At 33.4% G+C, this 72,089-nt stretch overlaps 5 protein-coding genes across 8 annotated transcripts in view; 3 read left to right on the forward strand and 2 right to left on the reverse strand.

Annotated features, from left to right (window-relative positions):
* Nucleotides 1-9,067: 9,067 nt before the first annotated feature.
* On the reverse strand, nt 9,068-13,253 carry LOC121261904 (GDSL esterase/lipase At1g09390-like). 3 transcript variants are annotated; one of them, XM_041164317.1, is made up of 5 exons: nt 12,857-13,253; nt 11,620-11,808; nt 10,615-10,769; nt 10,200-10,464; nt 9,068-9,547 (listed from the first exon to the last, which is right to left on the reverse strand). In XM_041164317.1, the coding sequence occupies exons 1-5, from the start codon at nt 13,248-13,250 to the stop codon at nt 9,315-9,317; spliced, it is 1,236 nt and encodes a 411-aa protein (XP_041020251.1). In that variant the 5' UTR covers nt 13,251-13,253; the 3' UTR covers nt 9,068-9,314. The 3 variants fall into 3 exon arrangements, with proteins under 3 accessions (XP_041020251.1, XP_041020250.1, XP_041020252.1); XM_041164316.1 differs by having other exon boundaries at nt 10,615-10,775; nt 12,857-13,252; XM_041164318.1 differs by having other exon boundaries at nt 9,421-9,558; nt 10,615-10,775.
* Nucleotides 13,254-23,863: 10,610 nt separating this feature from the next.
* LOC121261906 (WAT1-related protein At1g09380-like) lies at nt 23,864-29,670 on the forward strand. The gene is made up of 7 exons (XM_041164320.1): nt 23,864-24,174; nt 26,778-26,840; nt 26,986-27,102; nt 27,417-27,675; nt 28,032-28,190; nt 28,799-28,950; nt 29,322-29,670. The coding sequence occupies exons 1-7, from the start codon at nt 23,999-24,001 to the stop codon at nt 29,572-29,574; spliced, it is 1,179 nt and encodes a 392-aa protein (XP_041020254.1). The 5' UTR covers nt 23,864-23,998; the 3' UTR covers nt 29,575-29,670.
* A 1,892-nt stretch (nt 29,671-31,562) lies between these two features.
* LOC121261908 (ADP-ribosylation factor) lies at nt 31,563-35,091 on the forward strand. 2 transcript variants are annotated; one of them, XM_041164322.1, is made up of 7 exons: nt 31,564-31,720; nt 32,517-32,677; nt 32,817-32,887; nt 33,978-34,097; nt 34,390-34,508; nt 34,681-34,762; nt 34,856-35,091. In XM_041164322.1, the coding sequence occupies exons 2-7, from the start codon at nt 32,530-32,532 to the stop codon at nt 34,859-34,861; spliced, it is 546 nt and encodes a 181-aa protein (XP_041020256.1). In that variant the 5' UTR covers nt 31,564-31,720; nt 32,517-32,529; the 3' UTR covers nt 34,862-35,091. The 2 variants fall into 2 exon arrangements, with proteins under 2 accessions (XP_041020257.1, XP_041020256.1); XM_041164323.1 differs by lacking the exon at nt 34,856-35,091 and having other exon boundaries at nt 31,563-31,720; nt 34,390-34,535; nt 34,570-34,753.
* A 31,209-nt stretch (nt 35,092-66,300) lies between these two features.
* On the forward strand, nt 66,301-69,803 carry LOC121261910 (ADP-ribosylation factor). The gene is made up of 7 exons (XM_041164324.1): nt 66,301-66,453; nt 67,238-67,398; nt 67,533-67,603; nt 68,723-68,842; nt 69,162-69,280; nt 69,410-69,491; nt 69,588-69,803. Exons 2-7 carry the CDS (start codon nt 67,251-67,253, stop codon nt 69,591-69,593), a joined length of 546 nt encoding a protein of 181 aa, XP_041020258.1. The 5' UTR covers nt 66,301-66,453; nt 67,238-67,250; the 3' UTR covers nt 69,594-69,803.
* A 1,328-nt stretch (nt 69,804-71,131) lies between these two features.
* Nucleotides 71,132-72,089, reverse strand: part of LOC121261907 (ABC transporter I family member 20-like) — a 3,436-nt gene continuing 2,478 nt past the window's right edge. The window contains exons 5-7 of the mRNA XM_041164321.1: nt 71,996-72,089; nt 71,822-71,899; nt 71,132-71,606 (exon numbers count right to left, since the gene is read on the reverse strand). The exon at nt 71,996-72,089 is cut by the window's right edge and continues 59 nt beyond it. Of these exons, the coding sequence (XP_041020255.1) occupies nt 71,370-71,606; nt 71,822-71,899; nt 71,996-72,089 (409 nt within the window). The 3' untranslated portion in view covers nt 71,132-71,369. The remainder of the gene's footprint in view (nt 71,607-71,821; nt 71,900-71,995) is intronic.

The following is a 72,089-nucleotide window of genomic DNA, read 5'->3' on the forward strand; positions in this document are numbered from 1 at the left end:
ACTAGAAAATCTTTTTGAGAAGCAAATTTCGGACCAAGACAATGAATTACTCAATGCGGTGCCAAACGAAGAATAAATCTTTGAAGGTTTAAAACAAATTCCAAATTGCAAAGCATCAGGTCCAGGGGGTATGACTACCCTCTTTTATAGACATTATTGGAGCATCATTAAAAAAAAAAAGAGGTCATCCAAGTAGTGCAAAATTTTTTCAAAAGTGAGAAACTCTTAAAGCAGATGAACCACACCAATATAACCCTCATCCCAAAAACTCAAAGTCCAAGTTCCCTGAGCCAATACTGCCCAATCAGTCTCATAAATGTCAGCTATAAAATCATTGCCAAAATATTGGCCAATTGCTTTAAAGCCACATTAGCAAATATTAGCTCTCCCCTTTAGACAGCTTTTGCCTTAGGCCACAAAATAAAAGAAAATACTGTAAGCGCCCACGAATTATTCCATCACCTCAAAAGGAAAATTGGAAAAAAATGTTTAATGGCTATAAAGCTCGACATGGAAAAGACTTTCGACCTTGTTGAATGAGAGTTTCTCTTTACGGTAATGAAAGTATTGGAATACAGTCAAGGATGGATAAATCTGATAAAAAAGTGTGTAACAACTGCAACATTCTCCATAATTATAAACGGCTCACCAAGGGGTTTCTTTAAAGCATAAAGAGGATTAAGACAAGAAGACCTAATTTTGCCATTTTCTCTTCATACTAGTCACAGAGGCATTATCAAGAATTATGTTAAAAGTTGAAGTGCAAGGTACCCTTGAAGGAAAAAAAATCAGTAGAAATAGGTCACCCATCTCACACCTACTCTTTGCGGATGACACAATCATTTTTGTGAAAGCTACAGAAAGAAATGCTCAAGTTATCTCTGAAAGCTTAGCAAAGAATCAGCAGTGGTCGAGGCAAAAAATAAACTTGAGCAAATCCTCCATTTTCATCACAAGGAATACATGTCCAGCAACCAAACCAGCCATCACTCAATGGCTTCCTTACAAAGCATCTTCGGCGAGAATGAAATATTTGGGCTTGCCAACTTCCTTTAGTAAAAATAAAAAATAAAAAATAAAACTACAAAACTAGAAGGTTGGAAATCAAAGCTTTTATCACAAGCAGGAAGAACAATGCTAATTAGATCAGTAGCAAGCACCATCCCATCTTACCATATGACCTCTTTTCAACTCCCAAAATCAATATGCAAGGCTCTCAACACTAGTTTCAAAATATTTTGGTGGGGATTCCTAAAAGTAAAAATCCACAACCTAACTCTAAAATTATGGAAATCAATTTGCCAACCAAAAAACCAAGAGGGCTCAGACTCAGATTGATGGAAAAATGAAATCAAGCTTTATTAGCAAAGACAAGATGGGAAATAAGTGAAAGACAAAATGGTCCATGGCAGTTAATTCTCTTAGCAAAATATCTCAAAAACTTGAATTTCTGAAATGTAGCACCAAAATCATCAGACTCGTACTTGTGGAAAGGTTTTCTCTAGATAAGAGACCTACTAAAAAAAGGAAGATGCTACCAAATCAATAATGGACTTTCGGTTAATATCTAGTCAGAACTGTGGATTCCCTCAATGAAAAATTTCAAACCAAATCCGATCCAAGGAATGGATCAGATCCACCATTCCTTAAAGGTTTCAGATATAATCATAGAAAACTCACGGTCTTGGGATACGCCAAAAATGCAGAATTTATTTGACCAAGAAAGCATTACAAAAATTCAAAAAATTTCACTGCCGACAATCTCTCAGAGACAAGACAAGGTAATTTGGACCCTAAACAACAATGGGAAATTCTTGGTTAAAACAACTTACCACATAACAATTAGTACCCAAGACTCAGCTCAACAAATTCCCACACTGACCCTCTTCAAACTCCTATGGAGTCCAAGAATCCACGACTGTCACAGGCTGTTACTTTGGAAATTACTCTGGAACAACCTTCCCATCAAATCAAGATTGAGCACAATCGTTCCCCAACTTGGCTTCAAAGAATGTCCATTGTGTAATCAGGTAGAAGAAACCTTGCTACATCTTTTCATAAAGTGTCTAATAAATCGAATATTATGGCAACAAAGTCCCTTGCTATTAAATTTAGCAAATCTACCCATACACCCCTTTTGAGATTGGATAAAGATTATCTTATACCCAAAATAGGAGTTGAGACTACGAGACACGGAAAAACACTACTTCCAGCTATTTGCGGTAGTTATAATGGATTTTATCTCGAGGAAACGAAACGATATAGTTCATAACCATGCTTCACTATCCCTTCTGACGACAAAAAATCATTTGAACCAGGTCTATGAAGAATACAAGAAAGCATTGGAAGAGAAACAAAAATAGAAAGAAGAAGCCTCCGCCACCAAATTATCAAAGCTTTTAATTCCTTTGATGCCGTAGTTAGAGATGAGTTCTCAGTAGCATCAGTGATACGCAGGGAGCACAACGGGGACATCCTGGAGATTAGAATAGAAAAAATTCAAACGGAAAACCCTCTGGTAGCCGAAGTTTCAGAGGCACTTCTAGCTTCCAAAATGGCCTCACAACATTAACAAAATTTAGCAGTAATTGAAGGCGACACCCAATTTGTCATCACAACCATTGAAAGCTTGGACCCATCCACATTTTGGCAAATCTCCCCCATCATTGCAGATTTTCAACAAATTTTCTGCCATCATCAAATATGGAAAGTAGCCAAAATCCATCGATCCCAAAATTGATATGCACACTCATTAGCGCAATGGGTAGCAACCAATTAAGCTTTTGGATGCATACGTTTAAATAATCTCCCTAGATGCTTTTTATTTATTGATAGTAAAGAAAATGATCCACCTTGAATGTTTTGTAATTCATTTATTCTATAATATATGCTTGATTAGAAAAAAATAATAATAATTTTTGTCATAAATAACTCATTATAAATATTAATTTTTCTTGTAGCATATTATGTTCAAGATTGTTGATCGATTTATAATTTGTATATTTCGTTGCTTTGGCTCAATTTCCTGTCGTTTTTTACTGATCAGTTGGCCGAGAGAGTTGTCCCCAACATGATGCCTTATCATGAACCACCTTCCAAATATCAGCCTAGCATGAGTAACCATTCGCATGGAAGGAAATGATTGATAGCCGATGCAAGGACGTGACGTCAGAAAAATAACCACCAATATAATTATCTATTTTAATTATATGACATATTAAATATAAAAAAAGATAGCTATAATCTAGGATACGTGAATATCATGTAATTATTTAAAAATAAATAAATAAATATAAAATTTATATGAAAAAAATTAATTTTTTAAAAATAAATTAATTTTTTTTTAAAATGACTGTATGATGTTTATATATTCTACGATTATATATAATATTATTCTATTATTATTATTATTAGTGATCTGTTCACATCGAAACCCCGGACAATATTTAAGGCATCCCAAGGTCCCACCTCCTCGTTGATTAGATTTTTCGAGGATTTGAACCCAATATACAAATACAACATCGTTAATCATTCATGACCACTGGTGGGTGGGTGATAGTTCAGCAGTAAGCTGGCCCACTTCCATGATCATGTACGATGGATTCTTCAGTTCTTTAGATTAATCTAGGGCAAGATGATGAAATTAGGACGCTTCGAGATGAATTAAGAATTTTGTAAATAATAATAAAATAATTTATAAATATATAGTAATAAAATAATTTAAATTAAAATTTTGTTAGATTTTGAGAGAAGAGATCTAGATAAAAAGTTTAATAAAAAATATTAAAAAATTAAAATATTGTTATAATATAATCTTTTAATATTATTTTTATTTTAGAATTTAAAAAAGTTAAATTATTTTTTAGAATTTGTTACAAAATTGTAATGATTAGATAAAAAAATTAAAAATTAAAAATTAAAAATTAAAAATTAAAAAATATTTATATTTAAGTGATATTTAAAAAAGAAATTATAAAAATTTTTAAGATGAGATGAGTTATATATATGTTTTCTAAATAACCCGTAAGAATAAGAATGACAATTAGCTCCTTGCAACTAAAACAGAGCAGCAAAGTAAGCTTATATTTTTTTTTCTTTAAAAAAAAAAAACAAAAAAGTAGCAAAAAGCTCCTAATGTTCGAGGAATATAATATATGTATCTCTAATATTTTATGTTTTTGAAGACAATAAAACATGGGGTTATAGAGACAAGATCTCCGAATATCCGTTGAATAGCATAAAGTTGAATGGCATAAAGCCGATAGTGCTTATGACTTGTTCTATCGTATTTGCGTCTACTTCAAGTCTACTCAATTTTGTTTTGTTGCGTTTGTGATGCCAAATTAAATCTTGTATCAATGCATGAAAAGATGATATTATTCTTACCAGTGAGATGACATGAACCTTCATGCAAATTTAAGTACTCTCTGTTTAGAATTATTAATGTGATAAAAGTGTGCATTGAATTCATGTAAGGGTATCCATTATCCTTGTAGTGATTACATGGGCTAGAAAGTTACAAGTAATTAATTAACTCTCTATCTCTGATAGTTAATTAACTCCATATTCTTACCAGTTATTTAACTTCGAAGAATGTTAATCAACTGCCCCATCAAAAAACATTTTAAATAAGAGTCTTATATACATTAATTGTGTGTTTGGAAAAAAGTGAGTGAACGTACAAATAAAGGTTGTCCTCTCCCCCTACAGTTTCCTAAAGTAACAATCTTAAACTCTTGATCTTGAATAATGAAATTATTTTGGGAGAATCTAATAACATCTTAAGTGACATAGATGTGCAATCACAATAATTTGAAGTGGGTTATAAGGCGAGCAAAGATCCGAACTTGTAAGAATTTTGTTCCACTTGAGTTTATAATTCAAATTAATCTTATTGGAATTTGATAGATGTTCTTTTAGCTTCTACCTACATTTTGAACCACGACCTTCTAAGTCTATTCCCTCATGTCTCAACCCCATATGAATTATGGAAATGATGCAAAACCAATTCTCAAACATTCGTGGCCTTGGGGTTTTGCGGGTTATGCTCACATCATTTCTTATAAATATGGGAAACTTAACTTTAGAGCAAATAAACTTATCTATATAAGATATTTAGAGAGCTCAAATGGTTACATAATGTATAGTAAACATCCTAACGGAGGAATGACGGAAATAGCATCGTGTGATATCACATTTATTGAGAATGATTTTTTCAATATTAATGAAACAAAGAAATATATTGGACTTTTTGAGTTACAAGAACTCGAGAAATCGAAATTACATTATCTTTGATGAGCAAAAAATAGTGGGAGTGACTTACCTCCTAGCGTGAGTATACCACTAGAAAGTGACTCAAAAGAGTTTTAATTATGTAGAACGTGAAGCGAAAGTGAAACCATTCCTTATCGTCATTTTGAGAATGAAAGAGAATCTTTCATGTGTGATCCATGTGACCTTGATGTGCCTACTTCTTATAAGAAAGCACTAAATTCACTTGCTTCAAATAAATGAATGACTGCTATAAGAGATAAGATAAGTTCTATGACAAAGAAAGAAGTTTGGGAGTTAGTAGATATTCAACTTAGGTGCAAATCTATTTGAAACAAAAGGGTTTTAAAAATTAAGTGCTAGACAGATGGATTAGGTGACAAGTATAAGGCTCATTTTGTGGCAAAAGGTTATTCTCAAATAGAGGGTATAGAATACGAAAAAATATTCTCTCCTATGGTGATATATATTTGCTTCAATTTGACTCATTTTAACTACAATGGATTTTTTCCAAATGGATGTAAAAATTGTATTTGTCAATGGAGAATTAGGAGAATAATCTATATGAATCAACTTGTTGGTTCTAAGGTTGAGGGATAAGAGTACAAAGTATGCCAACTGAAACGTCTCATTTATGGCCTTACAATTGTTTAGACCAAGCCTTGAAAAAACGGTTCGATTTAGGCTGATTAAAACTGCATCGTTAAGAAACCAAATCGATTTTAATGAACTTTTTGAATCGTTTACTAAACCGTTTCATTTGACCAATTTGAGATGATTCAAACCGATTCTAGCCAATTTTAGAACGATTTCAACCGATTCAAAACTATATTTATTTTTAGGATGTCTAAAAATTGAGGTTTTTTTTTTTTTTTTAATTTCTTATACAAAAATATGATACAACTAAAAATATATATTAACTTTTTCATCATTATATTCAATAAGAATTGCAGAAAATTTGAAAGATAAAATAGGTAATTCTTTATTTTCTTTAGTTGCACAAAAAAATTAGGAGATAAATAAGTAATGTATATTAAATTTGTGGTTGTGCATAAAATATTACATTTTTCATGTTCTTATAATTTAATGGTCTTTATCTTCTTCTTATATAAGACAAAAGAATGTAGACAATTGAGGATAAATACATAAATTACATATTTGTTGAAACTATTTAGATTCATAAAATATTTTTATTAAAACTAGTCAATGAATTTATATTTTATACTCTTTTATACAATATATAAAATGTTTGAATTCAATCATAAATGATTTTAAATCCTTTTTATCAATATTAAAATAATTGATTCAAAATTGTCATGAATCACCTGATTTGTTGAGTCGCTGAATTCATTAAATCAGTCCTTTTATCTTTAGATTTTATGGGACTATTACTTCAATTGGCTTTGATATGCTAAAAGAAGACCATTGTGTGTATATCAAACGTACATGGAAGAGTTTTCTGATTTTATCTTTATATGTGGGTGACATGTTTTTAGTTGGAAATGATATGAAGATAATTGTCGCCACAAAAGAATTATTGACCTCTAATTTTGAGATGAAAGACATGGATAAAGCAAATTATGTGTTTGGAATTAGAATTTCAAGGGATCGATATAGATAACTTTTTGGTTTCTCTCAAGAGACTTACATGATTGTCTAGGAAAGATTATTTGGATTTTTACTTTTTATTTTATGCATGACTCATAGCCAGAACGATTATATCAGTTTGGCTAGATATGATCATGAGTATATTATATAATGTGAGGTCAAGAATTGCTTTGAATTATAAATTCATGAGGGATCAAGAACCCTTGACCTAGTGAGATCAAACAATCTGTGGCATAGATGAGATATTATGAGTAATGTACTATGTTAATAAGATGGTTACTTAGTAGAGTGCTCCTACTCTTTGCCTTTTTTTTCAAGTCGCACGCTTCATTATTTGTATAAGGAATAACTGATTGAAAGATCCCGAGCATATTGCTAATGGACATGGTACCCATTGTGGACAATCGGGAGATCATGTTTAATTGGGTACTTCATAACCCATGTAATGTCCACATGGGTGGAGAAGTTACAAGTAGTTAATTAACTCTCCACCACAAGCAATTAATTAATTCCTCACCATTGACATCAAAAGACTCTTTAAATAAGAGTTTTACATACATTAGTTTAATGTGGAAAAAAGTGGGTGGACGTACAAATAAAGGTCTCTCCTATTTCTCTATAATTTCTAAGAGCAACCGTCTTAAACTCTTCATCTTGAAGTGTGGGATCACTTTGGGAGACTTTAGTAGTCTTTTAAGTGAGGTAAAGGTGCAATCACAACAATTTGATTCGGGATATAAGATGAGTAAAGAACCAAACTTGTGGAAATCTCGCTCCGTTTGAGGTAATTCAAATTAACCTTATTCAACATATATATGTGTACGTGTGTGTTTGTGTAGTGTAGGTCTTTAACCTGGTTTAACTAGAAGTTAATAATCTTCTAGATTTAAAGATGATTGGATTGACGACGTACTTTCTTCCTTGCCAAACATGCGAGCGGCTAGGTTGCGTTTTCCTAGTTCCTGGTGAAAAAGATGTTCTACATAAATATTGCAGAGTCACGTTTACTTTAATTTCTGTCACATTTTACGTGCCTAGCTAGCAACTTACAGTATTCTCCATCGCAGAAACTCCTGAATGCATTCGTAATTCAACTAATACATAATCAATACATTTGAGTGGTTTAACTAATTGCCTTATAAAGAGTAACAACTAACCCATATCTCAGGTCATGATAAATCTCAAGCATTAAATAGGTAGGCTATTTCTCTTGGACTACTTTACAAAGCTTAAAGCAGATCATACCCATGCATATTCACAGGCATGCACACATGGAAGACAATAACAGTGACGGCTTGGATGTGATAAAACACATAACATGCAATAAGAAAAAGTTGGGAACAACCACTTTGTAGCAATCATCCCTTATCTAATGGACAGCAGATGTATACAAATACTATGCATCCTCCTTAGTAAGGGTGTAACCGGTCTGGTTTGGTCCGGTTTTGGATAAATTTTAGAATTGATCAATCCATATACACTAGTTTTAAAAATTAAAGAATTGATACAGACCGTTTAATCACCGAAACTAGAACTTTCTGTTTTTTCAATTCCGATTTGATCCAAACCAATTTTTTTCGGTTTGTCGTTTACACATGTGGCACTACAAAGTTGAGACTTGAGAGCCGGTTCTTTTAGCTTGTTCTCCTCAAAAGTAAGTTTATATGAATAACATAATATTAATATTCATGTTTAAGATTAAAATTTCATATTATATTAATTTTTATGTTATAAGATTAATAGACATGAATAATAAGATTAAAATTTTATATTATATTAATTAGCGATTTAACATATAATATATATAATATCATTTAAATAATTATACAAATAATATTTTATAAATAATATAAAAAATTAAAATATATATATGTACCGATCCGGTTCATTTCAAACTGGTTTTTAAAATATGAAAATTAGTACCAAATCGGTTTGATCCGATTTTGGTTCTTAAGAACCAGTATTGAATCCCTAGTCCGTTTTGGTCAATTCAAACATATTTTCAGTTTTTTTTACCCCCCCCCCCCCCCCCCCACTCCTTAATTAGTAGCACAACAGTATCCCCTCTTGATAAGTTGGCAAGAAAAAGGATTTCAATTACCCCTGATCGGGGAAAAAAATGTGGAGTCATTTCTAAAACTTATCAGTCAAATCAATATCGCTATGAAAAACTATTTTTAGAACTATATTATTAATTGGCCCTAATTTATTCATTTATTTACGTACTAAATTACAATCCAAATTAAACTAGGTCATACGAGCGAGGCAAATCCTCCATCGACCTTTTTCCAAATGCAAATGGCAAGTAGTTTACAAGTACCCTCTTCAACTTGACAAAAATCTTATCTTTTACAAAGATTAGGGTCATGCTCGAGGAATCATAACAAGAACCAGAAAGACATGAAAATGCACTAATTATTTCCTCAAGTAAGTGGTCAACCATGACAAAAGAAATCAAACGTAGTACGTGGTGTAGAATAAGCTGTGGAAAGTACTTTTGAGGATATAAAGGTGTTTGCAGCTTCAGTATAATGGATCCCATCCCAACTTACGAGTTTAGATCCTTCATTGCAGACCTGAAAGCCAGGCTGACCACATGTCACCTTGATATTATAATTGTATGGAGGACCTCCATGCCCGCAGCATGCCATTAGGGGACTCGAGAAACCTACAAGGTGACTTCTCAGAACAATATCCCTTGAGTTGGATTGTTGATCACGAACTACGTCCATATATACTAACATATATATATATATATATATATTTATATATATGTTTCCTAATCATTGGTAGTGGGTAACCTCATGATCTATGTTGTGTTCACATAGATGGAGAGGTTATAATTAATTAACTCTCCACCACTACTACTTAATTTCCAGGAAGATAATTAACCTCGCTCTTACACGAAAACTCTTTAAATAAAAGTTTACTTACATTAAATGAAGAAGAGTGAAAAAGTGAACATATAAAATAAAAACTCTTATCTCTCCCTACAATTTTCTAACAAACCATCTAGATCTCTTATTTTGAAACATGAAATTTTTTATGAGACTCTAGTAGCCTCCTAAGTGTCATAGAGATATAAACAACAAAGTGACGTGACCTGTGAGACGAACAAATTAAGATTTAGGCTTGTGGGAATTCCACTCTTTAAAATAATTCGAATTAACTTTATTTACACTATCATGTTAAAACTTCTGCAAATTAAGTTCTGTGAGTTTACGGTTCTAGGACTGGATCATGTTCAATTTATAAAAACCTACATAACAAAAACCACACTAGAGATCAGGGAGAAAAAACTTTAGAAACAACAAACTTACCGTATTTGGTGGAGTTGGCGATGAGATCATACTTGATTGAAAATATATCTACATAGACTATGCTAGCATCCTTCAGTTCAGATCTCATCTCTAGGCACAAATGACGCAGTCCTTCATTAAACAATCTTGCAGCAGAATTATAACTTGAAAGACATCCATACGGATCCAAATCCTTGTTTTGAACTAACGAAAGCTTTTGAGGTAGGCAACCCAATGGCCCGGTGTTATGTATCCAAAAGTTCCGACCACCTTGAGTATACAAGGTCTGCATTTCATGTAACATAAAACAACAGTGTTGATAAGGACGTACACGTTCGCAACTGTAAGTACTGCTTGGATCATCGAAGGTTGCCCCTAATTTTTGCAGGAGCATTGTGAAGTTTTCTTAACATCTATTATTGGAGAATAAACGCACCTTGACAGCATCCTGGATTTCTCTGATGACTGATGGAATTCTTTTTACAACCAGTGCATATGATAGGTTCTTGGAGAATGTATTGGCAATGTCATTTTGGCCCATATCAATCATGTAAAGTGCATTCCGGAATGCCTCGTCATTGATCAAAGTCCCTGAACCTATATATATATATATATATATGCATACTCACTAATTTCATACTCACTAATTTCAATTATGAATGAGGATGAAGGAACCAGAACTACAAAATAACTAGTTATAAGAGTATGATTTCTCTCCCTACTTGACGGAAAGTTGGCGAAACCTTATTAATCCAAGTGTTTATGGGACTAGGTGATATATAATTAGTCAAGCCCCATTCATCCATCTTGGTTCAAAGCCAGGACAGACCTTTGAGTCTGAGTTTTCAGCAGTTTTGAGGATTAATAGGACTACCAAAATTTCGAATTCAAGAACTTTTTAGATCACTGCAGGAAATGGATAAAAACCCTTTTCAGTCCAGGTTTCTTCTATGCATAGAGGGGTTTAATGATTTTCCAATTAATTCCTTTAATTTAGCCTCTTCACTGAATAGTTATTCATGTTAATCTAGAGATCTAGTAGTGTTTGTGGAAGTCAAACTTAATATGCAAACAACAGCACAGTTTAGTACTGATGAACAGTCGATTTTCAATATTAAGTTCACATGTTATGACCACCTATTTTCACTTTTTCTTGGGCATGACTTCATTTATGTGCTAAACAAAAAACGGTGAAACCATGATAGGACGGTTGATGGCTTCCTGTTAAATTTTGGATAAAATCTCACCTGTTAATTCATCTACACTGGTAAAACATTATAACAATTCAAGATGATCATTTTAATGTTGTTAGAGATTTTGGTCGGACAGTTATAAATGTTGTGGTGTTCATTTCATTTCATGTGTTCGGTCAAAACTGTAGGAGTACTTATCTGTCGAGGATAATGAAATGAGAAAGCGCCAAGTAAATGAGAAATAGTACCTGCGGCAGCAAGTTCAATGGAGCGAGCCTTAAAATGAAGGAACTGCATGACCTGAATATTCAAAGAAAATGGGACATAACGAGGGAGAGTAGAGGACCCCACCACTGCAAAATTTGCCCCATTTGAGAACTTGGATCCTCCCAAGGAGTCTAGGTATGGGCTCAGTAAGCTTGCATTCAAACTCTGGCCTACACATTAAATATAGATCTTCTAATTTAGATCTTCAATAAATAACGTCGTATATATGTTGCTTTCAACTTTGGATCCATGCATGTCCTGACACCCTGTCCCAACACTTAATAGGATAGTACTCCAAATTCTCAGAAACAAAACCAAACAAAAAAGAAAATAGATCTATGGTCGTCCCCTACACACATTCCGCAATTAGATCCTCTGGTTTTTTCTTTTACTATTCTAATTACCACGTTTGAAAAGGAAAATATTTTAATATAAAATGACTACACAAAAACAAATTTATAAATTAAAGTAAGTACTCCATATGGTACGTTAGATTATAAAATTATTTTTATTATAAAATAAATCTAATTGATTCCATAATGCCACATCATTTTATATATTTATTTTGTATAATCTTTTTATGTCAGTAGCAGTTCTCTTTAAAAAATTAGCATCTTTTGCTTAAGAGTGCACACACAAAGGAGAACATTATCCTTATATCTTGATAACTGATAAGTCTGAATTGAGAATCTTAAATGATAAATAAATAAACACAAAATATTGGGCTCATTTCATATTCCTATTTTCCACTAAAGAATTTGCTGGAACGTCTTTTCCCATCTTAGAATTATTGTGAACATCTTTTTCTTTTTTCTTTTTTATAAAAAAAAAAAAACTTTTGTGAACAAAATAGAAAATTCAAGAGCATATTATATGAAATAAATTCTTGAATAATAAAAATTAAAAAACCAGACCCACCTCTACGAAATCAGTTGATCATAACCAGGAAAAACAAGACAAATCTCCATGCATCACGCAAGATTCACATGATGATGCTGAGAAGTGGGACCCTGCACGGGTTGGGTCCCACCGATGAAGACATTTGAGTTTGCACATGTAAAAGACGTCGCTTTACACTTGAGTGAAAGAAAGGCTTAACTTACCCGTTAATCACGTCCAGGCATGAGGCAACACACTGATTACAAGTGATTGCAACCGTGGAGAACATGAATAATAAACATGATGAACGGTCATAATTGAAGGCGAGGGCTCACTTACACAAGAGGTCGATCAGGAGCCGGCCATCGGACAACCGGCCTGTAGACCGGTGGAAGAAGGCACGACCGTTGGGAAAATTGACAGGGAAACCGAGCCCAGCGACGAGTCCACCCGTGTCGGAGTTGGAGTCCCCGAAGTTGAAGATAACCGGAGGTCTTTTGCACTGGCAGAGAACCGGGATTGGAAGAGAAAGCAGGGAAAGCAATGGAACGAGCAAGAAGAAGAAGAAGAAAAAGGTGCAAAAGTGGAAAGGAGAGAGAGAGCGAGAGGCGGCCATAGTCGGAGTGGGAGGTTCTAATTTCTTTCTTGCAGCTTGGCCGATGCTGCTGCTGGCCACTGCTTTTTTCTGTTTGTTTATGTATTGGGGTTTGGAGTTTGGACATTTGGATTCCATTATTAGTAATTTACATATTTATTTTGCTATTTTTAGGATGTTTGGTTGTCGGTGTAGGTGTCTTATGGTGGGTGTGTCGTTGCATGCATGTGGTCGTCATGATCTTCGCTTCATCTTGGTCACTTGGATCGATCACCTTTAATTATTACATTATCTTTTTTTTAATATAAATATATATATTTATACATAATTTGTACAACACCAAATACCAATAAAATAAATAAATAAAAAAGAGAGATTTGAGATCAAATGATTGGTTACTACCATTCTTCATTTTCTTAATTGGATAAACTAAGAGGGGAAGCCACTAAATGATAGTTTTGATATAATTCGACCACTGAATTGTGAATCTACAGCAACAAGCGGCCAGGACGGTTTGGGCAGTGCTGCTGCACTATTTTGGATTGTTGAAGAGACAAACATACTCTTTGATCTCCTTAAGGATAAGCTTATTCTTGGATAAAGAAGATTGGTTCTTATAATAAAATATGAGCAGTGTTACTCTGCCGCCTGAGTAGCACCCTGAGTAGCACCGCTCCAATTGACCACTAGGTCAAATTGTTATTTTTATTTTTTTTAATTTTTTTAATTCATTTTTTTATCATTTTAAAATATTTTTAAAAAATATAAAAAAAATATCAATATACTAATAGTTACTTCCTTAACCATTAAGTAAAAAAAAAATTTACAATAAAAATTAAAATAAAGGAGGTGTCAAATTTAGGTGTCAAAGTATCATTTTCCATAAATTAATATATAATTGGGATCAGTTTAGGAGCCATCGCCGCATAAAGTGTCGTGCCATTCAAATTCAAAATTGTCACGAATCGCTCGATTTGATTTGTTGAATTGCCGCCCAATTCATTGAATCGGTCCTTACCCAATTCCGATTTTTCGAGCATTGCCTTTAAGACACCAAATAATAATAATAATAATCTCTTGATCTTTATTTGACATCAATATTTATTCTTCCTTTATTTCGCAATTGTTAATCTCTCACTAACCATTGTAATTAAACGCCTTTGCTGATCTTCATTCAGTTTTTTTTTTTTTTTTTTAATAAGAGTTGAATTATTTGAATTTCAATAAAGAATTACTTTTGAGAATCCTATTTAAGAAAAAAGTGTAACTAGAGTACTTCACAGAGACATACACTTTTTTAATTTAATTTTCTATGTATATGCATGTTATGATCAAGGGACAACCTTTTGAGAAATTAATGTAGGAAGAATTAACATTGTTGTCCTTCATTTTAGATTTTATCATTTCTAATTAACATTTTAGTTCACGTGTCATAGTTAAGTGATTAAAATTTAAAGTTATTTAAAGTATATTATATCAGTTGATGTGATTACGAAGATCAGTAAAGATCAGATGATGATCATTAAGTAATATGGAATTATAATAAGAAAAAAAAAAGGTGAATTACTAATATAAAATAGATGGCCACAAACATCGGGTACGTACGTAATTAAAGTAGTGGTTTCTCAATATATATTATATAACAAAACAATGTATATATAGGTACACAACAAGAAAGATAGGCTACTGGTGCTTTTTTTCTTTCTTTGAATAAGGGAGATACGACGGAAGGATGTGGGGTTTAAGCGCGGCTCATAGATAGAGGATAGATAGAGGGGATAAGAGCATCCCATCCGCACCCTTAAACTAACCCTTAGCCAAATTATAGGAAAAAAACATGAAAAGTGAAAGAAAACTCATCCACATCCGATTCCCTAAATTAAGTTTTAATTTTAGGATGAGTACATGAGTTACTCTCCAAACTTATATTTTAATAGAATATAAAGAAAGAATATAAAGGGAAGTGAGAGAAAAAAAAATAATAAAGAAAGAATATAGAAATTTTATTTTAATAGAATAAAGAAAGGATAGGGAATAGAATGTATGAGGTATTTGAAATATGAGTAAAATTTAGGAGAAAATTATAATAAGTGTGATTTCTAACCAAATTTTAAGAAATATTTTAGGGAACAAGATGATAATGCTCTAAAGAGGATAGATATTGGGTGGAGTAATACTAGATACAGTTATGATCAGTTGTATAGGTGCCGTGTACTTCTTTTAAAAATGGTAAAATTAATTTTTTCATTTAAGTCTTATATTTATTTACTTTTTTAAAAAAAAATGTACAAGAACGTACAATACTTATGTATTCTATGATTATATTATATCTCTATTTGTCGATGGGATTATTGGAATAGGAATGTTTCTGAGTCCTCACTTTCAAGTCTTAAAAGCAATCTAATTAATGAGATTATGTACTGAAAATTTGTCACTTTTGTATATTTTCTTGACAAACCAGAATCAATGTGATATGTGTTGATCAAGCACTTTGTTATGTCCATATTGGGTGATCGTTTTATTACAACATAGTAATTACCTTAACATTTTCGTTTGAATACGTGCTTGTTCTGTCACTTTTAACTTTTCTGATCAACACTTAGTAATTTAATGGCACATTTATTGGGTTTCATCGTTGGTAGGATGGATGACAATTTTTTCAGGTGAATTTTAGGACACCATGCTTTGTGGATCAAGAGGGGAATATTAATGATGTTTTCAAGAATGAAGACTGTCTCAGTGAATCAGCATTACTGTCACATGAGAGGTTTATTGCAATGATGTATTTTAGTCCCAAACATATCATCCATGCTGTTGGCCTGTACTTTGGTTATATTTGCATAAATAATTGTATTTTGATGGCCTTAATTGACTGGTTAACCCAGTGGACAGATTTGTAAAGTACAATATTAATTATGTATAATATATGTTGGTAATCTGAATTTTTTGTTAGATTAATTTTTTGGGTGTTGGTTACATTTGTTAATGGATTATTGTGTTGAGAGAGGTTCAATACAGGCCTTCATGTGGGATAAATGTAGGAAAAGTTTATTTTTAGTTGGATTGTTTGTGGGATTGATTGGCTGGAAACTGATTTTTTTCATAATGGTAGACATTAATCAGTAAAAACTTTTAAAGAAGAGTTGATATGGTTGGAAAACAGGTTAATGAAACAATTTTATTTCCCACGACTATTATTCCTAGGTTATTATCTTTTTCGACCAACGACCTTGATGGAAAATATTTAACAAAACTGAGTAAAAATTTTTATTCCCACTGACAATAGTAATGAGAAAACCTCTTTTGCCATGAAATAATACCTGTGGGATATACTAATGATCACTTTTACTACGAAATGAACTTAACCGGCAATAACCATTTACAACCACTTTAGTTCATAGCAAGTGCTCTTTTCCCACCAATTGATTGTGGTGGAAATACCCTATTTCCACCAGAAGTCACCATCCGAAGTAATTTTTTCCCATGAATGAATTGGTGGGTAAAACTTAAAATACATGACTTTAGCCACGAAGTAAATTTAAGGATATAGTAGATTTTTCACGAACTACTGCCATGGATAATGATGTTATTACTGACCACGAGTTGATGTTAGTGAACTTATTTGCCACAAAGTTAAAATATTTTATCCATTGTTCATATCATGGCAAAAAGGGTGGTTTTACTCATGAAATCAAAATTTGGTGGTAAAAGTATCTTTCTCCACCCGTTTTATTCTACGAGTCTCCCACGACAAAAATTGGTGGGAAATATATCTTTTCCCACGAAGTAAACACTTTTCTCGACCGCACCCCTTCCTGAGGAAAAACAAGATTTGTTGTAGTGTAGATATGTAGAGTTATTGAAGTCATGAAGTGAATGAAATAAAATATAATTTATGCATGCTTGAGTATTAAGGCACACATTTCCTCTGCCTCAAATCATGGTGCTCAAAACGATGCTTCTAGAGGAATGATCAGCTCAAAGGAAAAACAGAAAAGTACAGCTGTGGCAATAGATGCTGTATAATAGAAAGAATATGGTGCACTGCTACAGAAGGCTTAGAAGAATTTTCCATAACAGAATTCTTGTGATTTGATATCCATGTATTTGCCATTTGTTGTGCTTTATAAATACTCTGAGGCATTGTAAAAACGTAGTAAGGGAAAATGGTCTCATAGTTTAGACTATAAAATGGAAAACATTTCATAGAGGATTTTTGTCAAATACCTTCAATGCCTGTCTATTTGCATTTTTCAATATGGTACCAGAGTTGTAAAAGGACCCACATCCATTATTTCCTTTCCTGCGCATCACGGAACCAGGAAAATTGCCATCCACTGTCAACTCCACCATTATCAATCATCAAATATGGTACCGAGGCCTTTCAAACTGTTGTGTTTCTTATCAATCGTATGCCCACACCAACTCTTAATAATATTTCACCCTTTCAAGCTCTATTTCATCATCTTCCTGATTATTCTTTTCTACGCATTTTTGGCTTTGCGTGTTGGCCCAATTTACGTCCATTTAATCGTCACAAAATGGACCTTCGTTCTCAACTTTGTGTCTTCATGAGCTATAGCCCAGATCATAAAGGCTACAATTGCCTCCATATTCCAACAAGCCAGGTATACATTTCACGTGATGTCCATTTCAATGAGACATGTTTTCCCCTTGCAGCTCCATCAAGCCCCTCAACTGTGTTGGCCCCAATACGTTGCTCCACTCATCCACTTCCTTCCTACTGGGCCCAATCCCTCCTCTTACTCAAATTACCAGTCCACGCCTTCTAACCCATAAACATTCCCTTCGAGTTCAGACCTACTTTGTGCTCCACCTTCTCAACCTTCCTTGTTGCCACCTTCAGCACATCCAAACCCTACTACATCTTCATCTCCACCCTAACAACCTACATTTCCTTTGCCTCTTCTCACTCAGCCTTCCACAAATCATCCTATGGTCATTTGTTCAAAAGCAAATATTCATCGCCCCCTTCTCCAATCTGATGGCACCATCCTATGGCCTCCTCCCAAACTTTCCCTTTCTCTCACTACCTCTAAGTCCCTTGCCATTCCTGAGGAACCTTCCTCATACACCGAAGCTTCTAAATTTTTTAAGTGGCGCACGGCCATAGACACCAAGTTTCATGCTCTTTTTCAAAATTGGACTTAGGATTTAGTTCATTTTTCACTCAAGCAGAATGTCTTAGGGTCCAAGTGGGTACTCAAAACTAAGCAGTGTGCTGATGGAACACTTGAGTGTCGCAAGGCTCACCTTGTGGCCAAGGGATTCAACTAGCAAGCCGGTCTTGATTACATAGAGACATTTAGTCCTGTGGTGAAACCAGTTACTATTTGTCTGCTCATCTCCATTGCAATGACTCATCAATAGTCGCTGCATCAACTTGACATTCAGAATGCCTTCCTACATGGTGACCTGGAGAGGACGTCTACATGCAACAACCAACTGGGTTTGTAAATCCTAACTTCCCTACTCACATTTGTAAATTACGAAAATCCATCTATGGTTTGAAACAAGCTCCTAGGGCTTAGTTTTCTAAATTGAGTAATAAATTGTTATCTTTAGGTTTTCACAACTCACGATTTATTTATTTTCTCTAATGCATTTGATTCAATTTATGTCTTGATCTATGTTGATGATATTGTTGTTACTGGCTCTAACTCCTCTCTTATTATTGATTTTATTACTGCCCTTTGGTCATCCTTTCCGGTCAAAAATCTTGGTAATTTGCATTATTTTTTAGGTATTGAAGTCTGTCGTAATTCCATTGGTTTGTACATGTCTCAGGCATGATATATCTCTGACTTGTTAATTCATACTAACATGCATAATGCAAAACCCATGTCCACCCCAATGTCTGCCTCAGTGAAACTCACTGCTCTTGATGGCTATTCTTTTGAGGATCCTCAACGCAGTGTAGTGGGAAGTCTCCAGTATCTTGCCTTTACTAGACCTGATATTTCTTTTGCCGTAAATAAAGTCTGTCAATTTATGCACTGTCCTCATCTTCCTTATTGGCAAGCTGTCAAGAGAATTCTTCATTACCTTCGTTTAACTGCTAATTTTGGGCTGCATTTTTCCTCTACCATGTCTTTAACACTTACTGCATTCTCTGATGCTGATTGGGTTGGCTGCTCTGATGACCGTAAGTCTACCGAAGGTTTTTGCATTTACTTTGGCTCTCACCTTGTCTCCTAGGGCTTTAAGAAGCAGTCTACTATAGCTCATTCCTCCACCGAGGTTGAATATAAGGCAGTGGCTAACATTGCATGTGAACTTCTCTGGTTACAATCCTTGTTAAAAGAATTAGAAATTTTTCTTGTTGATCCACCAACTTTGTGGTGTGACAAACTTGGCGCTACATATTTTTCTGTTAATCCTGTTTTACATTCTTGAACTAAATATGTGGATCTTGATTACCATTTTGTGAGGGATCGTGTGGTTACTAAAGCTCTCAAAGTCTCCTTTGTATCAAGCAAATATCAAGTTGCTGATATCCTCACCAAGCCTATCTCCACAGCTTGATTCTCCATTTTACACTTAAGCCTCACCATCTTCTCGGTCCTGCTTGATTCGTGGGGGGCTATTAAGGCACACATTTTCTCTACCTCATATCATGGTGCTCAAGAGGATGCTTCTAGAGGAATCAACTTAAAGGCAAAATAGAAAAGCACATATGCGGCAATAGATGTTGTATAATAGGAAGAATATGGTGCATAGTTATGGAAGGCTCTAGAAAAATTTCCATAACAAAGTTCTTGTGATTTGATACCCATGTATTTGCCATATGTTGTGCTTTATAAATATTGTGAGACATTGTAACAACTTAGTAAGGGGAAATGGTCTCATAGTTCAGACTACAGAATGGAAAACATTTCATAGAGGATTTTTGTCAAATTCCTTCAATTGCCTTGTCTATTTTCATTTTTCAATATTGAACAAGAATACGGCATCACATGGAATTTTCAATAATTTGTTAATTAGGCACTGATCTTTTTAGGCTTAAGGCCAATGTCCTACGATTGTGTGTGTGTGTTTTAGAAATTTTATATATTTAGGAGAAAATTAAATAAAATATGTAGATCTCATAATATTTAATATATATTGAGGTATCCATGAGTATTATATTATGTTTATCTTTCTCATAATTATAGAAGATTTTTCAACAAATAAAAGATTAAGTTTATTCCCTTTCTTTCTTGTAGGGAACTTAATTGTCACTTTTACCTCCATGACCAACAAAAAAAAGGTGGAAATTATAATATGTTCCTATAATTAGTTAATATAGTAAATTTTTGCTTAATTTCTAACTTTACAGTACATATTACACAAAAATGGATAGAAGGCAAGTGAATACATCAACCTCAAAAAGTACAATCTACCAAATGCACTAATTTACATCATGCTCGAACTTGCACTACAAGAAAAATGTTTATTTGTGGTCAGTTAATTTCAGCGAAATGACTATTTACAGCTAAAATGAGTATATTTTGGTCACAAATGATCTTTTTGTCGCAATTAAATAGTCACAAAAATCCGTTTTTCTTGTAGTGTTGCATAATATAAGATCATATCGAACTTATTCTATGATGTTTCGAGACTATTTAATAAAAAATATTAATTAAGATTGTAATATATAAGAAGAGATCATGAATTGTTTAATTCTTCGAGATTGATATGATTTATTATGGTATATTAGATTATATAATATTTTGTACTATAGAATATATGTAATATGATCAGTCACTATATATATACATATATATATATATATATATATATATATATATATATTACAATTGCATACTTGAGCAAAAGCACAAAGTTATAATTAAAGATTAAAAAAAAAACTAAAAGATTATTCTCTATTTTAATTAAAAACAACACATTAATGTACGTAGCTATAACAACACATTAATGTAAAAGAGAATAATATCAACTTATCCACTAATTATAAATTCGAAGGAAACTAACAAAGGTAACAATAATATAATATATATATATATATATATTTATATATATGAGTTCATGTACACATGATGATTAATGTACGTAAAAGTGACTCCATTCTTGTCCACCTGTTTAAAGAAAATTTAGGTACATCAGGTGGCTATATATAATATATGCTATAAGCAGAAATTGTTCGTACTCTCTGGATCATCAGTAAAGTACTACGTAATATAAATATTCCTTCTAAGCTCAAGGTGTAACTTACACATGATGATTAATACGTACACAATTAATACTTTCTCTAATACAAAAATCATGGGGATATTCCATGCATGTACATACATACATACATACATACATACATACATATATATATATATATATATATATATATATATATCTATGGGCTTCATATTGGAATTCATTAATTAATCAAAGATCATTGCTTTCATGAGGATTTAATAATTAGTAATTCGCGGCCTAAAAATGCATGTACGTAAGCCACACAAACTTCATACATATATACAAAAATATTTAGATTTTTAACTTTATGCTCTATTCCCAAATGTGAATCCATATTTATTCAATTTTCAAATCATTTTTTTCCATATTTGAATTTGTATTTTTTAATTAACTCGGGTATATTATATGTAATATAAAGATAGCTAGTTTAGAAAGACTGTATAAATGTATATATATATATATATATATATATACACACACACACACACACACACACACACCTCTCATGAGGGAAAAAAGAAAAAACTCTCTATTTCATTGAAATTGCATTCTTTATATATAAGATTTCTTCTGCATTGATACATGCAGATAACGAAAGAGTTAAATGATATTGATCATGATGCTCTTGATCAAATATTATATTTAATATCTAGCCAACATATATAATATGCATATCATGGGTGTGTTCTTTTCTTTTCTATATATACTACCCTAGCTTATAGAATCCTCGATCTATTGCATATCTCAGGCAGGTTTGGGGGGTAAGATGAGACACAAAATTCTCATCTCATCTCATCTCACTCATCATTACACATTTTTCAAATCCACATACAAAATGTAATAAAAAACAATTCAATTTTTTCAAATCTCAAATCACTTTTTCAAATCCCAATACAATAATAATATTAAAATACAATATTTTAAACTTTCAAACAAAACACAAAGTTCTCATCTCACCCCCCAAACCTACCATAGGAAGAAGGTTGCTGAATAAATTAGGAACACATGATCGATCATAAAGAGAATATTCCAGCTTATAATATTATTCGATCGATCAATTCATATATATATAATGACGTGCGTCATGCATTAATCAAGGGATTAGGATCCTTGCAGTATTAATTTATCCGAATTTTAACACTTGAGGTGAAAGAAGAGATAGATTCACAATTGACAAGTATTGTTATTTGTGTGTATCTAGTACTTTTGCATTCAAGAATTGTGTCAGCATGGGTATCTCAAGAATTGTTATTCAGGGTCTTCAGTTGTTTGTCAGTATGGGTATCTCAAGAATTCAAGTGGAGTCTAATTGCTTGTTGGTGGGGAGGCTTTGGAACAAAATGCGATGGATGGCTCTCTACTGGGGCTGTTATATAGGGAAATTAAGTCTCTTTCTTCATGTTTTGTTGATTGTTCTTTTGTTTATGTTCCTAGAGAGGGAAATAGGGCAGCTCATACTTTAACTCAGTATGCGAAAAATGTGGATGATATTGCTATGTGGTGGGATTGTATTCCGGACTTTATTTCTCAAGTCATTTGGCTTGACAAATGTCTGTAATCTCCTTTTATTAATGGAAGTATGGTTTCTTATCAAAAAAAAAAAAAAAAAGTACTTTTGCATTATATATTCAATAAAAATAGTACTAAAGTTCATAAATAAGTTTTAGAGATCGACTGATCTTCAAATAGTCTTAAAGTTGAAACATAAATTTGAGAGAATCTTCATCTATCATTAATTAAGGCTTAGTTTGGATAGATATATGAGACGAGATGGTTTTACGCGAAAGTTAAAAAAAATATTATTATAATATTATTTTTTTAATATTATTATTGTTCTAGAATTTAAGAAAATTGAATTGTTTACTATATTTTATGCAAAAATTTGAGAAAATTTTAATAATAAAATGAGATGAGATAAAATACTTTCTGAATTCAAACTAGCCCTAATAATATCAACTTATGCACATGTTACAAAGTTTTCTGTTCCGATAGAGATGAAGTTGTTGCACAGGTACTGCCCAAGGGTTTATTTCCCTGTTAACACAAGCTGCAGCTACAAACCAATATCATTTATTATATAGTTTCTGTGATGATCAGTATTCATTTAAATAGCACCAAATACTGGTAATTATTAATATCAAGCTTAAAAGGGGGTGGGAAAGAAGCTGCAAAAAGCATGTTGATCTGTAACAGCCAGAGGGCGAGGACCCACCAAAACACAATGCATGGGTCCCAGTTTCAATTTTTTGGCTGATATATTATTATATTATATTGCACAAAGGAATTTGGTTGCTTCAAGCCTCCGAACGTAAGCCGTATAGCTGGCTCAGCACGTACGTACAAGACAAAAACTGAAAGCGACTTTATGGAGTGGTGGCATTCACTTGCTCCCACGCATTAGCCTTGGTGTAATTGCTAGAATTCAATCTTCAAACGGGTTCCCTCTTCTTTTTTCATGCCGATGATTCTCTTTAATAATTACTTTCTGTTGCAGCTCACCGCTATAAATATATATATATATATGGCCTCCACTCCATTATTTCTCATTCTGTACTCTATCTCTCCCTCTCTCTCTCCCTTTCTCTCTCTCTCTCTAAACCACCATCTCCATCGCTCTTTTTAAGATCAAATAAGGGCGTGGTAGGTTTTTAGAGAAACAGTAGAAGAAATAAATGGGTCGTGATTTGATGCTTTTCTTAGCCAACGTTGTGCTGCAAGTGTGTTATGCAGGGATGAACATCACATCAATGCTGGCCATGCAGTCAGGCATGCACCCACTTATTCTCGTCGCCTACAGGCAGATTTTTGCAACCATGGCAATCGCTCCCTTCGCTTATTTCCTCGAGTGGTAAAAAAAAAAAAAAAGACTCAGAAACTTGAAAACTAGTCACCATATTACATGCACTTTGTTGCCCCTCTTTTTTTTTTTTTTTTTGCATGCATGGATTCACTTTACTCGCATTTTGCTTTGTCTGGTTTTCTTTGGGGTTCGACGTGGGTCGCCTTTGGACTCTTCTTTCTAAAGTAGGATACGTTTTCTGATTTCTTGAATTTCTCGAAATGGATTACTTCAAAAGTTGCATTTATTTTTTTGTTTTTTCCTTTCTGTTTCGTTTGGTTGATATTTTTTTCTTTTATTTAATATTCTTTCAGTGGATTGTCGACAGTGCGGCGTTTGTATTCGAATAAATGGGGTTGGAACCTTTCACTAATGCAAGAGAGAATTTCTTCTTCTCGCTCTTCTTCTTTTTTGTGTCATTTGGACACACAGACATATATATAAGACCAGACCTTTTATATAATTTTCCAAAAAAAAAAAAAAAAAGAGGTTTTCAAAGGTTCTGAAATTGGTGTTTTTGGGAGATCGGGCTGCTAGCTAGCCTTTTTGGACACCGAAAGAGTTCATAGCTGCAGGAATTAATGAGACTGTTTCGCAGGTGCATATACCGTGGTTTTGCATGGTTTCACCATACGATTTATGCCACTCCTTGCTAGGGTTAGCTAGTTGGTGCTTGCCACTCATGCATGCATGGATGATCTTGCATGTGCACCACATCAAGCTAGGCATGTCTTTCTTTGTAAAAAACGAAAGTTAGGATTAATAATACACTTAACCTAGCTAATCCTTTCAAGTTTCAACTCCTTTTCATACATTTCTACTTTTAAGTTTTCCCAAAGTTGTTCAAATTCATCATGTGATCTTCGTTACATGGTCGTAACATATAATTAGAGTACTAATGCTGTTCGTATGAATGATTTTAAATAACTTAATTAATTCATATGTCAATCATTTAAATGTCCATATCATTCGTTAGCTTCGAAATCTACATTTCTCATGTTCCCACTCTTTTACTTGTCATAATAGAAGTAGTAGTAGTTTGGAAAATGATTAAACGTACAACATGATTTTTTCAACTTTTAATTTATAATTACTTTGTTTTAAACGGATATCATTTTGTAATTTGTTTTAGAAAAATACACTCGATCTATTTAAAACAAGTTGTCTTGTTTTAAATAGAGTACTGTATTTTTGTAATTTACAATTAATGAGAAAAAAAACTTGTTTATTATAGAGGCAGAAATATTACAATTTGTACACGGGCCATAGCAAGCCCTTTGCTTTTCTGGAGTGGTAGAACCAAAATCGTGATGAAGTAGTACTAGTTTAGGAATTAGCCAAAACTTTGTTCCGGGTTCTCTTGCATGCTTGGATTTGCTTTAGTCACATTTTGCTTGTTTAGTACTACTTCATGATTTGAATTGAATCGGTAGGTTTAGGACTTTTCTTCCGAAAAGGATATTCGATCTATATATATATAAATATATATATATATATCTATCATACTTTTCGTTTCATTATAAAATTATAGGAAATAATCTAGCTACAAAGGGATTACACAAAAATAATCTTACAAACTGATGTGATTTGATGTGATTCGTCAAATTATAAAATTATTTTTATTGTAAAGTAGATCTAATTGATCAGATGAAACTACATCAATTTGTGAAATTACTTTTATGTAATTCGTTTGTGGATGTAACAATACTCTAAAATTATATAAACGTATTCAATTTTAAAATTTATTTTTATAAATGTTTTCATAAAATTTTGAAATATTCTTTTTCAAAAAACCTCACAATTAATTAATTAATTAATTAATTAAAGACTTCATTGTAGTTGTCTAGGTCGCATGCATGGCCATGCAAGGATCTCAGAAAGTTCTGAAATCGTAATTAATTGAAAATTCTGTGAATGACTAAAAAGGGATTTGTATTAATTAATACGGTAAAAATATAGTGGCCACGCACGCATGCATGTTCGCCACGTAGTTTGTCTTTGTCCTTTTTCCCTTATAGTTTGTACAGTTGCTTGGGAAAGCCCGTTGACAGCTGCACTGCAGTGCACTATGCTTTACCATTAATTAATGCTTTCAACCCCTATCACAGTCGATTATCCTTTTTAGGTTTTGCTGCAACTTCTTCACATACTTGTCTTCGTTTGCATTACCTTTTACCCAAAAATGTCATGCATCGAGTACTTAATTGCATGCTTATTTTGCGTTGGCACTTGCATGCATGCATGTTTATGTTGTTGGTCTACAAATGATTTATATATGTTGGTGATCCACACGATTAAATTAAAGTCCAAAGAGTAAAAAAATTAATATGTATATAAAAAAAATCTAATTGTAAGCGATTATATGCACTAATACGTGCACCTATTTAATATGATTGATTAGAAAGTAAATTTTATTTAAAACAGTGCTAATTTGAATTTAGAATATAAAGGTAACAACATTAGTACACAGATTAATACGCAAACTTGTTTATACATAACAAAACTCATGTATATATATATATATATATTTTTTTTTTATCATAATAATATGATGTATATATATATATATATCAATCTGATCTCGTATATATCTTTCTATATATCATGTACAGGAGGACAAGGCCGAGAATTACAATGCCTATTTTGTTCCAAATATTTTTGTGCTCTTTAACAGGGTAATGAATTTATTCAATCAATTATCTTAATTTGCTGTATTAATATTGGCAGATCACAAAATCTACTGGTCCTTTTGTTGTTTACTACTTTTAATTAATTACTAGTGCTCTATCTGTTGATGAACTTGAATGTCTCAAAATGCAGGGCACTAGGAAATCAGGTTCTTTATTTTCTAGGATTAAAAGAATCGACCCCAACGATTGGATGCGCATTAACTAATACACTTCCAGCATTCACTTTCATCCTTGCTGTCCTGTTCAGGTACCTACAAGATTAATGCAAATGGCAAGTAATTTTCCGTCCGGTTAATAAGATACTCAAATTTTTATTCGAATCTATACATACATGAGTACTTTTTGTTTAATTAAAGAGAGATATATAGACTAATGAATTAGTAGCTTCGTACGTACATGATTAAAGAGCAGTACGTTATTAATTAATATTACTGGGAAAATTCACATGAATAACGACATATGTATGTTATATATATATATATATATATATATATATATAGAATAGTTTTTTCTTTTTTTTTTGGTAATAAATCGGAAGTTTCAAGAGCTGATGTTTGGTAGGCAAGAATATGTGGGAATTAAGACCAGACCTGGGCAAGCAAAGGTACTTGGTACAATTTTATGCGTGGGAGGAGCTCTTTTGTTGTCATTCTACCATGGAAACGCCATAGATATAGGAGAATCCAGCATTCACTGGAAGTATGGAGAGAATATGGAAAAGAAGAGTTCTTCAACTTCCACTGGCCAGGGAAACTTCATCTTGGGCCCCTTCCTCCTGATTTGTAGTTCTCTCTCTTGGGCAATGTGGTTCATACTTCAGGTAAGCACTCAGCTCCTCTTCTCTAAACTGTTTGGATAGTGATATGTGATGAGATAGTTTTATATGAGTTTAATAAAATATTATTATAATATTATTTTTTAATATTATTATTGTTTTAAGGTTTGAAAAAATCAAATTGCTTATTATTATATTTTGTGTAGGAATTTGAAAAAATTGTAATGATGAGATGAGATAAATGAGATGGGTTGAGAGTGTAATTTATAAATCTAAACGACTCCTAAATTTTTCCCAAAGAAATTTTTATTTGAGTTTGATACACTTCTAGCTAGTTCAACTACGTACATGAAGTTCGTATGTATATATTTCTGCAAGTACTGTTTTGGAATATTTTTCAGGCAAGAATGGGCCAGAGGTTTCCAGCTCCTTACACAACCACCACACTAATGTGTTTCATGGCCAGCATCGAGTGTGGGATCATTGCCTTAATTTCCAAACATAACGCTTCTGCGTGGTCATTGAGCGATCCGATGAGGATTATTGCATCTCTCTACGCGGTATGGTTCAGTTTACTTTGTCAAGAACAGTATACACACACACAAACACAGTTGATTCTTTCTTTTTTGGGGGGGGAAGGATGAAAACTGAAAAGTACTAGGTTCAAGCCCTAGCTAGGACATTCTTGATCTTCAAATATCAATAACTTGGATCAAGTGAAAGAGAGAAGAATGCATGAAATAGATCTTTTAATGAATTTTTAATGGTCCAAAAATCTATACATCAATAAATATTGTAGAATCCATTCCATTCCATCATGTATGTTATCTCTCTCCATGTTTAGATGTTCAAGTTTTGACATGAATATAGAGAATATTTGTACCTCTCAAATTAGCTGATAGACAAAATTAATTAAGATCCAGTCGCCAGCTTAAATTGTGCCAAATACCAGCTTGAAGCTAGCACATGCATGATATGGCGACCCCTATCTTTAATTTGGAGTGGCAACCATCTATTTAGACTTAATGAGCTATCGAGAGTTTTAATTCGTAGTTAATTAGCTAGATGATGTTTAATTCGTACCTCGCCTAGCTAGCTACAGTAAACCATGATTCATTTGAAAGGCATATTATATATATATATGATCGATGTTGATGATCATTTTCAGGGAGTTGTGTGTTCTGCACTAGGATTTGCCTTAACTTCCTGGGCTATCCAGATGAAAGGTCCTCTCTACGGCTCGGTGTTCAACCCTTTGTCGCTTGTCATTGTCGCCATTTCTAGCTGGGCCCTCCTTCGTGAGGAATTACATGTTGGAACGTGAGTCATCATTCATGTCTATATATCTATATATGCCATTGTTGATGCCATTCATCGCATAATCTTTAATATTTACACATGATATGCGGCAATCTCTTTGAACAGGCAGATGAATTCAAAAATCTTATCCTGTCTCCGTTTGTTGCATGGTTAGGTTAATTTACTCTTGATTTGACTGGCTAAGTAGTAATTATAAATCAACCCAACTTCATAATTTCAAAAGCAAGCATTAATTTTCATGCACACTTAATGCCAATAGCTATATACTTATATATTTGTTATATATTAACGTGTACTTGTAAATTACAAGATCAAATTAATTAGTTGGCTTGATCTGTTACTAAATTTCAGTATGTACATGGTTAAATCAGTGCTCTAGGGTCTTGTTTTATTGTGATGGGACTCTATGCTGTTCTATGGGGGAAGAATAAGGAGATCATGAGACCGATGAGTACTACTGCTATTCATGAAGATCAGACAGCATCAAGAAAGCTAGATGATGATGATGATAACTTGGTCGAGATCAAGGATGACTTGGAACTGCAGTCGAATCCAACATCAAATGGAAACCATCATGTCACGACTGGAAATCAGGAGAAACACATGAACGACATCAAGCTGTAATCCAACTCGATATTGTACGTTGAATGTTTGTTTGGCCATGCATGTCAGGAGTTTACTTGCTAGTTTTAAGTTCAAATAAAATTTTCTTCTGAACAATCTCCTACTCCTAGTACTATATATAATTTCACAATTCTATCTCGATTATAATTTATAATTTCACAATTCTATCTCGATTATAATTTATGTACAAGAAACGACAACAAAAAGGGATATATTTCTTATAGTACCTTACCTTCGTATTCCTTGATAAAATCAAGAGGAGACTCGACCTATCTCGAATAGCATTGGATTGGTACATGGAGTACTAGTACTTCATGACGGACTAGTGCAAAATTTTGCGCAAAAATGTTATCATGCAGAGCATATATGATCCATTATTTGGGACTAATTAAGAGCCAAGCCTAAATAAAGTCCAAAGTAGGATATTGAGATTAGTGAAAAGATGCTATTCATTTTAGCTAGATTTTATCATCTTAATTATACTTTTTGACATGATATATTTAAAATAGCTATTCATTTAAGTAGTTAATTGCGTCACTACAAGAATAAATGTTATTTGTGACTTTTTTGTAACAAAAAATAATTATTTATAATGAAAATAGACTCATTTTAACTTAAAATAATTATTTTATTAAAAATAATTGATTACAAATAAATAATTTTTTTATAATATATGTGAATTATTTAAAATGTGTTACATCAAATTACTACATGGATGCAAAAGCAGCAATCAAGTGGCTCAATGCAAGGCATGATGTGACTGCCTTGAAGTTCTACATACAACCAAATGTTCTTTGTATTGAATCAATAAATAATAATATTTCATAAACATATTACAAACTTGTTTGAATAATAGAATGAGATAAAATAATTTTAAATGAGTTAAATAAAATATTGTTAGAATATTATTTTTTAATATTATTATTATTATTATTTTGAGATTTAAAAAAGTTGAATTATTTATTATATTTTATATAGAAATTTAAAAAAAAATTATAATGATGAGATAAAATGAGTTGAAATGATTTCTCTATCCAAACAAGCCATAAATCATAATTGACCTAATATATAACTAGATATAATAAAAAGTTGGTTTTTTTTTTCAGGTACTATAGCCGGCGGCGTCCTTTGAGTTTGAGAAAGTGAGTTCTAGGTATTCCCATTTCTTCACTCCTCTTCTTTGAGTTCTAGTTTTTTTCAAGTATTCTTTTCATTTTTACACATTCAAAGTCAGTTCTAAGAGGTAAAAATGACATTTTTACACATTCTTGAGCTTTCATTTTTACACAGGTATTACCATTTGTGTCTCTGTCTACCTTCCACTTGCTCTCGAGCACAAGCTCCCAACTGCACGCGATGAAGCTTACGCTGCCTTCCATTGGCTTCTTGCTGTGGCTCGGGATGAATCTTTAGAATTGTGACTTGAGACTTACGTTGATTTTGCACAAGTCTTTCTTGTCGGGGATACCATAGGTGGGAATTTGGTGCGTCAATTGGCAGCAAGAGCAGGGGATACTAATACAAACCCCGTCTATTTCTCAGGAGGAGAGAAGTGGAGAGGGAAGAAAAAAAAAAAGAATAAGAGAAAGAGATGTAGAGAGAAGGGGAAAAAGAAAAAAAAAATTAGACACGTGGCACACATCAGTGTACCACATCTATTTGTGGTATCTTATTGTGGGATTCCTTTGTATTTATAATATTTTTCAAATTTAAATTGTAAGATGTTTTAATCAAGAAAAATTGAATTATTAATATCTTTTAATTTTTTCTCTAATTCTTGATTGCGGATATTCACGAGACTTATAATTATTCAGGGGTAGAATTTTTGTTTTTTTTATTATTGTTTTTCGATAATCATTTTTGAGTTATTTATTTATTTATTTTTAGTTATTTATTGTTATAAATTATATGTGGAATATTCAATTCAATTGCTAAGGAGATTGGTGAGAAATCAGCCTCTTAGATCATTTTCCACATCACCACAGCCAATACTTTCTCCGTACCAAACCCTAGCAGACGTCACCCAAATGTTTATAGACGCCGTCAAAACGACCGTTATCTACGCCACTATATAAGACCTCTACATCCACGCCATTCTTTTCGTCCCCATTTCTCAGATCTGCCCAAGACGTCCGGTCTTTGCTGTGTGAGTCTCTCTCTCTCTCTCTCTCTCTCTCTCTCTGCGTAATATATAATATGCGTAGATCGACTAGATCGGTTTGGGTTTAGACCTGAGCCTGTTTCCTTTTGGTTTGTGAGATTTCGGTTTTTCGCATTTTATATTACAGTTTTGAAGTGGTTTATGGAAACCCATTTGGATGTAGGCTTTGAACGATGTGTTTCTGTGTTGTTTTTGAAGTTCTCGCAGATCTCTTGCATATAGGACCCGTTTAGATGTAATTTATTAAGAGCCTGATTTGGATTTGTTTTCCTTACCACGTTCTCTGTTCTCAGAAAATCTCTAAAACCCAATCGGTGCCTTTCTTTCACAAAATCACATATTCTTTATGTTAAATACGAGATCTTGTTTTCATATTGTTAGGTTGGTTTGTAATTGTAGAGCATAGATCTGATTCATGGTGTATGATGTTGAAGGATGCAATATGGATTTCTTTGAAAAAAAAGATTGGATTTAATGTCATTTCTGAGATAAATTGGGTTTTTCCAAATCTTCGGTTACTTGAAGCTAACAAACCAATCAATTTTCAGCTACTAGGGGGGAAATTAAGATCCATCATCCCATAGGTCTTGTTGAAGAATCTGCAAGGTTTATAATAATCGCTCTCTATGTTCATGCACAAATAACTCTGATGACCAAACCGACTTATTTCTTGCTTTTCCTCCTATTCAATCGAAGATGTTTTGAATGTCGTGTGCTCTAATCGGTACGTGATTTGCATAGTGTTAATGATTTGGTCTGACCTGGAATTTTGGGATTTCAGCTGAGATAAAAAGATGGGGCTGTCTTTCACCAAGCTATTCAGCCGGCTTTTTGCCAAGAAGGAGATGCGGATTCTTATGGTGGGTCTTGATGCTGCTGGTAAGACCACCATCTTGTACAAGCTCAAGCTGGGAGAGATCGTAACCACCATTCCAACCATTGGTATGATTTTATTTTTTCTCAGCATTGCTCAATATATGTAGTCTGTAGATGAGCTATTATTTTACTGTTACAGGTGATTGGATTAACTCTCTTGTTGCTTAGACTCTGGTAAGTGATACTTATTTGCCTTTACACTCAGGTTTCAATGTGGAGACCGTGGAATATAAGAACATTAGCTTCACCGTTTGGGATGTTGGTGGCCAGGACAAGGTTTGTGATATTACTGTATAAGTTCTTTAACGCCCATAACATTAACCATACAATTATGAATCGAGTCATTTAGTGATGACTTATTATAAGATGTTTTAGTTCCACGTAGTGGTAACTGAACGGAGATATCAGGCACCTCTTAGACCTTGGGGCCTCCAACCATTGGGCAGTATGTACAGAATTTAATTTTAATTTCTTAGTGCATATTTGCCTATTCTTATGATAAAAAATTTTGTTTACTGATCAAAAAAATATTCTTTTTTAGTTTCTCCTTGATGTGTGATGAAAAGCACCTCAACCTGTGCCAGGCATTTCGTGTGTATGTGAACATGCTTGCATGACTTGAGTTATGTGTGGTTACAGGTGCTGGAATTAATGTGCTTGTATGTTTTCCTTGATTGAATGCTAGCCCATCGGGTGTCAGCACACAACAAAAGCATATGTTACATTAATTTGAACCACCTTGTATTTCTTTTGTTCTTTGAGGAAAGGCTACCCACGCTGTGACAGACAAATAAGTATTCATATATGTATTTTAAATATCTATGTTTGCAAGAATTCTGTACAGTCAATTTTTTTCATGATGTATGTGCTTATTGACGGTCTTGTGCTGATTAGTTGTTCCTCCATCAGCACATAACATAATCATAAGCTACATTTACTTATGCCACTGTTTATTTTGGTTTTTTCCTTGTATGAGGAAAGACTATCCATGCTGTGGCATATATAATAATAAATATCTTCACACCATGCCTTGTGAATCCTTGTATTTTATGTACAGTTCTTGATGAGTATATGGTGCATTTCATGCATTATAAATGACAAGCTTGGGGGTGAGCCATTAATATTAGTCCTTAGCTGTTAGTTTAATCTTGTTATTTTAGTTATATTTGGGAAAGCCAGTTTGTTGCGGCTTATAGGATGTGCCTATCTGTATGAATTTGAGTTTATTTTTCATTTTTTTAAAAGTAGATCTTGTTTGGTTTATAATGCATCGAGTTGTTAGCTTCATGGAAAGCTTTATCATATGCTATCATATAGTCAATGCTGTGTCAAGCCTTTTTATGAGTGTTATATTGTCTATGTACAGATTCGACCTTTGTGGAGACATTACTTCCAAAACACTCAGGGTCTTATTTTTGTGGTTGATAGCAATGATCGTGACCGTGTGGTTGAGGCTAGGGATGAGCTGCACCGGATGTTGAATGAGGTAATTAGAAGGCATGCTCATTTTACAAAATAAAAAAGACCTCAAGTGAGCATTGCTAATTATAAGTAGCACATGTTCGAGTACTCGGGCCTCTTCTTGTATACTCGAGGCTTTTGTCTATTTTATGCTCAATAATTTTTTTATTTTTTCCGTTATCCTCATGTATACTCCCTGTGTACTTGGCCTACTTCCATAATAAAACTTCTTGATCACTAATTCAAAAAAAAAATTTGTTTATCGATCAATAAAAAAGTAGCACGTCCGAGTGTGTTGATTTCTTGTTGATTTTTAGGATGAATTGAGGGATGCTGTGCTGCTTGTATTTGCAAACAAGCAAGATCTTCCAAATGCTATGAATGCTGCTGAGATTACCGATAAGCTTGGTCTTCACTCCCTCCGCCAACGCCACTGGTATAATGATGATCTCTCTCTCTCTCTCTCTCTCTCTCTCACTCACACACACACACACACACTCACACACTCACTCACTCACTCACTCACACATTCAGACACATACAGTGCCCTATGTATAGGATATTTACTATGTGCTAATTGGTCATGGCTGTCGTGGGTTCTATTGCAGGTATATCCAGAGCACATGTGCGACTTCTGGGGAAGGTCTCTATGAGGGACTAGACTGGCTTTCCAACAATATTGCCAACAAGGTAAAGGCTCTAACGCTGTGTTGGAACTCAGCCCTGATGAAGTTTTCATAAGTATGCGTTAATTATTCTTTTTTTTTTTTTTGGGTCTTGCAGGCTTAAGAGATCCTTAAATATTCAGCAACTTTTTGGGCTGCAATCTCTGTCAAAGGGGATGTTACCCGTGTTGTTTGGCGTTCATGCGTTTTGACTTGTTCCTTTCCTGAAAATGTATCCGTTTGTTTAGGTCTTTCTTACTACAATATGATAGGCATCGGTATTTGGCATTGTAGATTCTAAATAATTCTTGACTCACAATTTATACATGATCTTTTTGCAATTGGTTCCCTTCACTGGATCTGCTTGGAATGACTTAAATATCCCGCACTCCAAGGCCAATAATATCATCTGCTGAATGCTATGCCTTGGTTCCTGCAGCTTCAGCTTCAATATGGTGCAGTTGATTTAGGTTGTGTTTAGATGTTGAAGTGAGTTGAGTTGAGATGATAAAATATTATTAAATATTATTTTTAATATTATTATTATTTTAGAATTTGAAAAAGTTGAATTGTTTATTATATTTTGTATTGAAATTTGAAAAAGTTGTAATGATGAGTTGAGATGAGTTGAGATGAGTTAACTAACCAAACGAAGCCTTAGTCTTTTCATAAACAATCACATTCAAATGCTTCCATATTGAGGTCTGGTTTGGATGTTGGAACGTATTGCGATCAATTATGTTCAGTTAAATTTTAAAATAAGTGTAATATTTAAATATTGAACTCTTAAATTACTAAATATTACTCAACTCAAAATTTATTTTACATTTAGGATTTATAATTTTTTTTAACTTGAACATTTTTTTACAAGAGGAATTTATAATTTTTTTTTTAAATTTTTATAAATATATTTAAACTCATCTTAACATTTAAATATATTTAAATTTATTTTAGATATGTCTCACAAAATTCATTTCACTATCTCAACTTATTATTATTCATAACGAATTTAACTCAGCTCAACATTTTAATTAGACTTTAAGGTTGCGTTTGGATGTTAAGCTGAACTCAGTTCTTTATGAATAGTATTGAGTTGAGTAGTGGATGGAGTTATGTGGGGCCCGTCTAAACTGAGTTTAAAGTATGTTTGAATGTTAATATGAGTTTAATACTTTTTATGAAAATTTAAAAAATGTTATAGGTCCCACTTATAAAGATGTGTTAAGTTGAAAAAGGTTGTGAGTTCCACGTGTAAAGAACTTTTGAGTTGAGATGTGTTTAGTAATTTGAGAGGGTACGTTTGGGTAGCAAAGTCTTCTCAACACTTTCCAAGTATTCTCGTACATATGAAAATACTTCACATGCCAAACACAATGAACCATTTTCGTACCAAAGTCTCTCCAAAAATTACTATAATATTTATCACTATTATATAAAAATAAAAACTAAATTCACTATAATATTTATCACTATTAAATATAAATAAAAAATAAAATCACTACAATATTTATCACTATTAAATATAAAATAAAATAAAATCACTATAATATTTATCACTATTAAATATAAATAAAAAATAAAATCACTATAATATTTTTTACTATTATATATAAATAAAAAATAAATATAAATAAAAAATAAAATCACTATAATATTTATCACTTTTATATATAAATAAAACCATCATTAAAAAAAAATTAATCATTGTTGAGACTCACACCTTTTTTAATTATATATTTAAAAGTCAATAACTCAACATATTTCATACATCCAAACAACTCAAAATACTCTCAATGGGATCCACAAACCTACTTCAATCTCTATTCATAACTATTCACAAACATTCTCAATATTTCTCAGGTATTCTCACTATCCAAACGTAGACAGGTATTTGAATGTTAGACTCAACTTAAAATTAAACTGAGTTCAGTTGAATCTTATAACAAAACTTAGTCTAAGGTACCATCTCTTGGCCTTGGGATGGTAAAGGACGCGATGGGTTTTAGGCTTTATAGCGAGGTTTTCAACCCATTTGGGTGGGATTTTCGCGAGGGTTTGGGTTCGAAGTTCTAAACCACCTAAGAATTGAGATAGCTTTGGTGCGCCAGCCTTAATGACTGCCGGTTAAAACTGTATCTCAACGGTTGAAGGACTCGTTAAAATTTCTAGTGAAAAGCACTAGCTCCCAAGTTGGGGCGTAAAGCAAACAGCAATCTATTGATATTGGAATCTGTAGGGTGATACTAATTCACAATTACTTCCCTAAACTCCATAACAAAATAATATATTTTTTTTCTAATTCAAACACATCAAAATCAAAGCAACAGTCAAACCAAATTTTTTAAAAATTAATATTTTGTTATTTGTTAGTTGTATAAAAGTTGTCTAATAGTTGGAATTTCGTTTGGTAGTACTTGCCCACTACTGACAACACTGCATCGAGCATGAATAGGATGTAAGGCGGTTAGCTGTTAGCGCGCCACTAAACAATCGATCGGTGCCAACTGCTAAGGCTGACTATCCATTTATGTCTAGGTTTGGGACAGGGAAAAGTTAACCAATCTGAATTTGATGGCTCACAATGTTGAAAAATTATGAATTAGCCCCCGTTTGATAAAAATATAAGATGAGGTGGTTTTAAATAAAAATTAAAAGTTAAATAAAATATTATTAGAATATTATTCTTTAATATTATTCTTGTTTTAAGATTTAAAAAAATTGAATTGAGATTTAAAAAAATTGAATTATTTATTATATTTTATGTGAGAATTTGAGAAAGTTGTAATGATGAGATTAGATAAGTTGAGATGGTTTCTCCATCAAACGAGGCCTTATTTGATCTGAATTGAATTGAGTTGATATCAGTGATTTACGGTACTACAATATTTGGTAGATTTGACTACCAAATAATCATCCATCCTGCAAAAGTTTGATCTCAAGAATAACCGTGTTGATATATTATGGGATGAAAGGTCATAAACATGACACTAATTCTTCATTGAATAATAACAAATAACAAACAAATTGCACATCATTGGGCATACAAAAAAAAAATTGCACATCATTGGTTGTCGAAACCATTTAGCATAGAAAAGAAGCCAGTTTGGACAATATTTCTTAAATAATAATAAATAAAAAAAGACAGCTTATAAACAACAGCATATGAAGAAACAAATTATGTTGTTGTTGCAATTGGTAGGAGCCTCACAACGCATATATCCCGATTGATTACCCCAAACTAGTTTTATAAGCCGTTGATCAAATTTGGGAAATTTCCTTTATGTTCAATTCGTCCATTTACTTCAGAACTCTATTTGAGCTGAAGAGAAAGTTATCTTCTCCAGCAATGGTGTAATGCAGCCGTCCAGCTAACCATCCATTGTTAATAACACAAACGGCAGCACGGGCTGGATCACCAGTCACATGGCTACCTTCTATATGTTCATCAAATTCTGGAAGACCACATGCCTTTCTCTCTTTCCTTCTTCTCCTCTTCTCCTCTTGTTCTCTCCTAATCAGCCAACTCTCGACAGTTCTCTGCAAACCCAATCTCACCAGATAAGCACCAACTAAAGCAAGAAACTATTTTGGAATATTTTTCAGGCAAGAATGGGCGAGAGGCTTCCTGCTCCTTACACAACCACCACACTAATGTGTTTCATGGCCAGCATCGAGTGTGGGATCATTGCCTTTATTTCCAAACACAACGCTTCTGCGTGGTCATTGAGCGATCCGATGAGGATTATTGCAGCTCTCTACACAGTATGGTTCGGCCTCGTTTGTTTTCAAAAAACAACTCATCTCATCTAATCATTACAACTTTCCCAACTTTCAATACAAAATAAAATAAACAATTCAACTTTAAATCCCAAAACAAAAATAATATAAATTTTAACAATACTTTATTCAACTTTTTAACTTTAATCTCAACTTATCTCATATCATCTCATCTGCGAAAACAAACGAGCCCTTAATTTGTCAAGAACAGTACACATACACACACATTTATATATGAAGTTTTAGTTGGTTCAAGCCCTAGGTAGGACATTCTCAATCTTAAAATATCAATAACTTGAATCAAGTGAAAGAGAGAAGAATGCATGAAGTAGATCTGTTAATGAATATGTAGTAGTACTAGTCGAAAAATCTACACGAACGTCAATAAATATTGTAGAATCCATTATGTTATCTCTCTCCACGTTTAGATGTTCAAGTTTTGACATGAATGTAGAGAATATTTGCACCTCTCAAATTAGCTGATAGACAAAATTAATTAAGATCCAATCGCCTTAAATATATATATATATATATATATATATATTTATATATATTTGATTATCTTACCAGAAAGTCGTGCCAAAATTGATTTTAAAAATCCACGAGTAAAGACTCTTGATAAGATTGATCAAATGCTTAATGATCTGAAGAGAGAACAGCCTTCTACTAGTGCTTTGTCTAATAAAGAAATAAAAGAAGAAGTTCTTGTTAAAACTACAGATGAGTCTTCTAGCGATCACTCTTCTAAAGAATGCCACCATAACCAATGTTTGAGGCATCTGTTTCAACAATTTTAAATGAATCAGAGGTAAGGATACCAAGGCACGGAAGAGTTTTGACATGTGTTTTGATTTTCCTTACCAGATTAGTATGGATTTTTGTCCAAGGAGGAGGATTGGAAATGAGTCGTTTGTAATACCATCTTTTTCAGTCAAAAAAGGATATAAAGCAGAAATAAATGGTATGCCTAAAATCACTTTTTCAGACATGTTTCTGACTAAAACGGAAGAGATTTTAAAGCAAACATTGTTTTGACAAACATGAGCGTTGTTAAGCTCATATGTGATTTTCATCTGAGATCCATTTGCAGAAAATAATTTCTTAGAGGATTTTTCAAAATATTTGTTAGGAATGAGTCCTTCCTGAATACAATTCAGGTCTGATCCGGAATCAATCATAGCAACAACAGAAAATTGAAAATCATGGGCAACCACAATGGTAACCCTGGAAAACTATTTTGGAGGAATGGAATGATGGATCAAACAAATCTGACTATCAGCAGCAAACTCATGTTGGCTTGAACCAGAATCGTTTGTTTGCTCATTGTCAAAAGGAATATCCTGATCAAGTTGTTTATCAATTTTAAATACTAAAAATTCTTATTTTAAAATCTCAATCTAGCCATCCACCTTTGGAGACTGTTCTTATCACCCACAAGGGAGTTGAGATATCTGCTTCACCTTTCAAAATCTCGAAAACTGTTTCTAGAGATCCTGAGAAGGATAAGATTCTGAAAGAAACAAAAAAGGTTATTTCTCAAAATAACTTCGTGAATCTTGCTCTTCATACGATCGGACAACAGTTAGATCGGATTGAAGAAAAGGTTGAAAAACCTGATCCTATTCCTTTGGTTTTGACTAAAGATCAACCAAAGAAAACAGTAGAAAAACCTTTGATTATCTTACCAGAAAATCGTGCCAAAATTGATTTTAAAAACCTGCAGGCAAAGACTCTTGATAAGATTGATCAAATGCTTAATGATCTGAAGAGAGAACAGCCTTCTACTAGTGCTTTGTCTAACAAAGAAATAGAAGAAGAAGTTCTTGTTAAAACTACAGATGAGTCTTCTAGCGATCACTCTTCTGAAGAAAATGATCTTGATTTACTTGAAAAGAATTTTCAAGATATTGTTTTAAAACCTGAAATAGCCAGATTTTCTTCAAAATGACCCAAACCAATGAGTCTGACGAAGAATTGGTATTCCAGGCCTACTCCTCCTGATTTACAGTTTGAAGAGAAAGTTTTTTAAAGCCAATCTTCTTACTCTGCCGACAAGGTTTACGAATGGAATATTGATAGTTTCTCTGAACAAGAAATCATGAATACCATGAGTAAAATGTCCCTTGTAGCAAATGCCTATGTAAATAACAATATTAGGCAACCTGATATTGTTAAGATTTTGACACAAGACTTTTCTGGTATTTTGAGAAACTGGTGGGATAAACACCTAACCAGAGATACCAAGGAAACCATTCAGAACGCTGTCAAGTGTAAAGATGAAGGGTTACCTATTTTTTATGAATCCATTGGATCAGCCCAGTCTGATAGAGTTAATACTTTGATTTACACTATTTTAAAACATTTTATTGGAACACCATCTGATATAACTAGTCGCATTAGTGACCAGTTGAATAATCTTAGATGTCATCAGATGTCTGATTATAGATGGTATCAAGATGTTTTTATTTCTAAAGTAATGTTTCGGGATGATAGCCAGAAACCTTACTGGAAGGAAAAATTTATAGATGGGTTACCTCGCTTGTTCGCTTACAAAATGAAGGATGAACTTACTATTGCTGGGGCTCTTAATTATGATGCATACACCTATGGTGATATTTGTGCAGTAATCAAGAAACTTGATATTAGTATGTGTAATGATCAAAGAATGCTTCGTGAGAAGATGAGAAATAGCAAGAAAGCCAAAAAAGATAAAAAATTAAAGAGCAGATGAGAAATAGTAAGAAAGCCAAAAAAGATAAAAAAATTAAAAAAGAAGCTTAATCAGTTGAATATTGATAACAATGATAAAGAATAACTATTTCAACTCCTAGAAATAGCTTCGTCTTCATCATCTGATATCCTTGAGTTCAGTTCTAGTGACTCAAAGAATCACTCAGAAACTGAATCTCCAGATTCTACTGGTCCAAAGCTAGGTTGCAATTGTAATGATACTTGTTGCCAGACAAGAGGTAAGACAGTTCATGTCTTGTCTAAATCTGAAGAACAAGAAAACCTATTGCTAACCTTGATTTCTCAAATAACAAATCCTGACCTTAAAGGAGAATATCTTCTTAAGTTAAGAAAGACTATGGCTCGCCAAAAACTAAAGTCTTCTAAGCAAATGATTAGTTTTCAAGAAACCTTGGAGAGATTTCAAAAGAAAAAACTCAATGAAATTTCTATCAATGATTTACAACACGAAATTAATTTTGTTAAAAAAGAAATCATTGAACTCAGAACTGAGGTTAATAACTTTAAGTCTGAAAATGAGATTTTAAAATAAGAATTTTTAGTGTTTAAAATTGATAAACAACTTGATAAGGATATTCCTTCTGACAATGAGCAAACAAACGATTCTGGTTCAAGCCAACATGAGTTAGCTGCTGATAATTAGATTTGTTTGATCCATCATATCATTCCTCCAAAATGGTTTTTCAGGGTTACCATTGTGGTTGCCCATGATTTTCAATTTTCTGTTGTTGCTATGATTGATTCCGGATCAGACCTGAATTATATTCAGGAAAGACTCATTCCTAGCAAATATTTTGAAAAATCCTCTGAAAAATTCTTTTTGCAAATGGATCTTAGATGAAAATCACATATGAGCTTAACAACGCTCATGTTTGTCAAAACAATGTTTGCTTTAAAATCCATTCTGTTTTAGTCAGAAACATGTCTGATAAAGTGATTTTAGGCATACCATTTATTTCTGCTTTATATCATTTTTTGATTGAAAAATATGGTATTCCTACCGACCATTTTGGTCAAAATGTCAAATTTAAATTTGCATCTCGTCAAGAGATTGATCAAGATAAAGGTTTGAAATCTTTGTTCTTTGCAAAAGAAAAACATCTGAATTTCCTCCAACAGGAAATCAAGTACAAAAAGATTTTTGAACAATTATCTTTGCCAATTTTAATTTCAAAAATTGAAGATTTTAACAAGCGTCTTGTTTTTTATGTTTGTTCTGATTTACCAAATGTTTTTTGGCATAGGAAGAAACACATTGTTTCGCTTCCTTATATCAAAATTTTTGATGAAAGCACTATTTCCACTAAAGCCATACCCATTCAGATGAATAGTCAGACTTTAGAATTCTGCAAAAAGGAAATTGCAGATCTTAAAAAAAAAGCATAATTAGAGACAGTAAGTCCTCTTGGTCTTGCCCAACCTTTTATGTCCAGAAAAATGCTGAATTAGAAAGAGGTACCCCTCGTCTAGTCATTAATTACAAATCCTTGAACAAAGTCTTACAGTGGATTAGGTACCCTATTCCCAACAAAAATGACTTAATTCATAGGTTGAGTGATGCTGTGGTCTTTTCCAAATTTGATCTCAAATTCGGGTTTTGGCAAATCCAGATAGTTGAGTCAGACAGGTATAAGATAGCCTTTGTAACTCCCTTTGGTCATTTCGAACGGAATGTGATGCCATTCGGTCTAAAAAATGCCCCTAGTGAATTTCAAAATATCATGAACAATGTTTTCAACTCGTTCACTGCTTTTACCATCGTCTATATAGATGATGTCCTTATTTTTTCTAAATCTATTGATGAACACTGGAAACATTTGAATTCGTTTCTAAACATCATTAGAATCAATGGTCTTGCCGTCTAGGCGAAAAAGATCAAATTGTTCCAAACCAAAATCAGATTCCTTGGTTATGATATCTCTGAAGGTAAAATCAGGCACATTCAAAGAGTCATTGATTTCGCTGATAAATTTCCTGATGTCATCACTAACAAAAAACAATTGCAGAGATTTTTAGGATCTCTCAATTATGTTGCTGATTTTTATAATGATATGAGGAAACACTGTCGTCCTTTGTTCAAAGGTCTCCTTTCCAATCCTCCTCACTGGACAAAAATCCATATTAATCTAGTAAGGAAAATCAAAGCACATGTCAAAACTCTTCCGTGCCTTGTAATCCCTACCTCTGATTCATTTAAAATTTTTGAAACAGATGCCTCTAACATTGGTTATGGTGGCATTCTGAAACAATCTGTTTCACCAGGTTCTCCTGAACAAATTGTTCGTTTCCACTCCGGAACCTAGAATCCTGCACAAGAAAAATATAGTACTATTAAAAAAGAAATTTTATATATAGTACTATGTATTTCTAAATTTCAATCTGATTTGTTAAACAAGAAGTTTTTACTTCGAATTGATTGCATGAGTGCTAAATTTGTTTTAGAACAAGATGTTGAAAACATTGCATCAAAACATATTTTCGCACGATGGCAAGGTATTTTAAGTGTTTTTTATTTCGATATTGAATACATCAAAGGCACTAATAATTCTATCCCTGATTTTCTTATCACAGAGTTCTTGCAGACACCCAACCATGAGCGTGAGCAAGAAGAAAGGAAAAGAAAAATAGAGAGCGAACCACCCACCTCTAATACCCAGTATAAAACTCATCAAGAATGAGTCTGGATCCACCACTGTGCCCAGTGCCTCATTAACAACACTGGATATTGCCAATAGGTTCACACCTCTTGGTAAAATTGTGCAACCAGCGACCTTCGCGTCTACGGTTTCTACATCTTTTGATCCATATGCGAAAGCTGTGGCATCAAAAGTACCTGCTTTAATTACTCCACAGTTTTTCCTCCAAAAAAGAAAATCTGAATACATGAAGAAGCCATTCATAACCCATCTGTTTCATATAGAACCCAATCTTTCTAATTTAACAGATCTGTTCAAAATAGTCTCTTCTTATTTTCCCCCCAATTTCCACTGGATACCTGAAGATTTATCCAAAAATCTCCACTATTATTCCAGTATCTTGATTCTCACCAACTCTCTTGTCATAAAATCCATTTATGATAAGAATGATTCCACCAAATTAATTTATCATAGTGCTTACATCCTCCGAGTCATTACAGAAGCCGAATGGGGAACAAACTCATGGACTCCTAAAAGACTCTCAGAATCTGCACTGAATTATAATTACTATGATTATATAACTGCCTGGAGACGCTTCATGTTTTTTCAGGTACTTGATATGAGCCATTCATGGTTCATCAATTTTGATACAAGATTCAAATGAACTTTCCCTTACTGGTTTCTCCAATGGTGGGACCAATTTGGTTTAATTCCAGACAATCTTCCTGAGTAGCTCGCTAGAGCTTTTACATTCTACCAACAAGTTGCTGGTACAAAATTAAACCGGCATTCAGTCATGTTTCCTTATGAGCTCAATTTTTGCAAAAACTACAAACTACCTTGGATCTTCAAATGGACTTATGAGAAAAATGCTAATATAATTGACCGAGCCTACTTCACAAAGTGGTGGGATAGGTTTGGATATACTGAAAAAGTAATCAGCCAGATGATTAAAGATTTCCCTCAAGTCGCCCCTGATTTGCAAGACAAGAAGGAATTTCCAGCAATCAAATCTGGTACACCTGTTCCTGAATACACTTTAATGATTTAGGCCCCTAGTTCACCAACTGCTTCAGCAAGAGGAAAAGCCACCAGCTCATTCTCAAAGAAATCTTCTAAATCTGCCAAAGATAATATCCTCAATAGACTTGATAAAAAAGATTTAATAAAATTGTTTGAGCAACAACTGTCTAAGTCCGAGAGTAATAATTCTGAAGACGATGAGAATTCAGAAGCATCCTCAGAGGCTTCATACAGTAACATATTTGGTCATGATTTAGAAGGCATTCCAAAGCTGGAAGATGATTGACTACTACTTGAGTTCAAAGAAGACTAACCAAAGTCTACTTTGAGATAATTGTCGTCTAGTATCCAAAGCAGCAGCCTCCAAAGACAGCTGGAAGATAACCAGACGACCGAATGATATTTTGTCATCTTGTGCCAAAAGCAGCCGCCCACAAAGACAGCTGGAAAGACACAATAATGACACCCTGAGCCCCGTGCTTAAACAGTTCTTACTGTTCACTCACGGATTGATTCACTGTTTTACTTTAATACTTGTAAACAAGAACTCCTTATATTATAAAAGGAGAACCTTACCTTTGAGCTAAGGCATAACTCACATTCGAGAGAAACACTTCTGATCCTCTCTCCCTAATCTTGAGTCTCCTTATTTACCTTGATTTCTGTAAGTGCAAATCTGCACTACCTTGTGCCTGTAATCACTTTAAGCTTATTAATTTTAATAAAACTTATATGTTTATTACAACTGATTTTGCATATTCATACATGCATATGGCTGGTTTAACCGCATGTTTATTTTGTGCTTGCATAATTTAATTATTGTGCAATTTACTCTGATTCTTTCATTCCCTTCCTTCTCTTCTTCTTCAGTCAGCTTCCGCTTTTCTTTCTTTTTTGTTTCTTTGAGAACCTTGTCCTTCTCGGGATATCTGGAAACAGTTTTCGAGATTTTGAAAGGTGAAACATATATCTCAACTCTCTTGTGGGTGATGAGAACAGTCTCCAAAGGTGGATGGCTAGATTGAACAGTCTTCAGTTTTAATATTTAAAGTATTGTTAGAAACATAAATATTTTCAACAAAGTCAAAGAAAAGAATATGCTTTTGCTGCTTATTCATTTCTTCTTTCCATTTCCGTTTAACACGCTGTTTTTCTTTTTCAGAATACTTTACATGGTAGGCTTTTTGCCTAGCACTATTTTTTGGAAGTTTGTATTCTTCAAAAAGATAAACAGGATCAAACGCAAATGGTTTGTTCAATACAGTTAAACTGTGATGAACTTGTAGTGCAACAAGAGCTACTATATCTGAAGTTGTGGGTGATAAAGATGAGTTATCATCCTCTTTATCGGCTTCATTATGAATAGGCTGGTCTTTAGAGGATCCAGCATCCTGTGCAGAATAAAAAGCAGAATTAACTTGAGAGGACGTAGAAAGTCTTTTCAATTTTAAAACAGGATTAATAGGTTGGACTGTTTTAACAGAATCTTCCAGAAATTGTTTGAGATTTTGGTCTCTTCTTACTGGAATTTTTGACCCTGCAAAAGAAGAACTAGATCCAGCAAAAGAATTTTTTCTTAGCCCTGAAAATCTAGTCTGATCAAAACTAATTTTAATAGTTCCATCCAAATACTGTTGAATGTTACTTGGGTAACTATCAACAGGGTTTCGAGGGATAGGAGGAACTTCTTCTTCCAAAATCCATTCTTTGAGAAGAATTATATCTTTCAAAAAAATCATTTTTGGAGTTGAAACATCTGCATCTGGGGTTGAACTCTGGATCAGAAGAGTTTTTCCCTGGATGGGTTTTGCAATAGCTTTTAGATTTAAATTCGTTTTTAAAAGACGATAATAAATCCTATAAATCAAAGTAAGGGGTTTGCTTCCCTTAAGCATATCATATCTAGATTTTAAAATGTTTAAAGTCAAACATTTTAAAATATGTTTATCATCAAGAGCAAGTGTTAAATCAGGATAACAATTAAAATGGACTGGTCTATCCGTTAGAGAGGATTAGATCATTCCGAGAATACTTGTTTCAAAATTATTGAATCTGACATCCCTCAAACAAAATAACACAGATGCATTGATATCTCTCCTTGTTAAAGGTTTAGCAGCAATTTAGACAGATCCAATATGAATATATCCTTGTATATATATAGACACATGATTGATGCTGATGCTTTTCAGGGAGTTGTGTTCTGCACTAGGATTTGCCTTAATTTCCTGGGCTATCCAGATAAAAGGTCCTCTCTACGGCCTGGTGTTCAACCCTTTGTCGCTTTTCATCGTCGCCATTTCTAGCTGGGCCATCCTTCGTCGTGAGAAATTACATGTTGGAACGTGAGTCATCATTCATGTCTATAGATCTATATATATATAATGGCATCAACAATGTATAATAAATCTATGCAGGTAAGATGCATGCATATATATATATATATATATGCATGCATCTTACCTGCATAGATTTATTATACATTGTTGATGCCATTAATGGCATAATGTTTAATATCTACACATGATATGCGGCAATCTCTTTGAACAGGCAGATGAATTCAAAAATCTTATCCTGTCTCTGTAATTTGTTGCGTGGTTAGGTAAATTTACTCATGACTTGACTGGCTAACTGGCTGCCCTCCTTTCGGCCAAATAAAAAAAAAAAGCCCAACTTCATAATTTCAGGGGCAAGCAATTGTCATGCACATTTAATGCCAGTAGCTATAAATATATATATATATATATATATATTTGTTATATATTAACGTGTACTTGTAAATTACAAGATCGAATTAATTAGTTGGATCAGCATGCATGTATACTTGATCTGTTACTAAATTTCAGTATGTACGTGGTTAAATCAGTGCTCTAGGGTCTTGTTTTATTGTGATGGGACTCTATGCTGTTCTATGGGGGAAGAATAAGGTGATCATGAGACCGATGAGTACTACTGCTATTCATGAAGATCAGACAATATCAAGAAAGCTAGATGATGATGATGATAAGCTGGTCGAGATCAAGGATCACTATTTTCAATTTCGTACCGTACCGGTCAGTACGGCCGATATTTTTCGTACCGGCCATTGGGCCGATACATGTACCATATACGTTTCATACCAGTCGTACCGACCTCAATTTCGGCCTGTACCGATCTATATTTTAGCCTTCAATTTTTTTTTTTCATTTTTTCAAATTACAAACTTATTTTTTGACCCTCAATTCAGACTAAACTATTTATAATTTATATATATATATGTATTTATATATAATTTATTCATATATAGATTATTATTTTAGAATATAATTTATATATATAATTTATTCATATATCGACTATTTTAAAACGGTATCGATATCAAAATATTTCGTTTCAGTACTTTAACCGATACGACTTCTGATACAGTATTCAAAACATTGTCAAGGATGACTTGGAACTGCAGCTGAATCCAACATCAAATGGAAACCATCATGTCATGACTGGAGATCAGCAGAAACACATGAACGACACCAAGCTGTAATCCAACTCGATATTGTACGTTGAATGTTTGTTTGGCCATGCATGTCAGGAGTTTGCTTGCCACTTTTAAGTTCAAGTAAAATTTTCTTCTGAACAATCTCCTACTCCTAGTACTATATATAATTTCAAAATTCTATTCTTTTTTTTTTTTTCAAAATAAAGGGTCATATTCTCGAACAACCAGTACCCGGCCGATTATAATTAATGTACAAGAAACGACAACAAAAAGGGATATATTTTTTGTAGTACCCCACCTTATTACAAGAAAAATCACTTTTACCGACAAAAGTTTTAACAGCGATATAAAAACTGTAGCTAAAGGTTTATCTTTAATGAAGAAAATTTTAAATTCGTCATTGATATTATTTTTAATAATAAAAAATGTACCGTCATTTATATTGATCGCAAATACATAAGTAGAAAAATTTTTCACAAAATGAGAAAGTAATTATGACCACAATTATAGAACTAGCAACGACTATAATCGTTGCTAATAGTTTTGATGCAGTAGAGTATTGTCAACTAGTTACATTTTATCATAAATAATAAGTTTTAGTGAAACTATAATTTTTTGTCAATTTTAGTCTAATAGTTGACTTTTTGTGACACAATTTATCATCGCAAAAAATAATATTTTAGCGAAGATATAAAACTCGTTGCTAAACGTTTATCTTCAGTGAGAAAAACTTTAAATTCGTCGCTGATATCACTTTTAACGACCAAAATTATACCGTCATTTGTATTGGCCACAAATACATAAGCGAAAAAAATTTCTACCAAATGAGAAAGTAATTGTGACAACAATTATAGAATTAGCAATAATTGTAATTGTCGCTAACAATCTTGTTACAATTAAGTGTTGCCAACGAGTTGCATTTTCTCATAAATAATTTCTTTTTAGTAGGTGAACATCATTTTGTCATAAATAACAAGTTTTAGTGAACATATAATTTTTTGTCCTTTATAGTCTAATAATTAATTTTATGCGATCTAATTTATAGTCGCGAAAGGTAATGTTGTAGCTATGATATAAAACTCGTAACTAAAGGTTTATCTTCAATGAGGAAAACTTTAAATTCGTCCTCGATATCACTTTTAACGACCAAAATTATACCGTCATTTGTATTGGTCCCAAATACATTAGCGGGAGAATTTCTCACCAAATGAGAAAGTAATTGTAATAATAATTATCGAAGTAGCAACGACTATAATCATCACTAATAATTTTGCTGCAGTAGAGTATTGCCAACGAGTTTCATTTTGTCATAAATAATAAGTTTTAGTGAAATTATAATTTTTTTACAATTGTAGTCTAATAATTGACTTTTTACTATCCAATTTATCTTAAAAGAAGGTAATGTTTTAGCGATGTTATAAAGCATTAGCATAACTTTGTAGTATTAATTATTATTATGTTTTTATTAGTCTTGATATATGTATTTATTTTTTACAGGATTTAATAAAAAGATAAACTTAATTTGGACATTAACATAAAAGGAAGAAATGAAAAAAAAAAAGGAGCAAAAGAAGGTCAGGACGAAGAGACGTGATAGAGAGAGGAAAAAAAAGAAGAAGAAGAAGAAGGAAAAAGAGAAGAAGAAAGAGGCATATAACTCAAGGAAAAGAGAGAAAAAAGAGTTGGGTTGACACAGAAAATGGAATCTAATTGATATATAAATAGATGAGAAATGATAGACCCACATTAAGTTATACAACAATTTACACAACATCCTACATGACATTACTTTTTCTTTTCTTTTTTTTTTTCCTCACACAAGGGCCTTGGCAGGACTAAAGTCTTAGCGGGACATTTAACAAAAAAAAAACCCAAAAATTTTCTGAGAGTCACACCACACCTCACCTCGCCTCTTCTACCCCAAATTTCGAGCCCAAAATCCGGCCACCACCATCCACACCAGTGCCGAAAGTAAGTCTCTCTATAAATCTGGCCACCACCGTTTACATTGATACTGTCGTAGGTAGGTCTCTTTGCTATCATTGGTAGTGACTCGCAAACACACCTATACACACCTATTTCCATATACTTCCAAATCCCACAAACCAGTTTTGCATAAAACTATAAATAAACAGATTGATAGTCTTATTCTCTATGATTTTGCACTAATTTTTCCAGCTACCAAGCAAAAGGTAACCCTCAAATCAAACCCAGATCAGAAAACATCACAAACCCAACAGAACTAGATCCAATTACCATCAACCCAATCCCTAAATCCAATCCTATCCAATCAAAACAACCAAAACCCATAAACCTCAAGGTCAGAAAAAATTGTAAAAATGATAATAAAAAATCCAGAAATTATAGAACACCTAACACCATTAAACCGGATCAAGTATAAAAACCAAATTTGGGTTTGCAAGATGAGATTTGGGACAACAGAGAAAATACAATTTTAAATTAGAAGAAAAGTACTGATCGGTGAGACAGTGATGAGGGTTATGGAAAGCCTCAACCGAAAAGGGGTCCACCATTTACTCATTATCTTTGAGCCCAACAAAGCCACAGTTGGTAGTTGAGGCATCCATGGCCATGAAGAGAGAGGACGATATTTTTATATCCCAAAATCATCTTCTTCGTCGATGTTAAAACGCCGAAATCAAGGTTTTGTGGAAGAGAGAAAGAACAATAAGAGAAAAGAGACTTACCTACGACGTCGGTATGGATGGTAGTGGCTGGATTTGGGTTTAAAGTTTTTTAGGGGAGACGAGATGAGCTCTCGTGCAGGTTTGAAATTGGAGGAAAATTCTGGAGGTTTTACAATTTTAATCTCTTAAGGGAGGAAAAAAGAAAGAAAGAAAAAAGTAATTCCACGTAGGATGTTGTGTAAATTGTTGTATAACTTGATGTGGATCTATCATTTCTCTGCAACATGCAAGAGGCACCTGCACGCCGAACGAAATCCAAGAAAAAAAAAGTTGTGCTGCGTGGAAGTATGACGGATTTGAGAGAAGAAAAATTGAAATTCGACAACTGCGTTTATGTATGTGATTTTTATTTTTCTATATTTTATTTTAAATATTATTTTAATGTTTCTTTACATTCAACTTTTAGAATTTATTTTTATCAATATGTTTAGTTAAGTTTGAGGATGAAACCTTATGGATGATTATATTGTAGTATTATTTATGAGACTGATTTTTTCTCCAGTTATTTATGTATTCAACGATCTATTATTCTTACTTCATATTAATTGAGAGATAAAGTTCTTGATATGAGTTTAATTATGTATTTCTCATTATACAAAATAATCTTAATCAATTGAGAGCCTGATTTATAATTTTGTTAAAAATAAAATCTTATGTCTTTTGTGATTTGTTTTAACAGATATAAGTGATTATTTGATTTTATATCTTTGAGCGAACAATAATATACACACTTTAAATATTTTCTTAAAAAGGGGTTTCAACGATGCTACTTTTCATGATAACAAAATTGAATTCTAGATTATCATGTAAATATTCCAGAAGAATCAATTTTCATATATATATATATATATATTATTATGAATTAATAAGGTGGATTCAGAAACTTTAGTTCATTATCCATTAATAGTTTAATCATTTTTTAGATTAATTTGCATCTTCATAATTTATTTTAGTTCTTTTATTGTGATTAGTTTATAAAATCAATTATTTCTTGTTTTGATTAATTGATTGTTTAGTTCTTAATTTTTTGTTTATTTTACAACTCATCTTTCTTAGCTAGATTAGAATTTATTTGGTTTATAATTAATTAGTTTTCTATGTTTTTACAAGTTCCTGTGAGTTTGACCTCATTCTTGCTAAAACTATATTTCGGTACTATTCGTCTACTTGCAAGTACAATTAAAATTTCACAACAGTCTTGCTAATATCTTTACGTTCTAGAAGCATTGTAAGTGTTATTTTTCTTTCAATTAATTATTTTAAATATTATTTTAATGTTTATTTATATTCAGGTTTTTGAGTTTATTTTCGCGAACATGTCTATCTGAATTCTTAACTAAGATTGCAGATGAAACCTTATTATTATGAGATGTGATTTCTTTCCCAATTGTTTATGTTCAATGATTAATTGTTTTTACTTCACGTCAATTGATAGAGATGAAATTATGTATATGGGTTCAATCATAATTTTCTCACGATCTTGAATAATTTTAATCAATTGAGAATGATAATATCGGAATTGTGCATAATTTTACTACTTTAAATAAAGATTTATCACAATTAAGTAATGTTAATCATTATATTTTACTAATTTCGAAATAATTATTTTTTCTCATTTAACTTTAAATTTTATTTTAATAAAGTAATTGAAATAATTATTTTTTTCTCATTTTATTTTAACAAATATAATTGATGATTTGACTTTATTATTTTAAAAGAAAAAGAATGTGCCTTAGAATTTTTCTTTAAAAAATAGTTTTAATGGTATTATAATCCATGATAATGAAAGTTAATTTCTAGATTATAATATAATTGTTAAGAGATGGTAAATTTATAAATTTTCACACATACTTTTCAATGATGTTTTTATTTTTCGTTGAGCTGGATTTGTTTGTTAATTTTTTATAGGTACAACAAAATGGACAAAAGCTGGATGAATCTTACTAATAGATTTTTTTACAACATATGTAAAAGGGGTAAACCAATTTATTAGTATTGTATGTGGTCACGTAGACAAACTAGGCAGGATCATGTGTCCATGTGTTAAGTGTAAGAATGAGTATTATAGGACTATAAATGTGGTGGAAGTTCATCTATTCATTAAAATAATTGATAAGAATTATATGCAATGGATATTTTATGGAGAAGATGAAACATGGAATGAAAATTAGGTTCGTGACAATGTTAATGAGAATTATTGGACGGAAAATGTTGACGAAGTTGAAGAATTGTTAGATGATATTTACATGGGAACATTTATGGATACTAATGTTGGAGAGTCTTCTAATAGCCAAGGTCCCGCATTGTCAAAATTAGGGAATATAAATTTTGAACAATTGCGGGAAGATTCTCAACTTCAACTTTATCCAAGTTGTGTGAAGTTTTCAAAATTGGCTTTCATTATAAGGTTGCTCCATTTGAAAACAATTAATAATTGGAGTAATAAGTCATTTGACATGTTGATCGACTTGTTGAGAAAGGCACTTCCCGATAGAGAGACGTTGCCTAAGTCATACTATGAGGCAAAACAATTGAGACGAGGTTTGAGCTTTAATTATGATAAGATAGATGCATGCAAAAATGATTGTGTACTTTTTTGGAAAGAGCATGCTAGCAGTCAAAAGTGTCCTATATGCAAAAATCCAAAATGAATTGACAATGAAAAAAAGACAAGAAAATTTCTCATAAGGTGTTGGTGTATTTTTCATTGAAGCCAAGGTTGCAAATGTTATTTATGTCAAAAAATACAGCTGAAGATATGAGATGTCATAAAGAAAAATGAGTTTAGGATTTGAATAATTTGAAACATCTAACTGACTCTGTGGTTTGTAAAGAATTTGATAAATCACATCACTGGTTTGCTCAAGAATTTCACAACATTCGACTTGGATTGACAACAGATGGTTTTAATCCATTTGGTAACATGAGTACATCTTACAGCGTGTGGCCAATATTACTTATGCCATATAACCTACCTCCTTAGAAGTATATGAAAGATCCGTACTTCATGATGACCTTACTTATTCCTAGACCTAGGGCACCTGGAAATGAAATTGATGTGTATTTGAGACTATTGATTGATGAGTTGAAGCAGTTGTGGGAAGAAGGTATAGATACATTTGATGCATAAGTATCACAAATGTTTCGATTACAATATTATTATGGACAATAAATGATTTTCCTGCATATGCAAATCTCTCAGGATGGAGCACTAAAGGAAAATTAGCATGTCTAGTGTGTAAAGAGGAGATAGAGTCTATGTTGTTGAAATATGGGCAGAAGCATTGTCATATGGCTCATCATTGCCTTTTGCAATCGGGACATATTTGGCTGAAAAAAAGCTATTTTTAATGGTAAAGAAGAACATAGATTGGTACCTCATGAACTGTTTGGCAATAATGTGTTAGAACAACTTATAAATATCAGAGATATGTAATTTGGAAAAATAAATAAGAGAAAACGTGCAGTAGAGGAGTTGAATTGGACAAAAAAAGTATTTTCTTTGAGTTACCATATTGGTCAACATTGAAATTAAGACACAATCTGGACGTCATGCATGTTGAGAAGAATATTTGTGATAATGTCATAGGAACATTGATGAATATAGAGTGAAAGACAAATGACACAGTTAAAGCACAAAATTTTTGTGTCAAATAGGTATCAGGAAGGAACTATACTTAAAAGAAGATGACGGTTTTTATCTAATACCACGTGCACCCTTCACATTGTCAAGTGATGAGAGAAAAAACTTTTGTGCTTGGATAGAATCTGTGAAGTTCCCTGACGGTTATGCTTCAAATATTTCTTGGTGTGTGAATGTTGCTAATCGTAGGATATCAATAATGAAAAGTCATGATTGTCACATTTTTTTACAATTGTTACTCCCAGTTGCAATCTGTGGGTATTTCCGAAAAGATATAAGGATGTCATTGATTGAGCTAAGTCTTTTTTTTAAGAACTACGTTCACGTACATTAAACATAGAGGTTTTGAAGCAACTAGAAAGTAACATTGTCATCATTCTTTGCAAGTTCGAAATGATATTTCTACCAACTTTTTTTGATATAATGATACGCTTAGCCATTCATCTACCACGTGAAGCATTGCTTGCAGGACCGGTGCAATTTCGATGGATGTATCCCATTGAAAGGCTTCTCGGCAAACTCAAAAGGTATGTGCGAAATCGAGCACGTCCAGAAGGGTCAGTTGCGGAGGCATATATTGATGTTGAATGTTTGACATTCTACTCCATGTATTTTCATGATGTTGAGCTGCCCCTTGAGTCTCGAATAGACCCATTTCTTAGTGCTAGTCAATACTAAGAAATGGGTCTAATATTAATTAGTACTACTCCAAGTGGAATGTGTTGTGTTTCCTAAAAATACAAGGTGGGGTCATGGGTAATTGCTATGATCTGCTGGTCTTTGATCTGCAGTTAACGTCTAATCCCATTATCCCAAAAGTGATTTTTCAGGTTGTGTGCTTATTTAATGCTACTTTGTTTTGGATGCTTATTTAATTATGACTAATTGCTAGCTAAGTTTATGTGTGTATGCATGAAGTTTAGTGTCAGCTCCAAGATCCTCTTAACCTGGTTTCACAACCTTAATAATTAAATGTATAGTTTCAAATGGTCAAGTAACTTATCCTATATTCAGGCCTTCAAAATTTAATATAAAAGGTACTTTGAATTAAGCTAAAATGCCTAAAAGTCAATATATCAACTGAATGATATTGCATAGAAAGTAAATTTTGATCCTCATATAAGGGGACAGAGAGATAAGCATATATTTCTGAACTAAAAACCTTTCAAATAAACATGTAAAGAAAGAAATAAATAATAGAACTAATAACAATATAAGCAAATAAAATATAAGCTAAAACAGAGTTGTTGCCACGTAACTTTTTCTTCAACACTGCTAGATATAGTAAAACACATTGGATTTGAAGCACCCACAATAATATTTGTAGCCTTAAGCATAATTTTAGATGTACCGAATCAAGTTCCATTTATTTCCTTACATCCAAAAGCATAACACAACCCAACCAAACATACCAACAACATCCAATATGAGTGAAATTAATCCCAACCAAACAAGCATACCAGTAACAAACTCACTATAACTCCATCATTCAATCCTAACACTTCAAGACAATTCATCAATAAACATAGTCCAACTCAAACATAATCACGCATTTAAAAATCATTTTCGTCCTCACAAATCCAATATGAGTGAAGTTAAAGATTAAATATTAAACTATCAACTACAAACAATCCAACCATTACATTACTCCAATATTTAGCATCAATTCATAGGATTCCACTTCACACTCCCATATGCATAATCTAATAATTTCACAACCCAACATCATCACAAACCACACCAGCTTTCCTTAGTCTACAACATCAACACAATCAATTTATAAAACAGATCTGTCCATAATTTAACACACAACCAATCACATAAACAACCTAGAGGAGATAAAGATAATAGTTGTTATACCATAAACAATCTAGACGTGACTACAGTGTTGCCCGAGGTTGTAGTTGTTGCTTGTTGCCACTTGAGGAGGTGTCCAATGGGTGGTCAAACAACCACAGAAGTTGTGGCCAAAGGCATGCTTGTGGTGGTGCTGCATCATGGTGGCTAATGGCGTGGGTTTCCATGGGACTGACCAAGAGGGCTGGTTCACCGGGAGGGGGGGGACCTCGATTTTAGGAGGCCAGCCGTGAGACATGGGAGGAGCAGCTATGGGGTTGGAGGTGGTTGATCTCATGTGTGACGGATGGTACTCGGCTAAGGGAGGAGGAGAACCGTGGGAAGAGGAAGAGTCGGCTGCCGTGTGTAGGGGTGGCCGGCGTGCCTATGCTCTTGGTGAGGCCGTGCTACTGCCATTCACGACGGCGCTGGGTTGCTGTGCACAGAAGAGGCGAGAGAGCTTGAAAGGGAGATGCCGAGAGAATAGGAGAGAGGCATCTGAAGGCTAAAAGGGAGGAGGCATTTTTATCGCCGGTGAGACGTAATGGCGTTGGGTGGATTGACGGCAACGATAGCCCTTGCATCATGCAGGTTTGAGCCAAGAGGGAAGGGAGAGAGAGGGTACCGCGGGGTTGGAGAGGGGGGTGGGGGGATTGTCGTGGAAGGGAAAAGGACATAGAGAGATTGGGGAAAAAGTGGAAAGGCTGGGGTTTAAGGGTTTTAGGAAAATATTAGTTGACCCAATAAAATTGCTCGATAAAATTGATTAATTGATTTTTTATTTTAAAATTTTACTTAATGATTAAAGAAATAAGTATATTTTTTAAAAATATTTAAATTTATGTAAAAAATTATTAAAAAAAAAGAAAAAAAAAAACATTAACACTACATCGATTCACTTTGTCGGTTAACCATCGATACTACTAGCATTATCCTAAAGGGTTTATATCGTAGAAAAAGAATTCGTGGGAAAATGACAATTTTGTTGTATTATATATATCTAATGCAAAGTAGTTGTTGCATGTCAACATTATTATATATGCATGCATCTTTTAGAAGAGCTACAAAATAGTAATTCTAAAAATAATTTCTTCCTATATTTTTCGACCACTTCTAAGGTGAAATGAGGTTGTGGTAAAGCACAGTGCATATCATTTGAGAAACTGAGAAAAACTGGTCTCATTTCAGTGAAAATAGAATTGGGCAATAAGGGAGCTACTTGAACAAATAGTACTGCTTTTATTAGTAGGGTAGGCTATATTGTTTGGCATTTTGCTCCCATTACATGCAAAAGCTGGAGGCACATCCCTGAAATAGATAAGAAGGATTTGTACGCTCGAGTTCGCGTAAGTAATCGTTGTGCTTATTTATTATTTTCCTTTTTTGGTTTAAAAAATATGTAATACATTTGTTTAATTCAATTATGTTTTAGAGAGAGTTCCTCCTTAATTGGAGTGAAGATGAAGTCAAAGAGAGCGTTAAAGCAAAGTTACAAAGAAACTACAATGACTATCACCATACATTGCACAAGATATTCAAGAAATACTCAACAAAAGAAGAAGCGATTGCTCATGTCCCAGATGATTTGAATCAAGCTGATTGGGAGATATTGTGTGATCGATGGGCAGACCCAAAATACAAGGTATCTCAAATTTTTAAACTTTTAAATAATGTTAAAGTTTCTCGCGTATACAATCATAAGCTATTGTATTAGATAGTATCAATTTCGTCATTAACAAGTATGCATAAAAAACTTCATGAGAAAATAAATGTAAATTGATGTCTATATTATTTACAAATAATGTAAATTTGGAATTTATGGTGGACGTTGTATATATAGTATGCTTGTGATGGAATTGGAGTTTGAGAATGTGTATATATGTTAAGGGTATAACTAGTTGGTTGGTACTAGTTTCATTTCTAAATAAAAAAAAAATATTAAGTTAGGATGGACAAAGAGGCTAGCTGTTACCTACTCATAAATCTTGCATTTCTTTTTTTTTTTTCTTTCTGTTTTTACTCTTAGAATTAACTTGCATTTTTTGGTTCTTTTTTTTTTTTTTTTTTTTTTTTTTTTATAGAAATTGTGTGATCAAAATGCTTTGAATAGAAACAACTTGAAAGTTAATCACGGATCAAAATCATTTGCTCAACTTCTCAAAGAAAATGTATTTTTTAATTGTCATTTATACATTGTGATTTTTAATAATAGAGATTTTTTTTTAATTTTTTTTAATTTGTTGAAGTGTGGGGAGGATACTACTCTGGTTGATTTTTATAAACTCACACACTCGAAAGATGGCTATTTCACGACTCCTATAATAGAAGAAAATTATGTAAGTAATGAATTTTTGTTAGTGAAATACATTACTTCAAGTTGAGCCTTGATTTTTTTATCGTAACTCTAGCATATAGATATTATATTTCTAGGTTTTTCCTTTTATTGGTCTAAGGAATCTATTTTTTTTTTTTTTTTTTTTTGTCATTGTCTTTGTCTAAGTTATTATCTAGAATTCCATTTTGAGTTAGAGTTAGAATATGCCATCTTACACTATTTGCTTACTATAGTTCATAGATGACCTAATATAGGTAACTTAAACGTTATATGCAAAGTTATTTTTTATGTGCAAGAATTTAGTATTTACATTGTTGCTTATTAGTTTTTAGATTTGGTGTTTTATGGCACCATGTAATTAGAATGTTCTTGCATTATTAATTATTATGACTATTTTAAAATAATGTATTAGAAACACCTCTTGCTCACTTATTTTAACCATGGTTGTAAACTATACTGTACAACAATGAACAAAAATAAAAAGTCAATTTCAACTTTGAGATGTTATTGATGTTTGTTTTTTTTTTTTATGATATTTTATTTCTTAACATTAATTGATTTTATTTTACTTGGGTTATGCATTGGACTTGGACAAGCACAATGCATACATATACTAACTTACTTTTCTAAGAAAAACTTGTTCTTGCTTTTGCAGCATAAAATGAAAATTTATGGAATGAGAGAAATGCTGCCGGATCATCACGAATTGTAGAAGATATTTTCAATGAGGTTTTGGGCATAAATTTGGATATGCCAAAGGATTGGGAAATTATGTCATGCCTATTCCATCATCTCCACGTTCATCCAAAGTCATCCAACTCACTCAACAAGTAGAGAAATACAAGAATGAGATGGAGGTTTATAAGGAAAAATGGAGGAGTCGGTGCAAAGGGCAGAATCTATGCAATCAAATATCAACAATATGGTAAAGAAACAAAGTGAATATGATCGTCACCTCTCAGAAATTATGGCACAATTAGAGACTCATAGAGAGTCCTAAAGAGACATTGAATTTCACATTTCTATTTTAGTTTGCAAAGAACAAACTATATTTGAGTGTTTTTATGAACAATGGTACTAGATTTAAATGATGGCTTTAATTTTATGCATTTTGTTTGTAATACCCAGTGCCTAAGCTCAAACTAGAAGGAGGCCAAGCCCACGTCGATGTCATTTTGGTACTTCCCTAAATGTAGTTTTCTTGCCATGCCCTTTTTTTTTTCATTTATTTGTTTTTCCTTCAATTTCTTCACTTCTGAAAATCCCTCCACTTCAAATCCATTTTTCCCCACGTCTCGACGGTTTTCTTTTCTCTTCCATCACACACTCAGACTCACACTCACCCACAGCGCCACTCGTTTGTTTCACTACTAGAGGATCAAGTCATCCTCCAAACTTTCTCTCTTGATCTTTTCTTTCTCCGTAAGTTCTCACCACCCCACGATCCAATCACTGCTCAAGCCTTTCTTGGTTGGTCTCATTGCCATAGAAGTGTTTTTCGTCCCATGCAAACCACCATCACCGTTAACCTCTCCTGCCTCACTTCACCACCCTGCACCACCGTGGGACAGCCCCACTACTGCTACAGCCCAGCCGAGGCCATCTCAGGGAGAAGCACGGTTTCACAACTAGTGCCTCCAGGTCCTGATCTCCAACAAGCACAGGTGCAACATTGGGGTCGCTGCTTTACCGAGCCATAAAGCCATCGTGAAACGTCGAGAACTGCCACCACGTTGCCCTGCACCTCCTTGACCAGTCATCGATAAGCTTGGATGTGAAGCACTCTATTTTATACACCAAAATAGAGCATTGCGTTTCCCCCATTGTGAGCTGCAGTTTTACCACCACGTCGTTGCCACCCTTCTTTCGAGTTCCAGCATGTTTACACTACCACCCAAAGCCACCATCAGCCCATCCGCTATGATGCACTGCGGTTGCACCACACTAGAACACGTTTAAGCCACCGTGAAGCCCTCTAACAACCATTACACATACACTGCAGCTGCCTCACGTCAGAATGCCCCTCTAACTACTCCTCACCGCTGACCCCATCAACCCCACACAGCATCGCGACCTTCCGTCGTGCCGACACATTCGACCTCCGCCCAGCCACTGCTCTGTCGTGCGTCTCGCTCTCTCTTGGTAAAATATTTTCCTCCCGACGTCAAGCTCTTCTCTGGTTTTATTCTTTCTCCAAAAACGTATGTTGATTTGTAAAAATTATTTGGGCTGGGTTTATCTTAGATCATGGCTGTTTACGTACTGGTTTCTTTTTGGAGTGGGTTTTGTTAATGAGATTAGGTTTAATATTTCTTAAATAGGTTCTATTTTCTTTCATAATAGTCTTGAAACTTTTATATTTTGTTTACAGAAATTATTCAAGTGATTTTAAATTGTTGTTAAGTAAAGATCTTTAAAAGCTTATTTTCAGAAGTAAACCGTACCTATGTAATTTATTTTTAAATACTTATATGATCTAGTTTATTTTTATTAAATAAATTTGTTGTTTAATTTAAAATATCTTGATATAATTATATTATCTAGTGTTAAATTTTATAGCTTGTTTTCAACTGTAAATAAGTTAGAATTTAATATCTTAGTCGGAGAAATCAAGTGAATATGATGGATTTGGGAAATAATTGTATTTTATAATTAAAAGAAATTTTAGGTTTTTGAGGAATTAAAATGGGTACTTCAGGTGTAATATGAGATTATCTATTTATTAGAGATTTATTTAAGTTACATAAATTTTTATAGGTGACGATTGACAATTGTTCATGTTGTGGAGAATTTCCTAAAAAGCTAAGAAGCTTAGGTAAGCGAGATTCATATACTAGTTTTGCATAAAAGAAATGAAGTGAGTTTGACTTTGAAAATAAGCATGTTTGTTTTTGAAAAGAAATATGAAAACGACCTCAGATGTTTATTCTGCATATGCATAAATTCTATATAAGAAATAGTATTTTCTGTCATGACTGGTGTAGACATGAGCTAATTTTGTGCATTCTATTTCTGAACTATGCAAAAAAAGCGAATATGAAAATCTAAAAATTTTTGCTATGAATAAATGAAGATGTTTTGGATTCTATTTATTTCGAACATGTGAAATGATCTGAAACTTTTCAGTATTTTTTTTTATATGATGTGTCATTTGAAAACCTTGACATGAAGTTCTGATTCTGTATCTGAATGTAATCTGATTCCAATGATGTTCCATTCTGTTTCTGTTAAGACACAGCCACGAGTCTAATGGTGATTTATAACCCTACTACGAGGGTGAAACATGGTATACAGACCAACCACGGGTATAATGGTGGATTATAACCCTACTACGGGGGTGAAACATGGAATACGGCCCAACCACAGGTATAATGGTGATAATAACCCTACCACGGAGGTAAAACATAGTATATGGTCCAGCCACGGGAATAATAGTGGTTTATAACCCTACCATGAGGGTGAAACATGGTATACGGCCTAGCCATGTATATAATGGTAGATTATAACCCTACTACGGGGGTGAAACATGGAATACGGCCCAGCCACTGGTATAATGGTACTTTATAACCCTACCACGGGGGTAAAACATGGTATACGGCCCAGCCATGGGTATAATGGTGGTTTATAACCCTACCACGGGGTGAAACATGGTATACGGCTCATCCACGGTATAATAGTGATTTATAATCCTACCACGAGGCTTAAACATGGTATTTGTCCTGATGTGATGCTATGAGATGATATGAATATAATGTTTCAGTTTAAATATGCCAAACGATTTTCCTTTTGGGAACAAGTTTATTTTTCTGAAAATCTCGCTTTGATGTTTTGTACCAAGTTTGTTTATGCATTCCGAAAGTAAATATGTTTTTTTTTGCATTCTGAAAGCAAATGTTTTTTTCTGCATATCGAACTTTATAAATGCTCATGTTTACATGCTAGTATATGTTCTCTGCTTGCTGAGTTGTTGATAACTCACCCTTTATCTCTACAATATTTTTCAGATAATTTTGGATATTTCAGCTGGGGATCAAGATTTTGAAGCTTCAGGTGAGATGATTTAAGGGTAGTGAATTAAGTATAGAAAGTTTTCGATGAGTATTGGCGAGTTTTATTAAGAAATTTTACTGTGTTATGATGACTTGACATTTTGAAAAATTGGTTATATTGAAGAAATTAGTTTGAATCGAAATTTCTTTATGATATTGAGAATTTGGAGTCTATAATTATATTATTGAAATTTGAGAGTAAGTGATAGGAAGTAACTCTTCGATCCGTGCTGGACTAGAGCGTTACAGTTGGTATCAGATACATGTTTGAGATTCTATATACTATAATAAGGAGTTTGGTGAAATCTAAGGTTTAAGTTTCTGTAGACTATATCATGTGAGTCATGGATATCTGTGGCTTTAGGAAATAATTTTCAGATTTGAGGTGTAGACATTTGCTGGCTTCAAGAAATGATTCTATTGATATTGTATTATATTTTTGCCGATATACTTCTTTTATTCATTTTTGGGTAAGTCTCTTGGTCCAACCTAATAAAATTTTTATTGGCAACGCAAGTTAGCATTTTTTATCATAGTACTTTTGGAAACTTTTTTTTTAATAAAGATTTTTTTTCTTGTATCTTTTGGAAACTGTCAGAGTTTTTCAATGATATGATCAATTTTTGAACCCAACTACGTCGTGCGATCCTCCTAGTCTAGGTGCGAGTCAATTCCTTCCATAGTCACTTAGTGGAGCATACTATTTGTGCCTAAATTTTGATTTCAATCATTAGACTAGTTTCTCTTCACCAACTGTGAGAAGGTCCCAACTTCACAGCTTCATCTTTAATTTTCAATCATTCCGTTATGACTACCCAATCCTATCCACCTCATGGTTTGATTTGGCATATGGATTTTTGCATTCTTGGATCACTCCAAAACAAAAGGATGGTAAGGATGTTGTGAGTACTAGTGTGTGGTCATCAAACATAAATGTGTACTTAATGGCTTTTGATTGTAGTTGAGAATGAGAGAGGATATCTAAAAGTATGAGTGAGTGTGCATGGTTTTGGTAGACAAGAAATCTATTTCGTTATCAAAGTGTGGTAAAAGTTATCTTGGTAGGTGTTGAGATGGATTAAACTCCGTGTTGAGATATTTATGGATTCTAGTTTTAGAAATTTTTTTGCAAAGTCATCAGAGTGCACAACGAAAGCGTGATTTCTTTTCTTTTATAAGATGATAATTTTAGAGTAAACTTGGTGATCATTGAGTTGCGACACGAGATCATATAGGTTTTAAATATCGTGGTTATAGATTTTGAGTTTGAGAATTTATAAATGAGATATTGTTTAGGATCTCGAGCTAATTTGGGTTTCTTCGTGAATCAAGTATGAGATTACAGACTCGGACTTTGGAGAGTTCTTAGTGCTACCCATTTCAGGTTAATATTTTTATGTACTATTTTGGATGAAGTTAGGTTAAGAAGTTGGGTGAAAGTTTTAATAGGCTTTCAATTGAACCATTGGGAAAGTTTATACTTCGAATTGGATTGCACACTTAGGTGTCGTTTGGATTCGAAGATAAGTTGAAATGAGTTGTGAATAGTAGTGAGATGAGTTGTGAATAATAATGAAATTTGTGAGTTAAAGTTGATGAATAGTAATGAATAGTAGTGAGATGAGTTGAGATGGATTGAGAATACAAACCTCTCCTTAAGTGTATGATAATCGATACAATGGGCGTGAGCATGTAAGTCTAAGGGAATTATTAGTAGGCTTGGAATTCTATTGTTGAGATTTATGTTTTAGGCTTGAACTAGTTCTCAAGTTATATGAAATTCGACATTAGGTGCATGAATGGGTGTGTCAAGAGGATTATAAGGTATTTTAAGGCACATGCGAAAATATTGAAAAGTTATAATATGGGAGTATTAGATTTGACATAGCAATGGATGATTTAAATAGGAAAAGATCATGAGGAATAAGAATATTAGACTTTGCTTTAGGTGCAACAAATTTCGAGGATAAAATTTTTTTAAGGGAGGCGAATGTAATACCCAGTGCCTAAGCTCAGATCAGAAGGGAGGCTAAGCCCACGACAATGTCATTTTGGTAGTTCTCTGAATGCAATTTTCTTGCCAGACCCTTTTTTTTTTCTTTTATCTGCTTTTCTTTTAGTTTCTTCACTTCCGAAAATCCATCCACCTCAAATCCATTTTTCCCCATGTCTCGGCGGTTTTCTTTTCTCTTCCATCACTCACTCAGTCTCACACTCACCCACGACGCCACTCGTTCGTTTCACTACTAGATGATCAAGTCATCCTCCAAACTTTCTCTCTCGCTCTTCTCTTTCTCCGTAAGTTCTCACCACCCCACAATCCAGTCACTACTCAAACCCTTCTCAATTGGTCTCACTGTCATGAAACACAAAAGTGTTTTATTCTTTCTCCAGAAACTTATGTTACTTTGTAAAAATTATTTGGGCTAGGTTTATCTTAGATAATGGCTATTTACGTACTAGTTTCTTTTTGGAGTGAGGTTTTGTTAATGACATTAGGTTTAATATTTCTTAAATAGGTTCTACTTTATTTCATAATAGCCTTGAAACTTTTATGTTTTGTTAACAAAAATTATTCAAGTGATCGTGACCGTGTTAGATCAGTTTGAAATTACTACACGGATGCAAAAGCAGCAATCAAGTGGCTCAATGCAAGCATGATGTGACTGCCTTGAAGTTCTACGTACAACCAAATGTTCTTTGTAATGAATCAATAAATAACAATATTTTATAAACAAATTAAAGACTCGTTTGGATAGTAAGATGAGATGAAATAATTTTAAACGAATTTAATAAAATATTGTAAAAATATTATTTTTAATATTATTATTATTTTAAGATTTGAAAAAGTTGAATTATTTATTATATTTTGTATAAAAATTTAAAAAAATTATAATGATGAGATGAAATAAAATAAGTTGAAATGATTTTTCTATCCGAACGAACCATAAATCATAATTGACCTAATATATAGCTATATATAATAAAAAGTTGGTATGTTTTCTTTTCCAAGAAGGAATAATACATTTTCTCCTAAAATTTAAATTGTAAGATGTTTTAATCAAGAAAAATTGAATTATTAAGATCTTTTAATTTTTTCTCTAATTCTTGAGTGCCAATATTCACGAGACTTATAATTATTTAGGAGTAGAATTATTATTATTATTATTATTGTTGTTGTTTTCAGATAATCATTTTTGAGTTATTTATTTATTTTTTTGAGTTATTTATTGTTATAAATTATATGTGGACTATTCAATTCAATTGCTAAGGTGATTGGTGAGAAATCAGTTTCTCTGAGATAATTTCCCACATCATCACAGCCAATACCTTCTCCGTACCAAACCCTAGCAGACGTCACCCAAATGTTTATAGACGCCGTCAAAACGACCGTTATGAACGACCACTATATAAGACCTCTACATCCACGCCATTCTTTTCGTCCCCATTTCTCAGATCTGCCCAAAGGCGTCCGGTCTTTGCTGTGTGAGTCTCTCTCTCTCTCTCTGCGAAATATATAATATGCGTAGATCGACTAGATCGGTTTGGGTTTAGATCTGAGCCTGTTTCCTTTTGGTTTGTGAGATTTCGGTTTTTCGCATTTTATATTACAGTTTTGAAGTGGTTTATGGAAACCCATTTGGATGTAGGCTTTGGACGATGTGTTTCTGTGTTGGTTTTGAAGTTCTCGCAGATCTTTTGCATATAGGACCCGTTTAGATGTAATTTATTAAGAGCCTGATTTGGATTTGTTTTGCTTACAACGTTCTCTGTTCTCAGAAAATCTCTAAAACCCAATCGGTGCCTTTCTTTCACAAAATCACATATTCTTTGATGTTAAATACGAGATCTTGTTTTCATATTGTTAGGTTGGTTTGTAATTGTAGAGCATAGATCTGATTCATGGTGTATAATGTTGAAGGATGCAATATGGATTTCTTTGACAAAAAGGATTGGATTTAATGTCATTTCTGAGATAAATTGGGTTTTTCCAAATCTTCGGTTACTTGAAGCTAACAAACCAAACAATTTTCAGCTACTAGGGGAGAAATTAAGATCCATCGTCCCATAGGTCTTGTTGAAGAATCTACAAGGTTTTTAATAATCGCTCTCTATGTTGATGCACAAATAACTCTGATGACCAAACCGACTTATTTCTTGCTTTTCCTCCTATTCAATCGAAGATGTTTTGAATGTCGTGTGCTATAATCAGTTACGTGATTTGCCTAGTGTTAATGATTTGGTCTGACCTGGAATTTTGGGATTTCAGCTGAGATAAAAAGATGGGGCTGTCTTTCACCAAGCTATTCAGCCGGCTTTTTGCCAAGAAGGAGATGCGGATTCTTATGGTGGGTCTTGATGCTGCTGGTAAGACCACCATCTTGTACAAGCTCAAGCTGGGAGAGATCGTAACAACCATTCCCACCATTGGTATGATTTTATTTTTTCTCAACATTGCTTATATGTAGTCTGTAGATGAGCTATTATTTTACTGTTACAGGTGATTGGATTAACTCTCTTGTTGCTTAGACTCTGGTAAGTGATACTTATTTGCCTTTACTCAGGTTTCAATGTGGAGACCGTGGAATATAAGAACATTAGCTTCACCGTTTGGGATGTTGGTGGCCAGGACAAGGTTTGTGATATTACTGAATAAGTTCTTTAACGACCATAACATTAACCATACAATCATGAATCAAGTCATTTAATGATGACCTATTATAAGATTTTTTAGTTCCACGTAGTGGTAACTGAACGGAGATATCGGGCACCTCTTAGACCATGGGGCCTCCAACCCTGGGACAGTATGTACAGAATTTAATTTTAATTTCTTAGTGCATATTTGCCTATTCTCATGATAAAAAATATTGTTTACTGATCAAACAAATATTATTTTTTAGTTTCTCCTTGATGTGTGATGAAAAGCACTTCATCCTGAGCCAGGCATTTCATGTGTATGTGAACATGTTTGCATGACTTGAGTTGTTTGCATGACTTGAGTTATGTGTGGTTACAGCTGCTGGAATTAATGTGCTTGTATGTTTTTCTTGATTGGATGCTAGCCCATCAGGCGTCAGCACACAACAAAAGCATAAGTTACATTAATTTGAACCACCTTATATTTCTTTTGTTCTTTTGAGGAAAGGCTACCCATGCTGTGACAGACAAATAAGTATTCATATATGTATTTTAAATATTTATGTTTGCAAGAATTCTGTACAGTCAATTTTTTTCATGATGTATGTGCTTATTGACGGTCTTGTGCTGATTAGTTGTTCGTCCATCAGCACATAACATAATCATAAGCTACATTTACTTTTGCCACCATGTATTTTGGTTTTTTCCTTGTATGAGGAAAGACTATCCATGCTGTGGCATATATAATAATATAGGCATAAATATCTTCATACCATACCTTGTGAATCCTTGTATTTTGTATACAGTTCTTGATGAGTATATGGTGCATTTCATGCATTATAAATGACAAGCTTGGGGGTGAGCCATTAATATTAGTCCTTAGCTGTTAGTTCAATCATGTTATTTTAGTTATATTTGGGAAAGCCAGTTTGTTGTGGCTTATAGGATGTGCCTATCTGTATGAATTTGAGTTTATTTTTTATTTTTTTAAAAGTAGATCTTTGTTTGATTTGTAATTCATTGAGTTGTTAGCTTCATGGAAAGCTTTATCATATACTATCATATAGTCAAGTGCTGTGTCAAGCCTTTTTCTGAGTGTTATATTGTCTATGTACAGATTCGACCTTTGTGGAGACATTACTTCCAAAACACTCAGGGTCTTATTTTTGTGGTTGATAGCAATGATCGTGACCGTGTGGTTGAGGCTAGGGATGAGCTGCACCGGATGTTGAATGAGGTAATTAGAAGGCATGCTCATTTTACAAAATAAAAAAGACCTCAAGTGGGCATTGCTAATTATAAGTAGCACATGTTCGAGTACTCGGGCCTTTGTCTAGGATATTTACTCGGGCCTCTTCCTGTATACTCAAGGCATTTGTCTATTTCATGCTCAATAATTTTCTTTTTCCCCTCATGTATACTCTCTGTGTACTTGGGCTTTGCCTACTTCCATAATAAAACTTCTTGATCACCAATCCAAAAAAAAAAAATTTGTTTATCGACCAATAAAAAAGTAGCACGTCCGAGTGTGTTGATTTATTTTGGTTGATTTTTAGGATGAATTGAGGGATGCTGTGCTACTTGTATTTGCAAACAAGCAAGATCTTCCAAATGCTATGAATGCTGCTGAGATTACCGATAAGCTTGGTCTTCACTCCCTCCGCCAACGCCACTGGTATAATGATGATCTCTCTCTCTCTCTCTCTCTCTCTCTCACACACACACACACACACACATTCACACACACATACAGTGCCCTATGTATAGGATCTTTACTATCTGCTAATTGGTCTTACTATTGCAGGTATATCCAGAGCACATGTGCGACTTCTGGGGAAGGTCTCTATGAGGGACTAGACTGGCTTTCCAACAATATTGCCAACAAGGTAAAGGCTCTAATGCTTTGTTGGAACTCGGCCCTGATGTAGTTTTCATAATTATGCATTAATTATTCCTTTTTTTTTTTTTTTTGGGTCTTGCAGGCTTAAGAGATCCTTAAATATTCAGCAACTTTTTGGGCTGCAATCTCTGTCAAAGGGATGTTACCCTTGTTATTTGGCGATCATGCGTTTTGACTTGTTCCTTTCCTGAAAATGTATCCGTTTGTTTAGATCTTTCTTACTACAATATGATAGGGGCATTTGGCATTGTAGATTCTAAATAATTCTTGACTCACAATTTATACATGATCCTTTTTGTAATTGGTTCCCTCTTCATGCTTGAAATGACTTAAATATCCCGCACTCCAAGGCCAATAATTTCATCTGCTGAATGCTATGGGTAACTAGTAGATGCATTGACATATAGCTTTTTCGAGTCTCCACTGTATCTTGCGGGCATGGAAGTAGCGATGCCTTGGTTCCTGGAGCTTCATTATGGTGCAGTTGATTTAGTCTTTTCATAAACAATTACATTCAAATGCTTCCATGTTGATTTAAGGTACTATCTCTTGGGATGGCAAAAGGACGTGATGGGTTTTAGGCCTTTTAGCGGAGCTTTTCAACCCATTTGGGTGGGATTTTCCGAAGGGTTTGGGTTCGAAGTTCTAAACCGCCCAGGAATTAGTATCACCCTAAACTGACTGCCAGTTAAAACTGTATCCCAAGTTGGGGCGTAAAGCAAACAACAATCTGTTGATATTTGAACTTGGAGGGTGATACTAATTCACAATTACTTCCCTAAACTCCGTAACAAAATAATATAATTTTTTTTTAATTCAAACACATCAAAATCAAAGCAACAGTCAAACCAAATCTTTAAAAATTAATAATTTTTTTTTTATTTGTTGGTTGTATAAAAGTTGTCTAATGGTAATGTCTGTCTTTATCATTTTTGGTTGGAATTTCGTTTGGTAGTACTTGCCCACTAGTGACAACACTGCATCGAGCATGAATAGGATGTAAGGCGGTTAGCTGTTAGTGCACCACTAAACAATTGGTGCCAACTGCAAAGGCTGAAATCCATTTAGAGCTCGGATCGGATGGAATGCATCACTTCCTACATTTATGTCTAGGTTTGGGACAGGGAAAAGTTAACCAATCTGAATTTGATGGCTCACAATGTTGAAAAATTATGAATGAGCCCCGTTTAACAAAGAGATGAGATGAGATAGTTTTAGATGTAAGTTAAAAATTGAATAAAATATTATTAGAATATTATTTTTTAATATTATTATTGTTTTGAGATTTAAAAAAGTTGAATTGAGATTTGAAAAAGTTGAATTGTTTATTATATTTTATATGAGAACTTGAGAAAGTTATAATGATGAGATGAGTTGAAATGATTTCTCAATCAAACGAGACCATTTGATCTGAATTGAATTGAGTTGACACCAATGATTTACACTTCCACATTTGGTAGATTTGACTACCAAATAATCACCCATCTTTCATAAGTTTGATCTCAAGAATAACCGTGCTGATATATTATGGATGAAAGGTCATAAACACACTAATTCTTCATTGAATAATAACTTATCAAAAAATTCTTCATTGAATAATAACAAATAACAAACAAATTGCACATAATTGAATGGTGGTCGAAACCATTTAGCATAGAAAAGAAACCAATTTGGACCGTTATTTCTTAAATAATAATCAAACAAAAGACAGCTTATAAACAACAGCACATGAAGAAACAAATTCTGTTGTTGTTGCAATTGATAGGAGCCTCAACAACGCATATATCCTGATCGATTACCCCAAACTAGTTTTATAAGCCGTTGATCAAATTTGGGGAATTTCCTTTATGTTCAATTCGTCCATTTACCTTAGAACTCTATTTGAGCTGAAGAGAAAGTTATCTTCTCCAGCAATGGTGGAATGCAGGCGTCCAGCTGCCCAACCATTGTTAATAACACGAACAGCAGCACGGGCTGGATCACCAGTCACACGGCTACCTTCTATCTGTTCATCAAATTCTGGAAGACCACATGCCTTTCTCTCTTTCCTTCTTCTCCTCTTCTCCTCTTGTTCTCTCCTCAGCCAACTCTCGACAGTTCTCTGCAAACCCAATCTCACCAGATAAGCACCAACTAAAGCAAGAAACTGTCGTCCGCAAGTCCAATCCCAGTTATACTCTCACTCTCTCTCTCTCTCACACGCGCGCGCGCGCACACACACTTTCTCTCTCATAATTCAATAATTGATATGAAATGAATCTTCAATATCTACTATAAGCACGGAATTACTTTGAAGTTTGAAATAAAAAAACCTACCATTAATGACAATTTACTGATGTCCTTAACTTTTTCCATAGGCATTGCTATTTGCAACATCCCATGAGCCACATAAACCTGAAAACATAATAGTTTTGACCCTAAGGAGATGTAAAGACTCATACAAATATTGGGAAAGAACCCTTAACGAGAAAAAATGGAACGTGGACATACAATATGAGATGGCCAGTCCTCTAGACCATCAAATATATGTGTTGCATAGATGATTGTGGCACCTCGTTCTTCACATTCCTTTCTTAGAAACCTC

Source organism: Juglans microcarpa x Juglans regia, chromosome 4S, assembly GCF_004785595.1.
Source record: "Juglans microcarpa x Juglans regia isolate MS1-56 chromosome 4S, Jm3101_v1.0, whole genome shotgun sequence".
Taxonomy (NCBI): domain Eukaryota; kingdom Viridiplantae; phylum Streptophyta; class Magnoliopsida; order Fagales; family Juglandaceae; genus Juglans; species Juglans microcarpa x Juglans regia.

Coding starts and splice junctions, on each gene's coding strand:
- LOC121261904 (XM_041164316.1), bottom strand. CDS start 13,250: ATGGAATCCAAATGTCCAAACTCCAAACCCCAATACATAAACAAACAG. Junction 10,776..11,619: donor CATTGAACTTGCTGCCGCAG/GTACTATTTCTC, acceptor ATATATATATAG/GTTCAGGGACTTTGATCAAT. Junction 9,548..10,199: donor CGCCAACTCCACCAAATACG/GTAAGTTTGTTG, acceptor GTCACCTTGTAG/GTTTCTCGAGTCCCCTAATG.
- LOC121261906 (XM_041164320.1), top strand. CDS start 23,999: ATGGGTCGTGATTTGATGCTTTTCTTAGCCAACGTTGTGCTGCAAGTG. Junction 27,103..27,416: donor ATCCTTGCTGTCCTGTTCAG/GTACCTACAAGA, acceptor GATGTTTGGTAG/GCAAGAATATGTGGGAATTA. Junction 28,191..28,798: donor TTATTGCATCTCTCTACGCG/GTATGGTTCAGT, acceptor GATCATTTTCAG/GGAGTTGTGTGTTCTGCACT.
- LOC121261908 (XM_041164323.1), top strand. CDS start 32,530: ATGGGGCTGTCTTTCACCAAGCTATTCAGCCGGCTTTTTGCCAAGAAG. Junction 32,888..33,977: donor ATGTTGGTGGCCAGGACAAG/GTTTGTGATATT, acceptor GTCTATGTACAG/ATTCGACCTTTGTGGAGACA. Junction 34,536..34,569: donor GATGATCTCTCTCTCTCTCT/CTCTCTCTCTCT, acceptor CACACACACACA/CTCACACACTCACTCACTCA.
- LOC121261910 (XM_041164324.1), top strand. CDS start 67,251: ATGGGGCTGTCTTTCACCAAGCTATTCAGCCGGCTTTTTGCCAAGAAG. Junction 67,604..68,722: donor ATGTTGGTGGCCAGGACAAG/GTTTGTGATATT, acceptor GTCTATGTACAG/ATTCGACCTTTGTGGAGACA. Junction 68,843..69,161: donor TGCACCGGATGTTGAATGAG/GTAATTAGAAGG, acceptor GTTGATTTTTAG/GATGAATTGAGGGATGCTGT.